This window comes from Canis lupus, chromosome 24 (assembly GCF_048164855.1).
Source record: "Canis lupus baileyi chromosome 24, mCanLup2.hap1, whole genome shotgun sequence".
Taxonomy (NCBI): domain Eukaryota; kingdom Metazoa; phylum Chordata; class Mammalia; order Carnivora; family Canidae; genus Canis; species Canis lupus.
The window spans coordinates 29,216,341-29,288,429 of record NC_132861.1 but is presented as its reverse complement, the minus strand read 5'-3'; the positions used below and the strand labels follow the sequence as shown (position 1 = coordinate 29,288,429).

The window sequence follows — 72,089 nt, the reverse complement described above, 5'->3', positions numbered from 1 at the left end:
CAGAAGTACAATTATGAGAATATTATGAAACCTAATATGCCAACTAATTGGGCAATCTGGAGGAAAGGGATAAATTCCTAGAAACATATAAACTACCAAGAGTGAATCAGGAAAAAACAAAAAATGTGAACAGACCCATTACCAGCAAATAAATTATATCAGTAATTAAAAAATCTCCCCAGAAAAATCAGAGAGGGTGACAAAGGCAGAGAGACTCCTAACTCTGGGAAACAAACAAGGGGTAGTAGAAGGGGAGACAGGCGGGGTGTGCGGTGACTGGGTGACGGGCACGGAGGAGGGCACTTGACAGGTTGAGCACTGGGTGTTATACTGTATGTTGACAAGTCGAACTCCAATAAAAAAAATATACAAAAAAAATACAAAAATAATCTCCCAACAAATAAAAGTCAGGGTCACATGATTTCTCGGGGAACTTTTACCAACATTTAAGGAAAAGCTAATACCTATTCTTTTCAAATTGTTCCAAAAAATAGAAATGGAAAAAACCCTCCAAATTCATTTTTTATGAAGCCAGCATTACCTTGACTCCAAAACCAGACAAAGACCCCAACGACGTCAAAATCCCTGATGAACGTGCATGCAAAAATTCCGAACAAGATACTAAGAAATCAAATCCACTACTAGACTAAAAGAATCATTCAGCACAATCAAGTGAGATTTATTCCTGGGCTACAAGGGGGGTTCGACATCCACAAGTCAATCAATATCATATACCACATTAATGAAAGAAAAGTAAGAACCACATGATCCTCTCCATAGATGCAGAGAAAACATCTGACAAAGCACAAGTCTGGATAGAGGGAACATAGCTCAACATCATAAAGGCCATGGATGAAAGAACCAACAGCTAATATCGTCCTCAATGGGGGCAAATAGAGCTTTTCCTCCAAGGTCAGCAACAAAACAGGGATGTCGGCTCTCACCATTCTTATTTAAAATAATACCAGAGGGTATTATGCTGAGTGAAATAAGTCAATTGGAGAAGGACAAACATTATATGGTCTCATTCATTTAGGGAATATAAATAATAGTGAAAGGGAATAGAGGGGAAGGGAGAAGAAATGGGTAGGAAATATCAGAAAGGGAGACAGAACATGGAAGACTCCTAACTCTGGGAAATGAACTAGGGGTGGTGGAAGGGGAGGAGGGTGGGGGGTGGGGGTGACTGGGTGGCAGGCACTGAGGGAGGCACTTGATGGGATGAGCACTGGGTGTTATTCTGTATGTTGGCAAATTGAACAAGAATAAAAAATAAATTTGTTGTTAAAAAAAATAAAATAAAATAAAATAAAATAACGCCAGAAGTCCATTCAAACCAGCAAATAAGTCAAACTTACATTATTTGCAGACAACATGATACTCTATTTAGAAAACCCAACAGAATCCAGCAAAAAATTGCTAGAACAGATATGCGAATTGAGGAAAGTTGCAGGATACAAAATCAAGGTAGAAATCTCTTTTATTTCTTTTTTTTAATTTTTTTTTTAAATTTATGATAGTCACAGAGAGAGAGAGAGAGAGAGAGAGGCAGAGACACAGGCAGAGGGAGAAGCAGGCTCCATGCACCGGGAGCTCGACGTGGGATTCGATCCCGGGTCTCCAGGATCGCGCCCTGGGCCAAAGGCAGGCGCTAAACCGCTGCGCCACCCAGGGATCCCAGAAATCTCTTATATTTCTATACACCAATTATGAAGCAGCAGAAAAAGAAATCAAGGAATTGATCTCATTTAAATGCACCAAAACAATTGGATACCAAGGAATAAACCTAGCCAAAGAGGTAAAGTATCTTCCTCTGAAAACTACAAAATATTTGCGAAAGAAATTGAGGAAGACACAAAGAAATGGAAAAACATTCTATGCTCATGGATTGGGACAATATTGCGAAAATGTCTATTCTACCCAGAGGGATCTAGGCATTCGTGGAATCCTTATCAAAATACCAAAAGTATTTTTCACAGAGCTGAAACACACAACACTAAAATTTATATGGAACCACAACAGACCCTAAAAAGTCAGAGGAATGTTGAAAAAGAAAACCAAAGCTGGGGCATCACAATGCTGACTTCAAGCTGCATTACAAAGCTGTGGTCATCAAGACAGTGTGGTACTGGCACAAAAACAGACACATAGATCAGTGGAACAAAATAGAGAACCCAGAAATGGACCCTCAACTCTATGGTCAACTAATCTTTAGCAAAGCAGGATAGAATAGTCACTGGAAAAAACACAGTGTGGGGGATCCCTGGGTAGCTCAGCGGTTTAGCGCCTTCCTTCAGCCTAGGTCGTGATCCTGGAGTCCTGGGATGGAGTCCTGCATCAGGCTTCCTGCATGGAGCCTGCTTCTCCCTCTGCCTGTGTCTCTGCCTCTCTCTCTGTGTGTCTCTCATGAATAAATAAATAAAATCGTTAAAAAGGAAAAAACACAGTATATTCAATAAGTGGTGTTGGGAAAATTGGACAGCCACATGCAGAAGAATGAAACTGGACCATTCTCTTACACCACACACTAAGACAAACTCAAAAGCCTTGAAAGAGGGGATCCCTGGGTGGCGCAGCGGTTTAGCGCCTGCCTTTGGCCCAGGGCGTGATCCCGGGTGGATCCTGTCCCACATCGGGCTCCCGGTGCATGGAGCCTGCTTCTCCCTCTGCCTGTGTCTCTGCCTCTCTCTCTCTCTCTCTCTCTCACTGTGTGCCTATCATAAATAAATTTTAAAAAAATTTAGAAAAAAAGGCTTGAAAGATCTAAATGTGAGACAAGAATCCACCAAATCCTAAAGGAGAGCACAGGCAACACCCTTTTTGAACTTGGCCGCAGTAACTTCTTGCAAGATACATGTACAAAGGCAAGGGAAACAAAAGCAAAAATGAACTACTGGGACTTAAGATGAAAACCTGCACAGCAAAGGAAACAATCAACAAAACTAAAAGGCAACCTACAGAATAGGAGAAGATATTTGCAAATGACATATCAGATAAAGGGCTCTTATCCAAAATCTACAAAGAACTACAAAGTTTGTCTTAGTGTGTTTTTTTCCTTTTTGAAGACTTTATTTATTTATTCATGAGAGACACAGAGAGAGAGAGGCAGAGACACAGGCAAAGGGAGAAACAGGCTCCATGCGGGAATCCCGACGCGGGACTTGATCCTGGGACTCCAGGATCACGACCTGGATCAACACTCCAAGATCAACACCCAAAAACCAAATAATCCACTTAAGAAAGGGGCAGTGACAGAATAGGCATTCTTCCCAAGAAGACCTACAAATGGCCAACAGGCACATGGGAAGATGCTCAACATGACTCATCATCACGGAAATACAAACCAAAATCATGATGAAATCCCTTCTCACGCCTGTCATAATGTCTAAAATTAACAACACAGAAAACAACAGATGTTGGCAAGGTTACAGAGAAAGGAGAACCCTCTTACACTCTTGGGAGAATGCAAACCGGTGCAGCCACTCTGGAAAACAGTATGGAGGTTCCTCAAGAAGTTAAAAATAAAACTACCCTATGTGTGATCTAGCAACAGCACTATTAAGTATTTACCCAGAGGATACAAGAATATTCTCTGAATGGGCACTTGCACCCTAATATTTACGGCAGCATTGTCAACATTAGACAAACTATGAAAACAGCCCAAATGTCCATGGACTGATGAACAGGCAAAGGAGATGTCGTAGATAGATGATAGATAGATAGATAGATAGATAGATAGATAGATAGATAGATAGACAGACAATGGAATATTAGTCATCAAAAGATGATATTCTCTTTTGCAATGATATGGAAGGAACTAGAGTGTATTATATATGTTAAGCAAAGTCAGTCAGTCAGAGAAAGTACCAGATGATTTCATTCATATGTGGAATTAAAAAAAAAAAGACGCATATAGGGGAAGGAAGGAAAAGAGTGGAAGATATACCATAAGAGATTCTTTAGTATAGAAAACAAACAGGCTTGCTGGAGGGAAGGTGGGCAGGGAATTGGCATGGTGATTGGCATTGAGGAGGGCACTTGTGATGAGCACAGGGTGTTATAGGTAAGTGATGAGTCACTAAATTCTAGTCTTGAACCAATATTACAGTATATGTTAACTAACTAGAATTTAAGTAAAAACTTGAAAAAAATAAAGAAAGAAGACTCATGGAATGGTAAAGCTTGCAGGGACCATGGTAGTCCAGTAGCAAGCACCTTGTGCATTAAAAGATGAGGAAGGGGCGCCTGGATGGCACAGTCAGTTATGTGACCAACTGTTGGTTTCAGCTTGGATCCTGATCGCAGGGTCATGAGGTCGAGTCCCACATCGGGCTCCGTGCTCAATCTGGAGTGTGTTATCCCTCTCTCTCTAACCCTCCCACTTGTGCTCTTTCTCTCTCTCTCTCTCTCAATAAAAAAATAAATCTTAAAAAAAAAGTGAGAAAATAAATCACATTTTCAGACACAGTGTAGACTCTGGAGCTACAAAGCCTCACCCATACCACATACACTACCCTGCCTGCCTCATCTTTCCTCAATCTTCCTTTTCTGCTTTCTCTTCCTCCTGTTTCTTTCCTAGACACCATATGCTTAGTGAGGTCAGCAGGACCAAGAGCTAAAAATGCCCTGGGCCTGGCCTTTCATAAAGGCTTTTATCAAAGGCACTTACCTTAAAGTTGAAGCCATGATGAACCAGAAACAGAGACTTGTCTATATGTGCAGAGTCAAAGAATCTGTAAGACAGCAGAAGTCGATTTTTAAAAATTGTATGTTAATTAGCAAGGCAATAGGACCTTCTCCACCATTTAAGTGAAAAAACATGTTTAGCTTAAAGTTCACCAGCAGTAAACAGAGGATGGGTTGAGAACACACAGCAGAGGGGGTCTAGTCAACTGGCCAATCAGAGGGAAAAACAACAAGCTCTCCACCTCATACCAAAACATATTATAGGGCAAAGGTTTTCATGGTCAAAACGACTGACATGTGGGCCGGATGAGTCTTTGTTGGGGGGCTGTCCTGTGAATTATGGGATTTTAACAGCTTTCCAGAACTCTACCCACTAGATGCCTTTAAAACACTGATCCCCTACCTGTGAAATCAAATGTTCCAGACATTGCCATACGTACCATGGGGGACAAAACTGCACCTGGTTGACAACTATCATTCTATATCAAGACTACCAATAGATCCTACTGTAAAAAGGAAATACTGTCTACTAGTGCTGCCTAATATGGTATGTAGTTATTACATATCTGATATATATGGCTAGTGTGATTGAGAGAGTGAATTTTTAATTTTATATAATTTTAATTAATTTTAATGTAAATTGTCACAAGTGCCTGGCCAGTGACCACCGTATTAGTGAAGTCCCAGATGTATAAAGAACTACTTATGAAACAACATTCTCTTAACAACCAATGGGTCAAAGAAGAAAAAAGAACTTTCATAGAATTACTTAAGGGGGAAATTAAAAAGTATCTTGAGGCCATCTGGGTGGCTCAGTTGGTTAAGCATTTGACTTCTGATTTGGCTGAGATCATGATCTCAGGATCTTGAGATAGAGCCCTGTGCCGGGATCTGCAGTGAGTGTGGAGTCTCCTTAAGATTCTCCCTCTCCTTTCCCCCTGCCCCAACCCACTCTCGGGTTCTCTTTCTTAATATAAATACATAGTGTCTTGAAACAAATGAAAAAAAGGGAACACAATATACCAAAACATTTAGGATGCAGCAAAAGATTTCTAGGAGGGCTTAATGCTATAAACACATACAGAAAAAGACATATATATATATATATATATATATATATATATATATATATATATCAAGGACTCTAGAAAGAATAGATGAATGGATAAAGAAGAAGTGGTACATATGCGATGGAGTATTATTCAGCCAACAAAAGAATGAAATCTCGTCATTTGGAATGATGTACATGGAGCTAAAGAGTAATGCTAAGTGAAATAAGTGAGTCAGAAAAACACAAATACCATATGATTTCATTCCTAAGTGTAATTTAAGAAACAAAAAAATGTGCAAAGGGGGGCACCTAAGTGGTTCAGTTGGTGAAGCATCTGCCTTTGGCTCAGGTCATGGTCCCAGGATCCTGGGATTGAGTCCCACATTGGACTCCCTGTTCAACGGGGAGTCTGCTTGTCCCTCTGACCATCCCTGCTGCTTGTGCTTACTCGCTCTCTGTCTCTCTCACAGAAATAAATAAAAATTTAAAAATGAGCTAAGGAAGAGAGGAAGAGAGATAAACCAGGAAATCAGGAAATGACTCTTAACTATAGAGAACAAATTGATGGTTACCAGAGGGGAGTAGGGGATGGGTAAAATAGGTCATGGTTTTAAGGAGTGCACTTGTGATAGGCACCGGGTGATATATGGAAGTGCTGAATCACTATATTGTACACCTGAAACTAACATAACATTCTATATTAACTAAATTGGAATTTAAAATTAAATTAAAATTTTAGAAAAATTTTAAAAAGAATAACTGCTTCTGTGGTTGAACATCTGCCTTTCGCTCAGGTCGAGATCCCGGGGTCATGAGACTGAGTATCACAATGGGCTCCCTACGGGGAGCCTGCTTCTCCCTCTGCCTATGTCTCTCTTTCTCTCTGTGTGTCTCTCTCATGAATCAATCAATCAATCAATCAATCAATCTTAAAAAAAGAATAACCTAAGCCCAAAGTTATCAGAAGAAAGGAAATAAAAGATTGGAGCCAAAATAATTAAAATAGAGAACAGAAAAATAATAGGAGAGATGAACAAACTAAGAATTAGTTTTTTGAAAAGATGAACAAAATTGATAAACTCCTAGCTACGGTATCCTAGAAGTAAAGAGAACCCAAATCAACAAAAATACATCTCAAAGAGGAGAGACTAAAACTGATACCACAGAAACAAAAGATCATAGAGGCTACTACAAATGATTATTGATTATATGCCAACAAACTGCACAACTTGGGAAAGGGTGAAATTCTCAGAAACACACAATCTATCAAGACTAAGCCAGGAGAAACAGATCATTGAAACAGTCCAATTAAGTAGGAGAAAGACTGAATCAGTAATGAAAAGTCTCCCAACTGGAAAACAAATGAACAAACCAAAAATAAATAAAAACCCAACACCAAATGTACACACTGGTGAATTTTACCCAACACATAAAGAACAATTAATGCCAGCTCTTCTCAAACTCATTCAAAACACACACACACACACACACACACACACACACACAAAACACCCCAAACTCATAAGAGGAGCAATACCAGCTCCTGATAAGGACATTATAAGAAAAGAATGGGGGGATCCCTGGGTGGCGCAGTGGTTTAGCGCCTGCCTTTGGCCCAGGGCGCGATCCTGGAGACCCGGGATCGAATCCCACATCGGGCTCCCGGTGCATGGAGCCTGCTTCTCCCTCTGCCTATGTCTCTGCCTCTCTCTCTCTCTCTCTCATTAAAAAAAAAAAGAATGGAATATGAGGACAGTTCAAAAGACAAATATAGAGGATGTGGTGTCAGCAGATGGTAGACTTCAAAGCTCCAGGTCCTCATTACCCATGGAAATACAAGTTAACAACAAAGATGAACCCGAATATCTTTGTGAGAACTCTAGAGCCCACTTGAAATGGTGTATGACCCAGGCCAACAGAAGAGTAAGATGGGATTCCCTTTAAAAGCATAGGAGATTTCATGGCATTTTGTGTACAGCTGGATCTCTCCCCACTCAGATCAGTAAGGCACAACCAGGGTAAATACAGTGACTCCTCCCTGGGATGCAAATCAGAGTAGACTATCAGTCCAACACCCTGGTTTGTCTGGGGCTTCCTGGGTGATATAGATTTTATGCCTCATCAGACATGGAGCATTGATGGGAATGGCAGCAGTTTGGAGGTTACTGAAAATATAAGTAAGTGTCACAGCACACCAGAGCTGCAGAAATTCTGTAGTTTTACATGCCGATGCCAGGGAGAGAAAAATTATACATTTCTAAGAAGAAATTAGGGACTTGCTGTTTGTGGAACTTGAGACAGTTAAAAGTACTCACTAGGTCCAGAGAATGCATCACCAGAAGATACTGGTGAGGTTCCAAACTTCTAGATACTAGGGCTGACTGGTGAAGTATTCCCCTGAACAAAGCCAGTCCATAAAGACTGAGAAGAGGCTGTTTTTTTCTGAATGGCCATATCTCAACAACAGATCGCTAGCATACAAAGAAACTGGGAAACATGGCTCAGTCACAGAAACAAAATAAGACTCCCGATATGAATCCTAAAGAAAGACAGACTGTTGAATTTCTTGGTGAAGAATTGAAAACAATTTGTTAAATATATTCAATGAGCTAAAAGACAACAAGAGAAACAATGAGACGAAATCAGGAAATGGATGACAAAATGAGAATACTGACATAAAGATAGAAACCATAGAAAAGATCCAAAAAGACACTCCAGAGCAGAAAAATACAATAACTAAGCCAGCATTACCCTGACATTGGAGCTAAACAGATACTACAAGAAGACTAAAGATCAGTACCCTTGATGAATATTGATCCTCAAGAAAATATTATAAACAAAGGAAATTCAATAGCACATTGAAAGGATTATATACCCCAACAAAGGGGGATTTCTTGAATGCAAGGAAAGTTCAACATGAAAAAACAATTAATCAGTGAACAGAATGAAAGACAAAAAGCACATGTTCACTGATGGATTATTTTAACCCTACATCTGAAACTAATGATGTACTTAGTATGTGTTGGCTAATTAAATTTAAATTGAAAAAAAAATTTAAAAACCAGATGTTTATATCAAATAATGAAAAAAAAACCCACTTCACAAGATTTAATACTCTTTCATGAAAAGAATTCTTACTAAACTAGGAGTAAAAGTAAACCAACTAAGCATAATAAAGACCAAATATGAAAAAAAATCCCAACTGATGTACAAAATAGCAAAAGACTCAAATTTTTCCTCTAAAAACATTATCAAGATAACGTTGTTTAGAACTAGGGGTGGTGGAAGGGGAGGAGGGCGGGGGGTGGGGGTGAATGGGTGACGGACACTGAGGGGGACACTTGACGGGATGAGCACTGGGTGTTATTCTGTATGTTGGTAAATTGAACACCAATAAAAATTAATTTATTAAAAAAAAAGATAGCGTTCTTTACTCTGGCCTTTCTATCAAATATAGTACTAGAAATCTTAGCCAGAGCAATTAGGCAAGAAAAAGAAACAAAAAACATCCAAATTGGAAAGGAAGAAGAAGAATTATATTTGCAGATAACATGATCTTATACATAGAAATCGTAAGGATTAAAAAAATTAGAAGCAGTAAACAAATTCAAAAAGGTTGCAGAAATGAAAACCAACACACCAAAAATCAGTTGCATCCCTATATGTTAACAATGAACAATTTGAAGTGGAAATTAAGAACACAACTCCATTTACCACAACACTAAAAAAGGAAGATATTCAGGAATAAGACTAACAAAAGAAGTGAAAGAATCATAAGCTGAAAATGAGAAAACATATGTCAGAGTAATGTTTTAAAAAACACAAAAAAATAGATAGCTTCATTCATAAGTTGATAGACTTAATATCTAAAATGTCAATGCTGCCCAAAGTACTTCACAGGTTCAAGGCAATCTCTATCAAAATCCTGATACCATTTTTCCCCCCAGAAATCGAAAAATACGTCCTAAAATTATTTGGAACCAAGGGAAGCCAAATAGCCCAGATAACTTTGGAAAAAAAGAACAAAGTTGGAGAATTCACATGTCCTCATTTCAATACATTGCCCGGCTAAAGAAGTCAAAATAGCATGGCCCTGGTATAAAGACAGATAAACAGACCAGTGAAGTGTAGCAGAACCAGAAATAAACCCTCATGTATATGGTCAGGTAATCCTCAAAAAGGACATAAAAACTACTCAATGGGGAAAGGATAGTCTCTTTAACAAATGCTGTTGAGGGCAGCCCGGGTGGCTCAGTGGTTTAGTGCTGACTTCCTGGAGACCCGGGATCGAGTCCCATGTCAGGCTCCCTGCATGGAGCCTGCTTCTCCCTCTGCCTCTCTCTCTCCTTCTCTCTCTCTCTCTTTCTGTCTCTCATGAATAAATAAATAAAATCTTAAAAAAAAAAACGCTGTTGAAAAAACTGAGTATATGCAAAACAATAAAGTGGGCTCTTGCCTGACATCATCTACAAAGACTTAACACAAAATGTATCAAAGAACTAAACATAAAAGTTAAAATTATAAAACTCTTGAAAGAAAACATAGGGAAAAGATTCACAATATTACATCTGCCAATGATTTCTTTCTTTTTTTAAAAATAGGCTCTGTACCCAGTGTAGAGCCTAATATGGGGCCTGAACTCACAACCCTGAGATCAAGACCTGAGCTGAGATTGAGTCATATGCTTACTGACTGAGCCACCCAGACATCCATGGACCTGGTAATGATTTCCTGACTATGATACGAAAGCTCCAGCAAAAAAAGTAAACATAGACAAATGGGGTCTATAAAACTTCAAAGTGCATCAAAGGATACAATCCAGAGAGTGAAGAGACAATGAATAGAATGGGAAAAATATTTGCAAATCATGTATTTGACAATAAGTTAATATACAAATAACTCCTACAACTTCATAGCAAGACCACAAGTAACCCAATGAAAAAAAGGACAGAGAACTTGTATAGACATTTCTCAAAAGAAGACGTATAAATGGCCAATAAATGTATGAAATGATGCTCAACATCACTGACCATTAAAAAATGCAAATCACAACCACGATGAGGCTCACCTCATACCCATTAGGATGACCAGTATTAAAAAAAAATGTTGGCAAGGATATGGATAAACTAGAACACTTGTGCATTGCTGATAGGAATGTAAAATGGTGCAGCCACTATGTAAACAGTATGAGGGTTCCTCAAAAAAATTAAAAATAGAACTACCATATAATCCAGCAATCCTACTTCTGGGCGTGTAGTCAAAAGAATTGAAAGCAGGGTCTCCAAGAGACATCCGTCTTCATAGAAGCATTCTTTATCATAGCCAAGAGGTGGGAGCAACTCAAATGTCCATCAAAGATAAATGGATAAAGAAAATGTGGTGTATACTTACAATGGAATACTATTCAGCCTTACAAAGGAAGGAAATCTTGTCACATGTTGCAGCATGGGTGAAACTTAAGGACATTCCGCTAAATGAAAGAAAACAGTCATGAAAAGACAAACACTGTATGGATCTATTTAGATGAGCTATCTACAGTACTTAAATTCATAAAAACAGAAAGTAGAATGGTGGTTACCAGTGGAGGGAGGAGGGGGAAATGGGAGGATGATGTTTAATGGGCAAAGGTTTCAATGTTGGAAGATAAAAATGTTCTGAAGATTGGCTGCACAGCAATATGAGCATGCTTAACACTACTGAAGAGTGGTTAACATAGTAAATTTTATTTTTTGCTAACTTTTAGAATTAAAAATAAACAGAAGCATTATCAGAGAAAAAGATTACTGTACAGGGAAAAAATGTTTCACTCACTAGGTTATAATCATTTTAAATTTCATGCACTTAGTAACCACTTCACAATAAAAATGAACTGTAGAAACTGAAAAATCCATCACAATAACGGCAGATTTCAACACATCTCTCTCAGTGGTTAATGATCTACAGACAAAATTACTGAGTCTTGAACAGAAGTGACCTGTGATCCATCCTGAACAACCAGGCGTGATGTCAGCGAGATGGCACAACAGAAACCACCTCACTTCTCTCTCCCTATACAATGATGAGCCAGCCAACTACAGAAAAAGTGCTCTGGCAAGAGCTTTGGGATCCAGGTAGGAGGCTTCAAAACCTGGGTGATCCCCAAGACTAAGGAGCGCTTCTCTGCAAAGACAGATGAGCACGCTGGTGGCAAGCTCACCGAAGGTTTGGCTAAGCAGGAACCCAAGGGGGAGGGTAGAGGAAGAGGCTGGACCAGCCATTTCAAGGCCGTTAAGAAGACAAACCTTTATCCTACAGTACAGGGAAATTTTATTTATTTTTGCATCTTCTTTAAATATTCAGTTTTTATTTTAATCCTAATTAGTTAACATACAGTGTTATATTAGTTGTAGGCATACAATCTAGTGATTCAATACTTCCATGTATCTCCTGGTGCTCATCACAAGTGCTCTCCTGAATTCCTGCCACCTATTTCACCAACTTTCTCTCTCTCTCTCTCTCTTTTTAAGATTTTTATTTATTTATTTATTCATGAGAGACACAGAGAGAGAGAGGCAGAGACAAAGGCAGAGGGAGAAGCAGGCTCCATGCAGGGAGCACGACAAGGGACTCCATCCCGGGTCCCCAGGATCAGGCCCTGGGCTGAAGGTGGCGCTAAACCGCTGAGCCACCAGGGCTGCCCTCTCTCTCTTTCTTAGTAAAGAGAAATTTTACCACATTACAAACAGAGTATGACACAATCACTTGTACATTTTAATTAGCTTAGTCTAGGACCCCCAGGTGACTCAGTGGTTGAGCATCCTCTGCTAACTTCCTAGTTCTGCATATGCGTATACATTTATATCTGTTTCTCTGTTTCTCTGTCAGTGTGCGTGGATACACAACACTATTTCAATTCAGTTGGTGGTCAAGCTGGAGATTCAGTGACTACTGTCTACTTACAGTTCTGTGGCTGACAGCAGGTTTCCTGCTTCTAAACAGTCTGAAGACTCACTAGATTGATTCATCATGCTGCCTTTTTATGATCACCCTCATATGTTTCAATTCTACATGCCTGCAAACACACTAATTCTTATTTTTAACAATGTTCATTCCCCTTTTTTACGTCCATGTATATTCATAAATGGTCATGTTCATTTTTATATCCATATTCAAATAGGCAGCATTATTTCCATATGTATGTATACACACACACACACACACACACAAATCTTGCTCTCATTTTGCTCAGACAGTCTGTACTTCAAGTAGAAAATGTTCCTTCAGCTTGAGGAGATGCCTTTTGTTTATTTTGTGGAGCAGATCTGGCGATGTGTTTTCTCTGTTTTATGGGATATGATTCGGAATTCCTGGGATTGTGCCTCCCTGCTCAGTGGGACGCCTGCTTCTCCCTCTCCCTCTGCCTGTCTCCACTGATCAAGCTCTCTCTCCCTCTCTCTTAAATAAATAAAATCCTAAAAATTAATACTACTTCTAATAAATAACACACAGAGTGAGCATAAAGGTGGACATGCAGGCCTGCTAGACCTGGCTGGAGACCCCCTCCCTTGTGCCTGTGTTTGTCTTCTTCCCCTTGTGCTGTAGGCTGCAGAGGTACATGACCTCCCAGGGAGGAAGGAGGCCCATGGAGGAGTCACCTTGGCTCCTGAATGACCCCATGAATGAGTTCAGTCTCCAATCTGAACAGCCACTCAGCACTGTTGGGTGGGGAAATCTGTGCTGACGCGGTACTGACATTGGAGGAGTCACTTGGTAATTCAGTATAATGGGATAGACCTACAAAATGTGGATCATCAAATTAACTGAAATAGTTATCAGTCTACTAGTTCTAAAATGACCAATGGACGCCTGCCTGGCTCAGTCTGAAGGGCATGTGGTTATTGATCTCGGGTTCGTGAGTTTGAGTCCCACAGAATTTCCTTAAAAAAAAGAAAAGCACAATTATTTAAAAATGCCCCAAATCAATAAGACTCCCACCGCTGAGCTTGCCCATGGCGGGATGGGTCTTCCCACCTGCTCCTTTAGCCGCTGAGCCCTGAGCACAGATAGTGCCAAAGCTGGTAAGGCACTAAGAGGGAGCACAGATCCTCCCTCTCGGAGCTCATGCTCCGGGGGGGAGCATGGACAAAATACGGAACAACATTAGGAATGAAAAGAGCAATTGCTCCCTAGAAAAAGAGCCTGGTGCTACCTCTGGGTCCTGACCTCTGCAGGTGAGGCTGTGACAAACTGTGGGGCTTTGACAAATGCAGCAGTTGGGGCTCCAGGGAGCCACTGAGGGGAGGAGGTGAAGACCCCAGCAGGGCCACTGCCTCACCAGGATCACAGTCTGGGAAGGAGGCAGAAGGAGGCATGAAGCCAGCTCTGTGTCCTCTGTTGGGGGCAAAGGCTGCCCATCTCATTCCTGAGGAGGGCTGGGAAAAGGTTGTGTGGATGGAACTGGCTACAGACATGGAGATGTTACGGGGGTGGGGGTGAGCATTGACAGCAGACGGGAGGCATTCCAACACGTTCCAGTCTGAGGAAGAGCCCAGGTCAGGGTGACCCACTGGGTGCACCGCTGTCCACAGCTCACCCAGTGGAAATGAGGAAATGGCCCATAACACATGACAGGCAGAGTTTCAGGATAAGGATGGCCTCACACCTTCTAGGCCAAGACTCCGATACCTTCTGTAGGGTTTGCCTTGGATTCAGGAGCCTAGGATCATGGGAAGCTATTGCCCATCCCTCCTCCAGTGGGACTGTCATCCTCTGGGCCTCCAGAATGAGAGTACTGGTGCCCACATGTGTGCACACAGGACCTTGTGGGCCTGGACACATGTACACACAAAGGAAGAACACGTGGTTGGAGGTATTTCCTGCATGTGACACCCGCCTCCAATTTCATAAATATGGTGCCACAGTGGCCTGGGGACGTCTGGAGGAAGCACCCGCTAGGATAATCCCTATCCCACAGGCAAGACACAGACCATCCCCGATGGGCACAATGGCTTCTCTGGGGTCAAAACCAGGGAAGAATGGAAAGTTGTGTCCGAACCCAGGTGTGTTTCCAGGCTGGGGCCCTGGCTGCACACAGTCCTTCCCTGGGGCCTGTGGAGAGGGGTGCGGTTGTGTCACTGTGTGCACACAGACCATTGCCTATAGGGAGCAGGGAGCCATCGGCAGCCACGAGCACTGCTCCTGAAGCTTCCTCCAGGAGTGGACTCAGTAGGGGGTCCCAGGAAGTGAGGTCACTTCCTTGACACAGAGCCCAACAGAACTTGGAACCCCTGTAACCAGGCACCCGCATTCTAGTGCAGCCCCACCTCAGGCTCACTTGGCTGGAGACATCCGCTACTGAAAGATGTTCTCTTGCTGCTTTCCCACTTCTGGGGACTCTGGCTTCCAGGAACCCCAGGGACGCTGCTTGTTCAAATGCTGTAGACTTTGGCTCCACCATCAAAACCAAATGCCTCAGGGCATTTATCAAGAGGCAACGTAAGGTAATACAGAGCAGCCCAGGCCAGGCCACCTGTGCCGCCATCCTGGGCAGCCCCATTCCCTCCTCTTCAGTTTCAGGGAAACAGAGATGTGTGGGCAGGTCGCATCCAGGCTGGAGGACGTTGCAGGGCAGCAGGTTCCCCGGTGATCCCTTCAGGGTCACCCTGATGTCATGGTAGGCAGGGTGGAAAGAGGATTCCTGAGGTACCTCTTGCCCAGCCCAGAGTTAACCCAAGGCCCTGCAGCTGTATCCCTTTGCTCTCCTTGGGGGAGGTGTGTGCCGACTGTGGCTGTGGTGTGTCTGGAATGGAGGCAGCTGGGTGTGCAGCCCAGCCAAGGCAGCCAGACTGGGCGCTGAGGCCTCCTGCCTGGCTGCTGGGCACTGTCTTTACAGAGATCCACACAGTACATGGGGCGGGAGCGGGAGGAAGAGATGGTCTGCTCCACTGCTTCAAGGAACAGGAAGGTAGGTGCACAGCTAACAGAGGCCAGCACAGGCTCAAGGTGAGTGCAGGGGCTGGGGCCACCCGACACCGAGGACCCCAATGTGGCAGGAAGGGCCCCAGGTCCCAGAAGCCAGCCTGCTACTCCCTTGGACTCCTCCCTAGACTCCTGCTCCCACAGGAGTCTGGATTCCCCTCTCCCCAAACTTGCCCCCATGGCCCTGCCCCTTCCTGGGCCAGATGCAGAGTCTCTGTGCACAGATTTGTAGGAATATCAGAATAGAGCCTTCAGGGGATCCCTGGCCGCCCTGTGGTTTAGTGCCTGCTTTCTGCCCAGGCCCTGATCCTGGAGACCCGGGATCGAGTCCCACTTCAGGCTCTCTGCATGGGGGCTGCTTCTCCCTCTGTCTGTGTGTCTGCCTCTCTTGGTCTCTCTCTGTGTCTCTCATGAATAAATAATAAAAACTTTTAAAAAGAGACACACCATGTCTCATCACATGCAGTCTCCAGTAGTTTGCACTGTGCTATGCTTTCTCCTAACTGGAGCTCCCAGGAGGCCCCATTGGCCTGAGGTCCTTCCCCAAGGCTTGAGCATGGTCCTGATGAGTTGGGAGACTTTTTCCCAAAGGGATACGGGGCTCACTGTACTATGTCTATTGCTCTGCAGTTAGGTTTTGAAAGAGCACATCCCTGACCCCCTCCCAGGGTCAGGCACAGGGGCCTCATGTGCTGCACAATATTTCAGAAGGCCAGTTGGTTCCCACAGCCACTGCGCCCTTCACTGATGCAGGACTTCGATGCGATTCCCTTCTGTTGCCAAATCACAGGGCAGCACTGAACATCCTGCAGCCCTCACACCCAAGGAAAGGTCTCCATGTTGGCACCTCAACAGTGGGACATGTGGTCAGATTCAAGGAGCAAAGCTGGTAATGCAGGGAGGTGCTGACAATCGGACCTGGGATACCAACCTCTCCCACTTGAGATCCTTGTATTGATCCAAATATTTTTGAAAATTTATCCTCTAAGATTATTTCTTTATTGGATAGTTTGTTTGTTTAAGAGACAGGCAGAGAGCAGGGAGTAGGAGAGGGAGACACAGGCTCCTCAAGCAGACTCTGCCCCAAGTGCAGAGCCTTCCAGGGGCGGGATCTCAGGATGCTGAGACCATGACCTGAGCCACAACCAAGAGTCAGATGCTAAGTGACTGAGCTGCAGGTGTCAAGCCCTGTGTTCCTGCTGTGGGGACTCCTGCCCCCCTCACCCACTGAGAGCTCAGGCTTTGGTCTGCGCTCCAACTCCCAGGCCTCCTGGCAGCTACAGTGCAAGCTGCATGTCCCCTCTGTTCCACTTCAGGGTGAAAAGGCCTCAACCCTGAGGAGGAATCAGATCTGCCCGATGAGCCCCAGCCAGACAGAGCTGCTGGAGCACGAAGTAGAACAACTGCTGCTCACCTTGCTGTGCAGGGGCATCCTCTACATTTTCAATTTTCTAAAGACCTAGATTGAATTTGCCAGCACCCAAGAGGTACTGGACCTGCTGTTTACAAAGTGAGCACCCTGACCCTCCACAGCCCAGTGGGATGGGCCACCTACTTGTTGGGAGTCTTGGGAATGTTTCTGAAATTCCTGGAACCTCGGGCTGCTCCTCTGACTGAAATAGAGTCACACAGGGCCTAGTGGGGTCCTGTAGGGAAGCCCCCGGGGCCTGGCCTGTGGCAGGTCGGCTAGAGGGGCTGTGCTTGTGCTCATCAGTCGTCATTCTCTCCCCATGATGAAGCCTGTGCCTCCTCCCCCACCATCACCAGGGTCTTGAGCTGGGCTGTTTTCCATTGAAAGGGAGGTTTAAGAGTCCATCGGGGGTCTGTGTCCTGGGGCAACCAGAGTAGGTGTTCCCGGGGACACCGGGGTGCCCCAGGCCCATTCGGATATTGGCCATGGGCCTGGCCAGAGCCCTTTCATTCCTCAAGCATTCAGGAAGCCCCAGCAGGTGCAGGCGCTTCTCCAGGAGCTGCTCATGGCCCCATGCACAGAGCTGACACCCCTCCCCCCACCTCAGGTCTCCGGACTAGTCAGGGGTCAGAGGGTGACAGCAGCTATGATGAGACGTCGGGTCCACAGGTCAATTCATGTGATGCCTCCCACCCTCCTCTAGATATGGATGCATCCTAGCTGCCTGTGATGACAACGACAGAGTCCTGGAGCAGTGGGAAATGTGACTGAGCTCTGGCTCATGCAGGAGGGCCTTCCCTCTCCAGGAGGGCAGCGAGGGGGCTGTGGGTTGGAGGGGCTGCTGGACCCTCACCCCACACATCTGCAGTTCCTGTGACAGGGTAAAGGTCTAAGGGCCCTTCAGGAAAAGATCAAAGGAGAGCCGTGGATGGGGTGCGGGATTTATGGGAGAGCACTGGGACCCCAAAGGGAGACCTCCTCCATGCCCATTCCCTCCCAACCCTCTGTCTGCCCCACACCTGGGACCCAGAGCAAAGAGTGTGGGGAGCATCGCTCTCACCAATCTGGTGGCACCTGGACCTGGGTGCACAGCAGGTGCTCAGGAGAGCCAGTGAGGGCTCACAGACCAGATGGCCCCTGCCCCGTGGGAGATTACAGTCAGTGGAAGGACACCCCCTGGGGGTCCTCATGAGCGAGGCAGCACAGAGCCACAGGAGAGAAGGTGGTGGTACTGGGCAGCTCCCGGCAAGGCCTGGCAAGACACAGAGCCTGTTTGCTCCCTCCTCGCTTGGACATTCCCAGAGTGACAGTGTGTACAGTGAGGGTAATGACAGGCTAGACGCCTGCCCCCCCAGCCACCTGCAGGTGGATTCAAGGGGCAAGTGGGAAGGGAGCCAGGCTGAGGAGGGAGTCCCACTTCCCCAGGAAAGACAGTGATGGTCACACAGCTGGTCATGGGCTCCGATGCACAGAGGGTTTGTGCCAGTCCCTCCTTGTGAGTAGGCCTGTGGCAGGCAGGACCGCCAGGTGGCAGGTGGACAAGGAGCAGGACTGGCCTCCGACAGGCCAGGAGCTCCGGTTCCTGCAGGGCTTCCTGGGGACACCTCTGTGTGAGGGAGCCCTGTCTTCTGATGCCTTTGCCCACCTGTCCCTCCCCAGGCCTATCTCCTACATGCTGGGAATCTGGCTGGACTACTATAAGGAGGATTTTTGTCAGCCCCCAGAATGTCCCTCACAATGAAGCCACTGGCAGTCACAGGGCAGGACTTGCCAGGCTCAGACCTGGAAAACGGTGCCAAGCGTTACCTCGAACGATTCAGAAACCATATCCAGCAGAGCCAGAGGCTGGGGGTGAGGAGGACTGGGGGTGGCCAAGTTAGGAACAGGGTGGGCCACACAAATCAAGCCTCCAAGCAGCTGGGCCAGGAGCAGAGGGTAGGCTCACACCCCCATCCCCACAGGCTGCGGTCTGGGGAAAATTTGCAGGGGTCTTGGACTAACACAGGTTGAGCGGTGGGAATAGCATCCTTGATTTGGGAAGGCTGTGGAAAGTCCATCCTGGTGATGATAATTGGTCTTCTTTGTGCTACAGCTTAGGCCCCCGAACAACACACTGAACCACCTCAAGAGCAACTCAACCTCTGACTGTGGGGACTGCTGCACCGTCAGGGCCTGAGGAGATCAGGGCGGTCCCAGCTTCTGGAGCTGAGGGATTGGCCCTAGCTGAGATGCCAGCTGTTGAGTCGAAGCCACTGCTGATGGGGGTCACAGCTCTGATTCATGTTTACGACCTGGAGGGACACCTGAGCCATTGGGAACCCTGGAGGCCGAACAGGGCTCACCACGGGCTATGGAGGTAGTGGAAGTGCCAGAGCAGCTGCCTAATTCAAGGAGGAAATGGCTGTGGACCCTGAGCAACACCTTGAACCACATCAAGAGCCTACCCCAGGTCCAACTGTGGGGCCTACTGCACTTTCAGGGCCTGATGTGATCGAGGCAGTCCCAGCTATTGGAGCTGAGGGCTTAGCCCGAGCCGAGATGCCAGCTGCTGAGTCAAAGCCACTGCACATGGTGGTCACCGCGCTGATTCCCTGTTTCGACCTGGAGCAACACCTGCGTGCTTGGGAGCCCTGGAGGCCGAACAGGCCCCACCACTGGCTATCGACCTCAATGATGTGCCAGAGCAGCTAACTAATTCAGTGGAGCAAATGGCTTTGTACCCCGAGCAATAGGCTGAGCCACCTCAAGGCCCTGACCCAGCTCTGACTGTGTGGCCTGCTGCACTTTAAGCGCCTGAGGTGATCGAGGCAGTCCAGGCTTCTGGAGCTGAGGGCATGGCCCGAGCTGAGATGCCAGCTGCTGAGTCGAAGCCACTACAGATGGGGTTCACAGCTCTGATTCAATGTTCCGACTGAGTGGAACACCTGTGCTCTTGGGAGACCTGGAGGTCGAACAGTCCCCACGTTCGGCTATCGAGGTCCTCAAAGTGCTGGAGCAGCTACATAACTCAGTGGAGCAACTGGCTGCAGACCCGGACAAAATCCAATACCACCTCAAGACCCCACCCCAGCTCCGACCTTGGGGCCTGATGCATCTTCAGGGACTGATATGATCGAAGCAGTCGCAGCTATTGGAACTGAGGGCTTGGCCACAGCCAAGGTGCCAGCTGTTGAGTCGAAGGCACAGCAGATGGTACTCACAGCTCTGATTCACTTTTCAAATCTACATGGACACCAGTGCCCTTGGGAGCTCTGGTGGCAAAAAGACCCCACCATGGGCGGTGGAGGTACAGGAAGTGCCAGAGCAGCTGCCTAATTCAAGGAGGAAACCACTACGAAGCCGGAGCAACACCTCAAACCACCTCAAGAGCCTATCCCAGGTCCAACTGTGGGGTCTGCTGCACTTTCAGGGCCTGATGTCATTGCCACGATCCCAGCTATTGTAGAGGAGGGGTAGCCCAAGCCGAGATGCCACCTGATGAGTCAAGCCACTGTAGATGGCATTCACAGCTCTGATACCCTATTATGACTAGGAGCAACACCTGGGTGCTTCAAGCCCGGTAGACCAAACAGGACCCAGACCGGCTATTGACATCAACAATGTGTCAGAGCAATTAACTAATTCAGTGGAGCAAAAAGCTTTGTAAAACCTGGCAACACCCTAAACCACCTCAAGACCCCAACCAAGGCCCGAATGTGGGGCCTGCTGCACATTAAGAGCCTGAGGTGATCAAGGCGATCCCAGCTATGGTAGCAGAGGGCTTGGCCCAAGGCGAGATGCCAGCTGCTGAGTCGAAGCCACTGCAGGTGGTGGTCACAGCTCTGATTCACTGTTCCGACCTGTGGATACCTGCGCCCTTGGGACCCCTGGAGGCCAAAAGGGCCCCACCACTGGCTATCGAGGTCATGCATGTGCCAGAGCAACTACCTAAGTCAGTGTAGAAACCGGCTTCCTACCCCGAGCAACATGCTGAACCAGTTCAAGAGCACGCCCAGGCCCCGACTGTGGGGCCTGCTGCATCTTAAGGGCCTGAATTGATCTCGGCGGTCCCCGCTTCTGGAGCTGAGGGCTTGGCCCGAGCCGAGATGCCAGCTGCTGAGTCGAAGCCACTGCAGATGGGGGTCACAGGTCTAATTCCATATTCTGACCTGGAGGGACACCTACACCCTTGGGAGCCCTCAAGGCCGTACAGGCCCCACCATCGCATCGCCTATCGAGGTCATCGATTTGCTGGAGGAGCTACCTAACTCTGTGGAGCAACATGCTTTGGACCCCGAGCAACAACCTGAACCACCTCAAGACCTGCCCCAGGCCCGACTGGGGGCCTGCTGCACCTTCAAGGCCTGAGGTGATAGAGTCGTGCCAGCTATTGGCGCTGAGGGATTGGCCCGAGCCGAGATGCCAGCTGCTGAGTCAAAGCCACTGCTGATGGCAGTCACGGGTCTGATTCACACTTCCGATCTGGAGGGACAACTGCGCCCTTGGGAGCCTTGTAGGCCGAACATGCCCCACCAGCGGCTATCGAGGTCGACGATGTGCCGGACCAGCTACCTCACGCAGTGGACCGACTGACCTCGACCCCGAGCAACACCCTGAACCACCTCAAAGGCTTGCCCCAGCTCTGACTGTGGGGCCTGCTGCATAGTCAGGGCCTGATGTGATTGAAGCAGTGCCAGCCTCTGGAGCAGAGGGCTTGGCCCGAGCCGAGATGCCAGCTGCTGAGTGGAAGCCACTGCATTTGGTGGTCACAGCTCTGATTCGATGTTCCGCCCTGCAGGGACACCTGCGCCCTTGGAGCCCTGGAGGCCGAACAGGCTCCACCACCGGCTATCTAGGTCATGGATGTGCCAGAGCCGCTATCTAACTGTGCAGACCAACCGGCTTCGACACCGAGCCACACCCTGAAACAACTCAACACCCTGCCCCAGCCCCGACCATAGGGCCTGCTGCGTCTTCAGGGCCTGAGATGATCTGGGCGGTCCCAGCTTCTGGAGCTGAGGGCTTGGCCCGAGCCGAGATGCCAACTGCTGAGTCCAAGCCACTGCACATGGTAGTCACAGCTCTGATACCCTGTTCGCACCTGGAGGGACACCTGAGCCGTTGGGAGCCCTGGAGGCCGAACAGAGCCCACCACCCGCTATCGAAATCAACGATGTGCCAGGATTCCTGCCTCACTCAGTGCAGCAGCCGGCTGTGGACCCCGAGCAACAGCCTAGACCACCTCAAGACCTGCCCCAGGCCTGACTGGGGGCCTGCTGCACCTTCACGGCCTGATGTGATCGAGGCGGTCCCAGCTATTGGGGCTGAGGGCTTGGCCCCAGCCGAGATGCCAGCTGCTGAGCTGAACCACTGCAGACGGTGGTCACAGCTCTGACTCAATATTCGGAGCTGGAGGGACACTTCGATTTGGTAGCCTTGGAGGCCAAACAGGCCCAGCCACCAGCTGTCGAGGTCATTGATGGGCGGGAGCAGCTACCTAACTCAGTGGAGCACCCGGCTTCGACCCCGAGCAACACCCTGAACCACCTCAAGACTGCCCCGGGCCCGACTGTGGGGCCTGCCGCACCTTGAGAGCCTGAGGGGATCGAGGCGGTCCCAGCAACTGGAGCAGAGGGCTTGACCCAAGCGCAGACGCCAGCTGCTGACTTGAAGCCACTGCAGATGGTGGTCACAGCTCTGACTCAGTATCCTGAACTGGAGGGACACTTCGGTTTCGTAGCCTTGGAGGCCAAACAGGCCCAGCCACCAGCTGTCGAGGTCATTGATGTGCGGGAGCAGCTTCCTAACTCAGTGGAGCAACCGGCTTCGACCCCGAGCAACACCCTGAACCACCTCAAGACCCCGCCCCAGGCCCGACTGTGGGGCCTGCTGCACCTTAAGAGCCTGAGGTGATCGAGGCGGTCCCAGCTATTGGAGCCGAGGGCTTGGCCCGAGCCGAGATGCCAGCTGCTGAGCCGAAGCCAGTGCACATGGTGGTCTGGTCGCAGCGCTGATTCCCTGTTCCGACCTGGAGGGTCACCTGCGCCCTTGGGAGCCCTGGAGGCCGAACAGACCCCACCACCGGCTCTCAAGGTCATCGGTTTGTCAGAGTAGCTCCCTTACTCAGTGGAGCAACCAGTTGTGGACCCCGAGCACACTCTGAACCACCTCAAGAGCCCATCCCGGCCCCAACTGTGGGGCCTGCTGCATCTTCAGGGCCTGAGGTGATCCAGGCGGTCCCAGCTACCTGAGCTGAGTTCTTGGCCCAAGCCGAGATGCCAGCTGCTGAGTCGAAGCCACTGCAGATGATGGTCACAGCTCTGATTCAGTGTTCTGACCTGGAGAGACACCTGCGCCCTTGGGAGCCCTGGACGCCGAACAGGCCTCACCATCCACTACACAGGTCTTCTAAGTGCCGGAGCAGCTACCTAACTCAGTGGAGCAACCAGCGTCCTAACCTAACCTGAGCAACACTCTGAACCACCTCAAGAGCCTACCCCAGGTCCAAGTGTGGGGCCTGCTACAACTTCAGGGCCTGAGGTGATTGAGGCCGTCCCAGGTACCAGAGCTGAGGGCTTGGCCCGAGCTGAGATGCCAGCTGCTGAGTCGAAGCCACTGCAGGTGGTGGTCACAGCTCTGATTCACTGTTCCGACCTGTGGACACCTGTGCCCTTGGGACCCCTGGAGGCCAAAAGGGCCCCACCACTGGCTATCGAGGTCATGCATGTGCCAGAGCAACTACCTAAGTCAGTGTAGCAACCGGCTTCCTACCCCGAGCAACATCCTGAACCACTTCAAGAGCCCGCCCAGGCTCCGATTGTGGGGCCTGCAGCATCTTCAGTGCCTGAGGTGATTGAGGGGGTCCTAGGTTCTGGAGCTGAGGTCTTGGCCTGAGCCTAGATGCCAACTGCTGAGTGAAAGTCACTGCAGATTGTGGTCACATCTCTGCTTCACTATCCCAACCATGAGGCCCCACCTGTACCCTTGGCCACTGCGCAGGAAGAACACACCCAGGCGTCTGCTATCAAGGTCGCTTAAGTGCCAGAACAGCCACCTGTCTCAGTGGAGGAACTAGCTTTTTTCCCTGAGCAACACCCTGAACCACCTCAAGACTCCTCCCCAGCTCCTTGCGCGGGGCCCTCTGAAGCACCTGCCCTGTTCTGTTCATGCCAGGCTCAGGTGTTGGTGCTGAGGATTGGCCCGATTCGAGATGCCTGCTGCTGAGTCAAATCCAATCCACGTGGTAGTCACACCTCTGATTCACTCTCCTGATCTGGAGGAGCCACCTGCAACCTTGGCCACCCCAGAAGGAAGAGCAGGCTCCGGCGCCCGCTCTCAAGTGCATGGAAGGCCTGGAGCAGCCACTTGCCTCAGTGGAGCCACCAGCCTTGTCCCCCGAGCAGCATCTCATGGTGGCTGCAGTGCAACAGAAGGCTTCCTCTCCCCTGTCATTGCACTGTTTCTATATTTTGTGTTTTTCATAAACCTCTATAAAGGCTTCATGAATTTTATTTGTAATAAAGGATAAGTTAACTTCATATAAAATTTACTCTGATGCTTTTAAATTATACATCATGGTACTTTAGGTCCATTCACAGTGTCACACAGGCGAGACCAGATGGTACCTGGGCCACGTTTCCACCACAGAGACAGCCGACTACTGACCATTGTGCCCATGCCCTCTCTGCTGTCCCTGCAGCCACTGCCTTTCTCTCTGTCTCTGCGGCCTTTCCTCCTCTGGGACGTGTGTGTGCCTGGCATCCTTGCTGTTGCCTCCTGTCTCTGCCGCAGACACGAGAGCGACTCCTCATTTTCCCAGTAGTTAAGAAACATATTTTTATTTCAAAGCCATATTGCTGAGTGAACAAAGATCATGTGAAGCCCTCAAATATTTTCATTATCCAGGATAGGTTCCCTCGGTGTAATGTGTCAGGTAATAAAATAAATGGTTCCTTAAGGTTTGGGACAGATTATATTTACTTCCTAAAATAAGAATTCCAACAGGAAGAAAAGAGGACGTTTACCTTCTACCAAGAAGTAATCGCCCGTCACGCACGGTTGGCTCCTCCAGGCCTTTCCCTCTGTGTACAGCGGGGGGTGTGGGCATGGGAGTGTGTGCGCGGGTGCGATGGGAGGGCCCCTTGGCTGGGCCCTGGTCCTCCCGGAGGGTCACCATCGCTCCTGTCCCCGGAGGCATTCTCAGTGGACACACATCATTTCTGCGGCAGCCCCGGCTGGGGAACCACTGAGTGCCTTCCAGTTATGTGACTCTGAGCTGAGAGTGAAGAATCCATCTGTGCCAGAAATCTCTGTTTCTGGAGCACCGGGTCCTCAGAGCACAATTCCTGGAACACCCAGTCCTCCCCTTTTTGGAGCACCGGCTGTGGGCCCCTGTGCCTGGGCTCTCCTCATGAAAGGTGGAGAAGGGACTATTTGGGAGGAGGGACCCGGAGAGTACAGAGGAGCCGTAAAATACCGGGGAGGACATGCTGGCAGCAAGGCTTGTCCAGGGCCTGGGAGCGACACCCAGAGCCGGGAAGAGCTTGCCCCTTGCACCCTTGTGTGTTGTCCCCACAGCACGCCTGCGCTGAGTCCTGGAGCACACTTCACCCAGGCCCTGGCCCATCCCAGCCCCTGCCCCCGCAGGCCCTCCGGCCCTGCAAGTGACAATTGTTTCTCAGAGTTAAGTATAAAGTATCTAATAATAAGGAAGTTAGAAGCTATCTCAAACGTATGTGTGAAAGCATTCTGGAAGCACCATGTACTTAACCTAGGAAACAAGCATTTCTAGAATGGGGCTTTCAACTAGCATCTTCTTTGGCGAAGTTAGAAGCTATCTCCAAATTATGTGTGAACATACAAGGGAAGTGCCACATTCTTAACTCTGAGAAACCAGTGTTACTAGAATATAGCTTTCAACTAACATCTAAGGATGTTAGACGCAATTTCAAAAGTATGTGAAAGCATAAGGGATGTGCCATATATTTAACTCTAAGATATAAGTGTCACTAGAATGTAGCTTGCTACTAGCATCTAATAAAAGGAAGTTAGTAGCTATCCTTGAGCTTGTTGTGAGGTCAGGTAGCATAAGCATGGTGATAGGTAGCAAGGCTATATTTCCCTTAGCTGCTCCCTTAGCTGATTTCCATGCCTCTGTTCTGAAGACCAGACAATTCAGCACACAGAGAGACCTTTCAAGGAATCTTACTCCAAAGGCCAAACTTCAAACACTTGAATATCAGCCAGAAGAACCAAACTGTTACCCTCAATCCCTTCTATGTATCTCTACTTATGGGAAGGGCAACAAACAAGCCAACACCAGGAGATTTCCTTCTCTTTCATTAGGAAGAATGCAGGCCTCTTGTTGACAGGGCTCCCAAGTATAGGAAACAAGGTTTACCTTTGCCCAAGCCCACAGGTTTATTTTTCCTGAGAGAGGCTGCTTGCTAGGAGTTTGTGCTAGTTACTTCTTTCTTGACATTAGAATGTCTAGTCATCTCTAATGAAGAACTTTGCCCCCCTCCATGTATCCATTTCCAGCCTTCTGTTTTTTTTTCAAACTAGACTCTCCCTGGGAGCCATTCAGATCCAGTGTCTCAGAGTAATATCCTCTACTTTATACTAAGTAATTCCAGCTGAGTCCTTGTGTCTGTGGGACAGATTGGGGCACAGTGCCCCTTGGAAGATGCTTTCAAAAGTCTGTCAACTTTAGGAGGCCTAAGGCATTTGAAGGAGCCCAGAAGATCATGTTTGTGTATAGGCTTGGCCAGAGGTTTTTAGAAGGAGCTGGCCTCATTTCTTGGGTAAAACAAAATGAAGTCATACATTTCTTTCACAGATGTATCCCTATCCCAACCCGATTTAATTGTAGATCTTGGCCTTCCTTGTAGCCATTTCCATCCCTTTGCTGATTTCTTATTTAGGGTTGGTTATGTATGGGGGGCAGGGGATTTTATCCACATAGCCAGCATATGAGGATTGGTTGCAACTTCCTGTAGCAGTCTTGTGCTAAGTGAGAGCATCCATGTCTGATATCCCAAAGGACAGATGGCAGTCCTCTCTTTGAGCTTGCGAAACCGTCCTTCTGAGGAACAGAAATATCACCAATATACTCCATGCTGATAGACCTGGTGAGCTCAGGAAGTGCCCTTTCAAGTTATTCTTGTTTTAATAAATAGATTTGGTCCATAATTTATCCGTTTCCATCTTCTTCCTCTTTATTCTATCTGGGTTCACCCTGTGAGCCATTCAGATCCAATGTCACAGAGCAATATCCTCTGCTTCAACCTGGGAAGTCTGGAAGATTCCTGTGTCTCTGGGAAGTGGAGACAACAGGGCCTCCTTGAAATTTAGTTTCACTGGTCCATTTTCTTGTACCATACAAGTTTGTACCAATAAACTCAAAATAGGTGAAAGGCCTAAATGTAAGACAGGAATCCATCCAAATCCTAGAGAACACAGGCAGCAACCTCCTTGACCTCAGCCACAGCAGCTTCTAGCTAAACACGTCTCCAGAGGCAAGGGAAACAAAAGTAAAAATGAACTTGGGACTTCACCAAGACCAAAAGCTTCTGCATAGCAAAGGGAACAGTCAACAATGAATGGGCAACGTATGGAATGGGAGAAGATATTTGCACATGACATATCAAACAAAGGGCTAGTATCTGGGATATAAAGAACTTACCAAACTTACCACCCAAAAACAAAGAATCCAGTCAAGAAATGGGCAGAAGACGTGAACAGGCAATTCTCCAAAGAAGACATACAAATAGTTAACAGACACATGAAAAAAATGCTACACATCACTTGCCATCAGGGAAATACAAATCAAAACTACAATGAGATACCACCTCACAGCAGTCAGAAGGGTAAAATGAACAATACAGGAAACAATCAATGTTGGTGAGGATGTAGAGAAAGGGGAACCCCCTAACACTGTTGGTGGGAATGCATACTGGTCTAGCCACTCTGGAAAATGATATGGAGTTTCCTTAAGAAGTTAAAAGTAGAGCCAGCAATTGCACTACTAGGTATTTACCCCAAAGATACAAATGTTGTGATCTGGAAGGGGCACTTCTACCTCAGTGTTCATAGCAGCAATGTCCACAATAGCCAAACTGGAAAGAATTGAGATGTCCATCGAGAGATGAATGGATAAAGAAGATGTGGGGCATATATATATATATATATATATATATATATTACTCAGCCATCAGAAACAATGAATACTTAACATTTACATCTATGTGGATAGAACTGTACTGTGTTTTGCAGACTGAAGTAAGTCAATCAGAGAAAGACAATTATCATATGGCTTCACTCATAGGTGGAATATAGGAAACAGTGCAGAGGATCATAGGGGAAGGGAGGGAAAACTGAATGGGAAGCCATCAGAGAGGGAGACAAACCATGACAAGGGGAGGAAAGTGGGGGGGGGTGTATGTAGTAATAGGTGATGGGCATTAATGAGGGCACATGACATGATGAGCATTGGGTGTTATACACAACTGATAAATTATTGAACACTATATCTGAAACTAATGATGCATTATATGTTGGCTAATCGAATTTAAATTTTTAAAAAATTTTAGTTTCAGAACTAAGTTGACATTAGGAAACTAAATGCATTTGAAGTTTCTAAGCAGTGAATGTTTGTGTGTAGGCTTGGCCAGAGAACTTTAGAAAGTGCTGGCCTCATTTCCTGTGTAAGGGAAAAAAGTTAGACATCTCTTTACAGAGTTATCTCATTCTTATTTTAAATGTAGAGTATTGGCCCTGCTTGTAAACATTTCTATACTGTTGCTGATCTCCTATCTAGGTCTTGGTTCACAATGAGGCTGGAAGGTACTTTTACTCAGGGCCAGCACCTAGAGATTAGTGGTGAGTTCCCCCTCTTGTCCTGTGGGAAGTGAGAGAATTAGAGTCTGTTCTCCCGAAAACCAGCTGACCCTCTTGTCTCTGAGCTTGTTGCATGGTTGCCTTGGGTCAATGCATTGATGGGTAGTTGGGGTGCCTCCTTCCCCCTGAGTGATTGAGATGTCTTTCTTCTGGAGAACCTAGTTTGAAAAAAGAGCAAAGGAATGGAAGTGGACAGAGAGGTGATGAAAGACTTTCTTAGAGATGAGAATGAAATAATATTGAGATTTAAGTATCTAGCAAAATCTCTTAGCAAGCTGGCAGTCTCAGGAATAGGAAACATCTGTTGGCTTGGGCAATTGGAAACCTCCATTGGCTACACCTGGGGCAAAGGAAGCCACAGGCCTTCATTCTTCCTTCACAAAGTGAGGGCAAACTTCTGGTTTTGGATGTATCTCCTGCCTTTCCCCAGTGGAAAAGAAAAAAACAGAAGTGATTTAAGGTTAACAGATTGGTTCTCCCAGCTGATGATGTGTTTGGCAATGATCCTTGGAGCAGTATTCCTTGAAAAAGCTTTTTTGTACACTGAATAGGTCCTGGAACATATGGCACATGTGTGAACTGTCTGCTCTTCAGAATGAAGGCATCTCTGTCAGGCAGGGGAGAGAGACAACCTGGCTACTAACCCCAGCATGCAAAACAGCAGGACAAGAACCAAGCACTCACAGGCAGAAGGGGGAGGAAGCTTTACTTTTGGCTATCAGACTCTTTTTGCTCTCACATAGCACAGGACCAGAGTGGGAACTTGCCACCAACACTGGGTTCTGGTTGTGTGATGACAACTGTATTATCCCTGAATGGGAATAAATCTAGCTAGAAAAACAGCAAGATGATAGGAATGGCTTCAAGGGAAACCAAAATTCTCCATTTCAAATGGAAATGAAAGTTATCTGGGAGTAAGATATCTAACTTCATCTCCTCTTGCCCCAGAAATGAGGAAAGCTCCCTCCCAAAACCTCTAGCCAAGCCTACACACAAACCACCTTTGAGCTCCTTCAAATGACCTAGCCCTCCTGATATCAACATTGTTCTGAAGCCAAATTACAAAGGGCCCTGTGGCACAACCTATCCACAGTCACAGGGGCTCTGTCAGTTTCTCTGGTTTAAATCAGAAAATATTGTGCTCAGAACACTGACACTCAATGGCCTCCAGGAAGAACCTCATTGGAAAAAGGAGAACAGGGATGAATATGTATGCATGGAGGCAAGGTTCTTTATTGGCTACAAGGAGGAAAAAGTTCTACCTTTCAAATGGAATGGAATAAATATGGGATGGATATGTCTAACCTACTTTCTCTTTGCCCCAGAAATGACACCACCTGCCTTCCACATCCTCTGGCCCAGCCTACACACATTCTCTGATGGGCACCCTCAAATGCCCTGGGTTCCATGATGTCCGCAGAGTTCTGAAACTCAAAGTGAAGCAGCCCTGTGGTCTAAGGTATCTCACAGTCCCAAGGACTCTGCAAAACTCCCCAGAGTAAAGCAGAAAATATGGTTCTGAGACACTTTTTCCAAATGACCCCTAGTTTGAATTTCGTTTGAAAAAATAAATAAAATGGAAATGGACACATGGAGAGCCAAAGGGCTTTGTGGAGATGAGAATGGAATAATACTGAGAATGAAATGACTAGGACAATGTCCTAAAAATCTGGCTGTTTAAGGAATAAGAAATTCCAGTGGCTTTGGGCAAAGGGAAACTTCCATTGGCTACACCTGGAAAATGAGTAAACAAGAGGCCTGCATTCCTCTTTTTTTTTTTTTTTAAATCTTTGGAGACAGCACTAGAGCAAGCATACACACGATGAGGGAGGGGCAGAGGGATAGACTCCTAAGCAGGCTCCAGGCCCAGCACAGAGCCCTATATGTGGCCAGATCTCAGAACACTGAGAACATGACCTGAGCCAAAATCAAGTCAGATGCTTCATCAACTGAGCGACACAGGTGCTCCAAGTTACCTTCATTCCTTCTTCACAAAGAGAAGGAATATTCTTACATCGGAGTTTTTCCTGCACTTCCATTAGTGGATAGAGACAGCAATGATTCAAAGGTATGAGGCTGGACCCCCAGTGATGATCAAATACTTGGAACTGGTACTTGGATCATTCTATTTCTGCACTGAACAGGTCCTAGAGCATAGTAGGCATGCACAGTACATCTGCTCTTCAGAATGAAGGCATCCAAATCAAAAAGGGTAGTGAGACAAGCTAGATACTCATCTGTGTGCTTCCTCAGCTGGCCAAGAATCAAGTGCTCAGTGCCAGAAGGGCAAACTTTTCCTTCAAATATTAGACATAGATTTTTCTCTCTTAACACAGGTCCAGAATGGGAACTTACCACCAGACCCTGGGTGCTGTGTGAGTTAAAACACAACAGCCTGGGTGGCTCAGCAGTTGAGCATCTGCCTTTAGCTCAGGACATGATTCTGGGGTCCTGGGATTGGGTCCCATATCAGGCTCCCTTCGAGGAACCTGCTTCTCCCTCTGCCTGTGTCTCTGCTCTCTCTGTGTGTCTCTCATAAATAAATAAATCTTTTTTTTTTTAAAAAAAGAGAGTCAAATGATAGAAATTGATATACAAAATGCCAAAGATAAAAAAAAATGCCAAAGATCTTCAGGAAAAGTGAACTACAATAAAAAAATATAGAAGAAGAAGAAGAAGAAGAAGAAGAAGAAGAGGAGGAGGAGGAGGAGGAGGAGGAGGAGGAGGAGGAGGAGGAGAGTGGGATAATGTTGAGAATGGAGTGACTAGCACAATCTCATGACAATTTGCTTCTGGGTGGATCAGTGGTGAAGCATCTGCCTTGGGCTCTGGTCATGATTCCAGAGTCTCAGGTTGAGCCCTGCCTCAGGCTCCCTACTCAGTGGGGAGCCTGCTTCTCCCTCTCCCTCTGCCTCTGCCCTGCTCATGCTCTCTCTCATTCAGTCACTCTCTCAAATAAAATCTTTTTTAAAAAAGGAAAAGTTCTCATAATCTTATGGATTTTCTTTATTTTTAAAGCTTTTTTTTTTGTTTTGTTTTGAATACATCAATAGCCCTATCCACCCTCCCCGCCAAGAAATTAACTAGGTGTACTTCAAACTTGTAGGCTGCGCGAGTATGATTTATCACTGCCCCCCCTCGGAGGACTACTTTTACACTCAGACTTAGGTTTTCTGTTTCAGTGGGTCCAGGGCACAGGAAAGAAAACAGGTGCAACACGCAGATGTGGCCGCTTCCCTCCAGGTGGGATGTGAATGTGCCACAGCCTGCTGGCTCTCAGGATGTGCTACAGTTACACCATGGAGAGAATCTGGGAATGCCTCCCAATTCCCTGGGATGGAGTGTCAGTGCCCACGGAGAGTGGTACTAGCCAGTCCTGGCCATCAGGTGGCCTCCCCTTTGCTCCAGCTCTCCCTCGTCCATGCACACACACATATCCATCCATGCATGATGGATGGCTCATACTAAACTTGTGAATAAAAAAATAAATAAAATAAACTTGTGAATATCTACCCCATATTCTATGACAGTCAGGCAATGGGGGCCCAAGAGCATCCACTGGTAAGCCTAATAACTTACCCTCAACTGAGCAAAGAATTCAATCAGGAGAACAAGAAACTGTAGACAGCCACCCACCATCTACTTCCTTGTCTTGTTTCTTAACAGAAACCTAACTTAACTTAAGTGGCAAAATGCCCAGCTAAATTCTACACTTCTCAGGCTTCCTAGCAGCCAGGGTGTCTAACAAAACATAAATGTAAAAAAAAAAAAAAAAAAACCATAAATGTAAGTGGCTGGGTGGGACTTATAGACAGGTACTGTGTGAAGGGATAGTGGCTGGTGTTCCCCTTGCCTTTCCCTGCTCACTCTTGTTTGTTGCCTAGAACAAGGATGTTGGCTGCCTAGAACAGCAGCCATTCTGGGACCAAGAGATTATAAAGACTTAGCCACCGGACCAGGGTCAACAATCAGATACTTCTGGACTTTTATTACATATAAAAAGTGAATACACTTCAGTCAATGGACACGCTTACATCTGTGTGTTTCATGTTCTGTAACAAAGAGATGGACATAGCTCATAACTGATACAGAAGATCAAAGATATGAGAGAAGAAAGGAAATCCCCTGGAGGAAGGCTTGGAAGGGTAGGAGATTGTGGAATTATCAAACAAGAAGGAGAAGAAGAAGGACAAGAAGAAGAAGAAGGACAGAATTATCAAACAAGAAGGAGAAGGAGAAGGACAAGAAGAAGAAGAAGAAGGACAGTTGACAAAGAGGCAAATTTCCTCCTTAGAAATAGAAACAAAGATCGAGAAGGATGAATGGCAGCTTGTGAGCCCATCCTGAGGAGCAAATGGACAGGCAGCTTCTCTCATCCGGGGATATTAGAGACCATATGTTGAATGAGGCATCAGGTCCTCAGTGAGAATGGAGGTGTTGGAAACACCATCCAGAGGAAGGGCAACAGGAGAGCATTGCCATCACGGACACAGGGACACAGGTGACAATGTGGCGGGCATCTGCAGGCTCACACATGTGTGTGGCCCATCGAGCCCCTGGCTCAGGAGTCTCACTGGCCACATGGGGACCCCAGCTCCAGCAAGCCCCCTCTCTCCAGTTACTGTGTGGGGGCCGTCCTGAGAACATACGCCACAGAACAAAGCAGAACCAGAAGGCCGAAGTTCAAATCCCAGCTCCTCCGTGCACCCATTGGGAAAACACTCCACCTTTTTATATTTGCAAAAGGGGAAGTAATACTCACAGGCAGCTCACAGTGTTGTCAGGAGGAACACCTAGGTAACATGCATGAAGCACTTAGTACTGGCACAGAGTAAGCACCACACTGGTGATACTGTTTGAGAAGCTATCTCAAAAGTAAGTGTGGAAGCATAAGGCAAGTGGCATATACTTAACTCAGAGAAACAAGCATTACTTGAATGCAGCATTCAACTAGCATATTGTTTGGTGAAATTAGTAGCTATCTCAAAAGTATGTGTGAAAGCATAAGGCAAGTGTCCTATACTTAACACTTAGAAACAAGTGTTACTAGAATACTGCTTTCAATGAGGATCTTATTTGGCGAAGTGAGAAGGTATCTCAAAAGTATGTGTGAAAGCTTAAGGCAAGTGCCATAAACTTAACTCTGAGAAACAAGAGTTATTTGAATGCTGCTGTCAACTAGCCTCTAATATAAGTAGTGATCCTGGAGTCCCAGGATTGAGTCCCCCATCAAGCTCCCCACAGTGAGCCTGCTTCTCCCTCTGCCTCTCTCTCTCTCTCTCTGTCTCTCATGAATAAATAAATAAAATAATAAAAAATAATAATTTGTCAGTTTTTTCTCTCAAATTATTGTTTACATTTTTATTGAGTTGTTATATGTTCTGGATACAAGTTTCTTTTTATCAGATATATAATTCACAAAATTTTGTCTCAGTCTGTGGCTTAAATTTTTATTTTCTTAGTGGTGACTTTGAAACACTAAAATGTTTTTAATTTTGATTAAATTCAATTTATCAATTTTTTAATGGATTATACTTTTGGCAGTGTATCTACTAACTTTTTGCTTAACCCAAGGTTATGAAGACTTTTTTCCTGTTCCTTCTAGAAGTTATATGTAGGTTTAGTTTTCACATTTAGGCCTATGAGTCATTTTAAGTTAATTTTTATGTATGGTTTGTGTTAAGGGTCTAAGTTAAATTTTTTTTTGTTTTTATTTTTATTTTTTGCATATGGCTATTCTATTGTCTCAGAACCATTTACTGAAAAAAAAACTGTATTTCGTTTTATTGAATTATCTTAAGCATCTTTGCCCAAAATCAATTGACCATAGATTTCAGAATTCTTAATTTTGTTCCATTCATCCATATTTCTCTCCTTGTACCAATATTATACTATCTTGGTTACTGTAGACTTATAATAAGTTTTGAAATTGGGTACTATAAATCCTCCAACCTTGTTTTTCTATTTCAAAATTGTTTTGGCTATTCTAGGTCCTTTGCATTTCCATATACATTTTAGGATCACCTTATTGATATTTTGGTAGACCAAAAGAACCTATTGAGATTTGGATAGGGATTACATTGAAGCAGTAATCCCTGCTATCTAAATTGCAATTATACACCAGCACTGTTCTGTTCATCATCACTCTGGAATATTGTGTTGCTTCTATTACACCAATGACTACATTGTCTCTAGTCTCAAGACCAATCATCCTTCTCCATTTCTGTGTCAGAATTGAACAAGGGTTATGATTCACACAGGGTTAGCAGTCCCTGAACTGGCACCAACTTGGTTTTAGCTATGCCCACAGCCTGGTTAAACACACAGACTGGACAGCAAGTACAGAGGCCAGGGTTCTACTTTCTTCATCTCTGTCATTAACCAGGCTCATGACCTTAGATTGTACAGGAGGTTCTATTTTTAAGTTCTCTTGGTGATCTTCCAGTCAGGCAACCATAGCAATTGACATTTTAAAAATATAGCCAAAGGAATCTTAGCCTGCATACTGGAATTTCCCTTAGCAGATGGTTTTGCTCCCATTGGAAAAGGCAGAAGTCAAGACCAGCATTCAGGTGGAAATGGTATACCAGTTGAAATATGTCATGCTTTCTAAGTTAGCTTTGAGGTGGTTCAGAGGACCCCTCAGAAGAATATTCTGATGTTTTTAACTTCATTGGAGGCAGATGTATAAGCATCTTAAAGAAAGGCAGAGATAGAAGAGCCTTCTTTTCTGTGGCAGGCAAGGCAGCTTTATGCTTGAGATTAAAAAAAAAAAAAAGCAAGGATAAGAAGCAGCATAGGTGAGTACTCCATGGAGCTCAAGACAAAGAGATTGATGCAAACTAGAGGAGAAACTAATTTTCTTAGGAATGAAAGCTGAAAGAGTTTCATGTAGAAGTGAGGGCCCAGACTCTGTCCTCATCAAGTCACACATGAGGTTTCTCCCTTTAGGCATGCAAGCTTGCCCCAAGGTTATCACAAAACTCATGTAAAACAAGTATGTGTTGGACACAAAGAGGGACACCAGAGGTGCTTGTGAACAGAGGAAAGACAAGGAAGGACACAGCTAGAATATGGTCATAAACAAGCCAAGGAGGGAGGACTTAAGAGAAACTAAACCTGCTGACACCTTGGTCATGGGCTTCCAGCCTCCAGAACTGGGAGAAAATACATTTCTGTTGTTTAAGCCACACAGTGTTTTGTTATGGCAGCCCTAGATAACTAATATAATCCATAATAATTTTCAGATCTAGGAAGATATAACCCTTCTCCTTTGTATTCATGCCTTTTCATTCCTGTTCTCTCTGCCTTAGATACATCCCATATCCATCTGGGAAACCATGTAGCTTTTGCAACTGTGAATCTCTCCTGGACCATACTAGAAAATTAGTATGTCCTCTGTGCTCTCAAACACAATATACTTTTAGAACACTCATTGAGGTGAGTAGAAAATATTTATTTACATGAGTATTTCCCTGATTAAACTATACACTTCTTGAAAAGACTGTCTTTAATTGAAATTCAAATCCACAGAATTTTAATAAACATAATCATTTGTTCATAAACACATTTTGCTGGTTCACGTATGGCTTTTTTAAAAATGGGCATTTTGAAGCAAATATTTGTGGGTCCTAAAGCATATTAGATTGGGGGACCCTAATTAAGAAAAAGGATATAAAATTATAATTATAATAAACTAGGTACAAAAGTTAACATTTCCTATGGACTTTGGGTGATAATGATGTGTCAATGTAGATTCATCAGTTATAACAAGGGTACCACTCTATGGGGGGAATGCTGATAATGGGAGAGGCTATACATGAGTAGGGGCATAAATTATATGAGAAATATCTGTACCTTCCATTCCATTATGCTGTGAACCTAAATCTGTTCTAAAAAATAATAAAAAAATAATAAAGCACACTCAAAAAATAAATATGAAGGAAAAAATTTTAAAGTGCTTCTTTATTCTAAATAATTCAATAAGCAATCATGAACCTTGCTATATACTGAATGTTTGCATCCTTCAAAAATTCATATGTTGAATCCTAATCCCCAATATGATAGTTTTGGAAGGGAGGTCTTTGGGAAGTGACTAGGTCATGAAGACGGAGCCCTCATGAATGGGATTAGTGCCTTCATAAGAGACTACAGAGAACTTTTCCACCCATTCCACCTTGTGATGGCACAGCAAGAAGATGACTATCTATGAAACAGGAAGCAGAGTCTCATTAGACACCAAATCTGACTGTCCCTTTATCTTGGAATTCCCAATCTCCAGAAGTGTGAACAACAAATGTTTGTTGTTAAAGCCACTCAGTCCATGATATTTCTATTATAGCAGCCTAAACTGATTATGACAAATCTATTATCTAAACAAAAACTAGAATGTAATATCTAACTATATCATCACTACCATCACCATCTTCAACCCCCATCACACAATAAACATCATCCTGGTTCCTATATTCATGATTCCTTTATCCTTGGTATCCTTTTTATATGATTTGGTTACTATACACATACAATGTTTGTATGTAATTTTATTTATATGTATATACATATAATTACAGTAATTATCTATATATATCTATATATATCCATCTATCTATATGCTGGTGGAAAAAAGATGTATTTAATGTGTGTATCGTGTGTGTGTGTAGTAATTATATCTGTTTATATACCTACATACCTGCAGGTATAGATATAACTACAATAAATATACTATATATATATGTGGAAAGAGAGAAAGAGAGAGAAAAGGGATATATGCCTATTTTTAGATGTGTTTATTATAAAATAAGTATTATGTTCTATGTATTCTTTTGTTATATATTTATTACAATCAACTTTTTACATCACTAAAATTCATCCATATTATTGCATATAGTTTATTATCATACAATTGTGTGAATATACATTAATTTATTTGCTAGAACTCAATTTTTGGGCCAGTACTAGTACTAATACTTAATTTATTCACTAGTATTAAATTATTATTAAGCTTTTGTTTTTGTTAAAATCTGTACTATTCTGATTTGTCCTGCTATAAAGTTTTCTATATATGTTGTGAATATGTAAATGTTTACATGTGCATAAGTTTCTGTAATGATTCTCACCCCAAGATGGCTACATTCTAATTCCCAGAACCTGTATATATGTTAGGTTACATAGCAAAGGGGAATTAAATTTATGGATGGAATTAAGGTTGCTACTCAGCTGATCCTGAGATGAGATTATCTAGATTATCTAAGTAGGACCAATGTCATTCCAACAGTCTTTATAAGTAGAAGTTGGATGCAGAAGACAGAACCAGAGAGATGACACCTTGAGAACTCAGTCCAATGTTTCTGGCTTTGAAAATGGAGAAAGGGGGACCATAAGACAAGGGTGCAGAAGTCTCCTAGATGCTGAAAAGGAAAACAAATGAAGTCTCCCCCACAGCCTCCAGAAAGAATGCGGCTCTTCCAACACCTTGATTTTAGCTCAGTGAGACCTATTTAGGGCTTTGACCTCTAGAACTGTAGGACAATAAATGTTTCTTGTTTTATGTCACTAGTTTGTGACAATTTGTTATGGTAATCATAAGAAACTGATATAGGAAAGAAAAAAAAAAGAAACTGATATAGGTATATACTTACAAGTGGAGTGCCTGTCATAGGGTAATGTATTTTGAGTAGATATAGCCAAAGTGATTTCCAAAGAGTATGTATCAGTTTGTCCTCTCAATTGCAGAGTATGAGAATTCTTGTTTCTTTACATTCTGCTGACACTTAGTGTTTTCAAAATTTTTAATTTCCCTTCTGGGAAGTTATAAAGTTATCTCATTGTGATTTTAATTTGCATTTCCTTGATAAATAATGAGGGTTAAACATGTTATGTTTATAATATTATGAATATTATGATTTATATTACCTTTTATTGACTATTTCAAGATTATTTTTTCAAAGTGTTCAAGAATTGTGTTCCTTTATTTCCTGCTTACCTTTTTTCTTAACCATTTGCAGAAGTTTTAAATCAATTCTCAGACTCACTTTTAATTATAGGTGTTGCAAATATTTCTTCCCCTATTGGAACTGTGCCTTCAGATTAATAGATGTTATTTTTAATGTTATAGTTAGTATTATAAATCCATACACAGCTCCCCAGTTCTGGAATGTTCACAGTGTGGTGTGGTAGAACAAAGTGAGGAAATCCTATAGCACTCCACCAGTATTCACAGCTCAGGAAGTTAGGGGCTGGTGGCCAGGGAAACTTGGAAAGACAGAGAACCCTATTTGCAGCCTCTTTACCCCCAGGAAGCAGACTGGAGGAGAAGAGTATTGTGAATGTGCCTTTCGTTCACCTCTGACAGAGCTTTTTAATTGGTAGGAACACATGTGGGAACACATATATTTTGTGGATGATGTGGGAACTATATATGTAGAAAAATATGTTGTGTCTCAGAAGTGAAAAGAGGATTTTTGAGCTCTGGAGATACTGTCACAAAAAGGGGGAGCCACCATGGATACCTATTCCAACCTGATGGAGTTCAATCCCAGAGTCATGCTCTTTTCAGAAAGGAAGTGACGGGAATCTCGGGGTGGCTCAGCGGTTTAGCACCTGCCATGGGCCCAGGGCATGATCCTGGAGACCCGAGATCGAGTCCCACATCAAGCTCCCAGCATGGAGCTGGCTTCTCCCTCTGCCTGTGTCTCTGCCTCTCTCTCTCTCTCTCTCTCTGTGTGTGTCTTTCATGAATGAATAAATACAAAATTTTAAAAATCTATAAAAAAAAACGAAGCAACAACATTCTGTTCAAGATTGCAGCTCCTTTTCTCCACCTTTCATAAACAGAGGAATGACTAAATAGAGAATATAAATTATTAATACCCACCCCTGTAGGTCAAAAGGAAAGATCAAGAAAATAAGTAGAAAAAGGTATCTCATCTTTTTTTAAATTTTAAGACTAAAAGAATAAAAGACTATTTAAATTTTAAGACTAAAGCCAGGTATGACCTGGCTAGAACTAATCTGAGTTCAAAGATAGGCAACAAAAGCAAAAATAAACAACAACAAAACAGCATGAGTTAAATATAGCATTATAAATAGGTAGAAGATTGATTAATTGATTGATTGATTGATTGATGAGTATAGATATAAATATATGTAAAACATAAAACAATAAAACAAGGAAATAGACATTTACTAGGAAATAGAAATTTTAGCTTTATTTTATCATCTTTCCTCAAAGAAATTAAAGCTGACTCTATAATACATGAGAAAAAGAAAAAGAAACCATTACAGATACACAAAATAAGAGAATAGGATAAAATTAATGAAATTAAAATCCAACAAAATCAGCAAAACAAAAAAAACTAAGATCTTATAAATAAAAGTGAGGCAATATAAGGTAAGCATGTAGATGCAGATGAAACCATTGAGAAAGAGGAAAGATGTGGGGAATGGAGAGTTTAGATCCTGCATATAAATAATTGGCATACCTGAAATTATGCAAAAGAAAAAATGGAACTGAAAAAATTTTCAAATCTATGAAGAAATGAAAATGAAAACATAAATCTACAAAATGAAAAACACTTAATGTAAGAATTTCCTCTTCTAGGTAGAATGGAAATTTTGCAGGAAGCCAAAGCACTTGGAAAAAAAACAAACAGCTAGAAAAATCAGATAGAATGCAACAATCCATATGTTTTCAGGCAGAAAGAACTAAAGCAATGAAGACTAACAAGACTAAGATTCTGGAGAGGGGAGAAACATGCAGAAGTGAGTGAAGGATCTGCAGCCACCTTTTCCTGAAGGCATTTGACAATTATGCATGCAAGCTATGGGTTAAGAATCTGTGGGTTGCTTAGGTCTGAAGTGATGCTGTTGGTAAGAAAAGAAACTAGTGAATTTTCAGTGATCTCATGGTTCTGGAGTGACAAAATTAGATTTTTGAGAAGCTTCAAACACATTTACCTACTCTAGATGTATGCTGAATTCTAAAGTTGTATGGAATCAGAATAAAAAAGTGAAGTCAAGAACAAGGTGTTTTTCATAGTTTTGTGATGCTGAAGAAACTGACATATGAGAGTTCAGAATCTTCAGCAAGAAGAGACCTAATGACCACTGAAGTTTCTCAGTTGTAAATATTGTAGGGTTACACCATATGAAGAGGGTAAACTAAAGTGGGACAGAGCCATAAGTAATTACAATACAGCTTTGAGTATAGCTAGGACCATGATTTGATTAGATTGTGATACTTAAGGCCCCATTCTCTCTTCCCCACATGGGAAAAGATCAACCCTCTCTGGAAGAAGATAACATCATGTGCAGCATATACAATTTAAAAATACATGATGTCTGGCATTTAGTCCAAGTTTACTGGGCATGCCAAGAATTGGGACTCTGTCCATAATCCAAGAGACAAAATAGAATACAGAAATAAATGTTGAGGTGAAATAAGTGTTGGAGTTAGCATATAATAACTAAAATAGCTGATTAACATGTTCAAGAGTATGGTGGAAAAGTGGAGAAAATAGATGAAAAGACAGAGAGTATCACCAAAGATATGGAACATATTAAAAGAAACAGATGGAAATTCTAGAACAAAACTCAACAAATTTGAAACTAATAATTTAACAACTGTTTAACAGCAGAATAGACATAGCAGAGAACAGGATCAGTGAATGAGCAGAGTGATAAGAATAAACTTATGAAGGAGTAAATAGAATTGAAAATAAAATTGTGGAAAATATATAGTGAGGAGATCTAACATAGACTTATAGTTTCATAAGCAGAAGAAAGAAGAAATTGAGGCAGAAGCAATATTTGGAGAAACATGAATTTTCAAGAATTGATGAGATAACAGCTTACCAACTGAAGAAATTCTGTGTACCACAAGGAAGGTGAATACAGAAAAACCACACCAAGGAATTTCATGGTCAAACTTCTGAAAACTACCTAAAGGGGGAAAGAAATCTCAAAAACAGAGAAACAATGCATATTACCCTTAAGAGAAATAGCAATGATACTGATAGTTGACTTCTCAACAGAAATCATGAAAGTCAGAAAGAGTGACTTTAAAGTCTTGAAAGAAAATAATTGTTAACTTAGAATTGCATTAAAAATATTCTTCAAAAACAAAGGCAAAGGAGTTTTTCTGTGGCCAAGATGAAGTAACAGGAACATTATTTGCCTTCCTGAAACAAAACGAAAGCAAACAAAATACATGAAAAAAGTAATATTCCAGAATCTGGACTTTAGGTGATAAAGAGCACCAATGATCCTTTAGTGATGGAAAACAAATGAGATGAATTGTCTGATTTCCAAGGCTGCATTGCCTTGAGAGATTTTCAGTCCAGAGGGAGAAGTAACTGAGGTGGGGGTTGGCAGACTCCATAGTTGAGGAGACAGATCTGAGAGTCTGGAGAGACCAAGGAAGCCATAGTTCATAAGATAATGTACCTGAGAGACATGGGTACAGAGGAAATCTGCAGATTTCCTAGTACCTGTGCATGAGGAAACTACCTGAGACTTTAGAAGAACCATTTAATTTCTTAGTACCTGTGCATGAGGAAACTACCTGAGACTTTAGAAGAACCATCTAAAATAATTAAAGGGAGCATTATCCTGTGCTCACACACAGCTAACAACAGTAACTGTTTCTACAAGCCTCACAGGAAAAGTTCATAATTTGAAGAGTACTGAATAGAGTACCCAAGAAGGTCTTTCTTCAGTAGGAAGAAATAATAAGCTGTAGACTTAGCACTATTCTGGATCTACCTAACAAATTTAAAAGCAAAACATAAAAAGATCAAGTTTCCCCAAGTAATATAACTATATTCCAGAACAAAGCTCTAGATAATTTATAGAAATACAAAAATATTCAACACAAGACCAGACTAGTGAAATTAACTGTTTGGCATCCAAAGATTACTAAGTGTGCAGAGATAGAAAACCATGACCCATAATGGAGAGATGATTATCAAACAGAAATTATTGAGAACTGATAGTTAGGATTAACAGAAAGAGACTTAAATAGGAATAGGTCATTTTAACTCTACTCAATAAATTCAAAAAGCTAAAGGAAAGATTAAACATTATATATATATAATTCCAAAGTGTGTGTATATATATATGTATATATATATATATATATATATATTTCCAAATATAATTTCCAAATTAAACTTTAGGAGATGAAAACCACAGAATTTGAGATGAAAAATACTCTTGGTATGAATAATGGCAGATGAGACATTGTAGAAGAAAAAACTTTGTGAACTCAAAGACATAGCAATAGAAGCAAAAATAAAAGTCAAATTGAGAATAAAATGAGCAGATCATTATTAAGATATGTAACAACTGCAAGTGCCCTAATAAATTATTAATTAGAATAATCAGAAAGAGGAAGAGGGGGAAGGCAGAAATAACATTTGAAGAAATAATGATAGAAAACCTTCCAAGTTTGAAGAAAACTACTTACTCTACATCCAAGAAACAAAGAACAAGAAATATGAAGAAAACTAAATCAAAGCACATCATTATCTAATTACTTAAAACTAATGATAAACAAAATCTTAACAGTAGCTAAAGGATAAGACACATCATGTATAAAGGAAGATAAGGATGACAGCAGATTTCTCATTGGAAACAGTATAAGATAAAAGAAAGTGGAATAACATCATAAAGATACTGAAAGCATAATTGTCATCTTGAAATTCTATATTGGAAAAATATCACTTAAATCTGATAGTTTTGCCTCTGTTCTAAATTTTTATGACAATTAAATGAAATAATGTTTGAGGAATTAAAAATTCTGAGTGAAAGCACATTGTTAAAGAACCACAGCCTTAGGAGCTAAATGAATCTGGATTTGAATTTTGCCAGTGGTTTCAAATTTGGCTGAGCCATTTAACTTATATAAATCTGTTTATTTTCTGTAAAATAGGAAATGGGCTAAGTTGCCCTAGATCATATGTTTGAAGTAAGGATTAATGGTTTATGCAAAAAAAAAAAAAAAAAAAAACCTAGCATAAAGCAAACATATCAGCATCAGGCTATTCTCAATTCCTTTTTGCCTTATTTGAAATATGAGAGGATCAAGTCAGAAAAATGATCTCTGTGATCCTGACAATTGAAACATTCCTATGACTAGTACAGATGTGTCTTACCAAGACATCCAGGATATTTGCAACTTCATATCCACCAGGTCTAATCAGCATGATGTCACCAATGTAGTGAAGCAGAGTGATATTTTGTGGGTTGGTGAATGGTGGATATCCCTGGTGACTAAACTAATGACATATAGCTGAAGGATTAAGAGACAAGATGGAGAAGGTGTCATGTTTCTATTAAGTGGGGAAAAAAAACCCTTGCATCTAGTTGTCTTTTGTATTCAATACAGAGAACATTATTTCCCAAATTTAAAAATTTTTTAAATTTATGTTTTCTCCAATAGAAATGTCTTATGTGGAATATCAGCTGCAACTGACAGTCAAGTGAGCACTTGACTAAATTCATGATAACCAATTTCCTTTACCTAAAGTCTATATCTATCTGAAATTAATTAAATGGAGAAATGAAAGGAATCACCATTTCTACACTTTTCATTTTATGTTTCACTGATTTCTGCAATTGTTTTAGGAATATTCTATTTCTTTGAGAGTATTACTTTGGTAAGGAGGAGATTTTTCAGGAATCCCCACTTTGGCCTTTCCTCCCTTTAGTAGCTCCAAATCCGTGGGTCAAGAAGTCAGTGTGAGGATTTTGGTCGGTACCATATCGGTATGTTTCAGCAAACATACAAGATGCCCTGAATCACATCCTCTCAGCTTTGCCATTTATTTTAGTGACATCTGGAGTTCACATTTCCATCCAGGCTTCTACTCACTTTCTGCTGACAATATCTTACCTCAAGCATGTGTCTTGCATCTTTATCTTGTGCACAGGCTCCTCTAATGCCATGTTGGCAGTGTGCACTGAGCTCACTGATATACAGAGTTTGGAATTACAGAAGAATTTACTCCCTGGAGCAATTTTTGACCAATAAGGGCGAGAGCTACCTCTAACTTCTAGTAATTAAAGGGAGAGTTCTAAGAATTATTCTAAATAGTTCTTCAAAGGGTCTCCGGGGGATTGAGCCCAGGTTACCATAACTATAACCACCATGTTTGATACTCTTACTCCCCATTTATACTCTTTTTAGTTTTCCACAGTTCAATATACTGAACTAAAGAAATAGTTTGTAGAGCCATGAGGATCACTGTCAGATGGACTTAGGCCATCATTTTTTTTTATCACCTGACTCCCATGAGCCCCACATTTTCTAGTGGACCATAGTGGCATTTTGAGCACCAAGATTTCAAATTAATCATCTCAGAGTCATTTGTTCAATATTTCCTCTACAGTCTGAGTCGTTTCCTCCGCTGTTGCACAATAATCTTGGTAAATAGCTGAAAGTGCTTTGGAAATGACTAGAAGATTACATATTATGGCAGAGGTATAAAGTCCTTCCTCAAAGGGCCCTAGCCTTTGGCTCCCTCAAAGGGCTGTATATCTCTGAACTGGCTCAGCCCAAAAAAGTGAGGGAGGGAGGTAACTCTTTGCTATAGTGATTCAAGGTGGTTTCTATTCATCACATGTAGCACGTTTTTTGCTTACACAGATCAATTAAGACCTTAGTAGACTTTATTTCAGTCCTAGAGATTTCATCATTAGTGATCAGTGCCAAAGATCCCTGCTGGTCAAATAACTGCAATGATTTCACCAGTCCTTTTGCTTACTATAGTTGCCATGTCCATCATACTTCTGACTATATGGTAGCCTACTTTCCAAGATGATTTAATTCCTGTATTTATTAGAGAAGCCCATTCTGTAATTAACCTCAGCATCCCCAGTTTTCAGAAGACAGCAACTTGACAGTGTATCAGATATGCTGGATTTGATAAATAAGATAATACTAGCTGCTATAATACAAATTCAACATTTCAGTGACCTAATAGGATTCATTTTACTTTTTGTTCAATTTTACGTTCTGATGTGGACATCCTTATTTAATGATTGCTTTCTTCTATATGCTGATCTAGGGACCCAGCCTGCATTTGTCTTGTGGTTCTCCTGTCCCCAGGGTCCCAGAGTCCTCTATTAAACTAGTACGTGGAGAAAAATAGAATGGATAAGGAATATCCAGCTTTGGTGTGCCTTGGCCCTGAAAGAGACACAGATCAGTTCTGCTCAAATTCCAGTGTTGAAAATTAGTCATAGGTGCCTACATGAAAATGGGGATATGAAATGCAAGCTCTAGATGGGAAGAGCCACTTTCTGTCACTCCTCAATATGGAAGGGAAAACATAATTTTGGTAGGCAGAGAACGACTTCTGCAATGTTGATCCTTCCCCTTCATTGATGCATTTCTAATGCTTTGGTGAAAGAATTATTTTTGAGCCTTCTTATGAGAAATAGGAAGAGTGAGTGAAGAGATTTATGATAAATCTATTCTAATTTCCTATCTCCCTAAGAATTCATATCACTTTCTCTTCAATATAATAAAGAATTTCTGATGTGACCCCTTTATTTTTTAATTTTTAATTAAAATTGAAATAATTAACATATAATGTATTATTAGTTTCGGAGGTAAAGTTCAGTGATTCATCAGTTGTATATAATACCCAGTGCTCATTACATCACATGCCCTCCTTAATGCCCATCACCCATTTACCCCATCCCATTACCCACCTCTCCTCCAGCAACCCTCAGTTTGTTTCCTAAGATTAAGGTTTGTCTCCCTCTCTGATTTTGTCTTATTTTATTTTTCCCTCCCTTCCCCTATGTTCCTCTGTTTTGTTTCTTAAATTCCACATATGAGTGAAGTCATATGATAATTGTCTTTCTCTGATTGGCTTATTTTGCTTAGCATAATACCTTCTAGTTATATCCACATCGCTGCAAATGGCAAGATTTCCTTTTTTCTGATGGCTGAGTAGTATTCCATTGTATATATACATAAACCACATTTTCTTTATCCATTCATATATCCATGGACATCTAATGTGGGCCCCTTTTAAATGCAGGTTTTAATTAACCAAATAAGCAGACTATTTAGAGCCACTCCCAAATGTTAAAACCAGTTCACTGAATCCAAAATTTGTGATGAATTAACACTATTGAAAAATTTGGCCCAATCTGGTGTTACATTCCTTCCTACCTGGTCTATGTTGTTTAATGACCTCCTAGACCCAATTTTGTACTTTTTCCTGTGGGATACCATGAAAATAAGCTGTATTTAGAAACCTGGAGGTTGTAAGAGTTGGTGGGTCGAGTCTTGAGGAGAAATAGCATTCCTTACAAGGTAACTGCCTCCTGTGATATCCTTAGAGTAGTTTCAATCAGGAGACGGCTGAAGTTATCAGAGAGGAAAGAGTTTTCTTCTGGTAAGTGAGACTCAGTGGGATATGTGAGGTCAAAGTACTCAGATACTGTATTAATCATGCCTCTTTGTTGAATCCTTACACACTGAATGACAATCTTTCTGTCCTAATTACCTTAGAGCCAAACATCAGTTAATTAAAAGCAGTCCCTACATGACAGAGCTTGTTGAAATTGTTTAAATTAGCCAATCCCAAACCTGCTTAGCTTGCTTAGCCTACTTCTCTCATGCCTTCCTACAAAAAACACAAAAGCGGCTCTCGCCCACCTTCTCCCTTCGCTCCTCTGCATCTTCACCAGTCTTGTTGCTTCCCCATGTGGTCTTACATAGCATCTTGTGCTTCCTCTTCTTCCAAACTGTAACAAACTATCCTTTCAAGACATTTGTCTCCTATTGACTTCACCATATGTGAATAATGATGATAGAACCTCCATTTAGAAACAGATGCATATAAAGCCACCTTAATATCCCCATTTCAATTTTCAGGTCTCCACTTTTCCCCCATCCTATCTTTTATATGAGAGACCTATAGAAGCTGTGAATTCAATTTATACTGTATTTTTTAAAGATTTTTAAAATTTATTCATGAGACACACACACACACACACACAGAGAGAGAGAGAGAGAGGCAGAAACACAGGCTGAGGGAGAAGGCTCCCTGCCCCACAAAGAGCCTTATGTGAGACTCAATCCCAGATCCCAGGATCATGCCCTGGGCCAAAGGCAGATGCTCAACTGCTGAGCTATCCAGGTGTCCCAATTTATACTGTATTTATGCAACTAGTACCCCAATACTTAGATTGGGGCTTAAATTTTGGCTACATTGGCTCAGCAGCCAAAGAGAGAAGATACATTTTGTATAGCAGATATAGACACTCTCTGGTTCTTTGACTATGCCAGACTCTGGTTCATTACTAGTTTTTTTAAGCTTTATTCTCAGCAGTTAGCCTACCCTTATAGCCCTTGTATTTCTCATTCAATTATAATGGTGGAGTGCAACAACGACTTGGTCTGCCAAAAGCTCGTTTTCAATAGCTACTTCATTCTAAGGTACTATAGGTGACAGCTAAATTAGTACATGCCACAGACTACCTGTATCCCATTTTCAAGTGGTAACAAAGCCATCAAGATCAGATATCAATAAAAACAGAATCAGACATCTAATTCTAGACCATCCAGGACAGCACAAAACAAAACAACCCCATAAATGGACCCACCCTTACATTTTATGGTCAGCTCTTCAATGGGTGAAAGGAAGGTCTTTTCAACATAATTGGCATATATGTATTTATAGAAGAAATGAATCTTGATCCATATCACATCATACATGGAAATTATTTCAAGATAATATTAAAGCTAAATAAATAAACATAAGCCAAATAAATAATAAATAAGATTACATATATCTGATAAATGACACACACTCAATATATATAAGCAACTCCAAAACTCAAAAATAAAAAGACAAACAATCCAAGTTAAAAATAGGCAAAAGACTTTAACAAGTACCTCACAAAGACAGTTATACAAATGGTCAGTAAGCATATGAAAACATGTTCAGAAAGGGAGACAGAACATAAAGACTCCTAACTCTGGGAAACGAACTAGGGGTGGTGGAAGGGGAGGAGGGCGGGGGGTGGGGGTGAATGGGTGACGGGCACTGAGGGGGGCACTTGATGGGATGAGCACTGGGTGTTATTCTGTATGTTGGCAAATTGAACACCAATAAAAAATAAATTTATTATTAAAAAAAAAGAAAACATGTTCAACCTTGTTAGGAGGGAAGTGCAAATTAAAACCATGAGATACCATTTCACACCCACGGAATGGAGAAATCAGAAAGACTGATAATGCTAAATGTTGGCAAAGGTATGGAACAATTAGAATTTTCATCTATTACTGGGGTTGCAGGGTAGATGGTATAAAATAACTATGAGATTTACCTGGCAATTTCTTATAAAGTTAACCATATATCTATTCTATGACCCAGAAATTTTACATCTATTTACCCAACAGAAATGAAAACATAACACAAGAAGGTTTGTTACAAGACCCTTTATAAAGTAGTTTTATTTTTTATTATTTTTTTAAAGATTTTTATTTATTTATTCATGAGACACACACAGAGAGAGGCAGAGACACAGGCAGAGGGAGAAGCAGGCTCCATGCAGGGAGCCCGATGTGGGACTCGATCCTGGGTCTACAGGATCATGCCCTGGGCTGAAGGCAGGTGCTAAACCACTGAGCTACTCGGGCTGCCCGGTTTTATTTTTTTAATAGTAGCCCCAAACTGGAAGCAATTCAAATGTCCATCAAAATGGCAATGGATAAACCAACTGTAGTATAGAATATTACTCTGCAGTAATAAGGGAAGAGCTATAGATACACACAAATACTTAGATGAACATCAAAACTATTATGTTAAAGTAAGGAAAACAGACACAAAAAAAGGATATGTTTTTCCGTTAATAGAAAGTTCTATAACAGGTAAAACTAATACACACACACACACAAAAAAAAAAAACCCAGAATGGTGTTTGATCCTGGTGGAAGGGAAGGGGGTGGGAGCAAGTTGGGATTGGTAGGATAAGGGCTTGAAGGGATCTTTCTATGGTGGTGGAAATGCTCTATATTTTCATAGGAATATGGATTACATGGCTGTAAGCATTGTTAAAAACTCATCAAATTATATAGTTAAGAGCAGGACTTTATGTAAATTATACCTGTTTGAAGAAAAGAATTTCTAGTTAGAACTCTTATTTCTTCCTTGCAGGATTGGCAAACATCGGAAAGTCTGACAACGTGCTTTGTAATGGAGTCAGAGCAGGCCCCTTCCTGCACATACTTCCTTTCATAGCATGCTGGCTGAGTGGCCAACTGTTTCACCTTCTCTGTCAACCTCTGCCCTGAGCTGAGGGCACAGGATTGTGGCCTCTCAGTCTCTCCCAGCCTCTGACCTCTGAACTTGAAGATCAAGTTGCTGTCAATGCTGCTTCTTTCATGAAAAAGATGAAATTCTTTATACCTACCTTTCTCAGGAATAGTTACCCTTCGGCTTGTAGCTGTATTTCCCTGCATACCAACAGCCAAAAGTCTGGGGTAGCTCCGCAGTTTTGGCAAAAGAGCTATATACTGATTTTCCCTACTCTCATCCATTGAAATGCTTCTTCACTCACTCTCTAGATTCAGATGGTGGCCAAGCTGTCCTGTTCTGATGCAGCCATTGAAAGCCAGCACAGAGAACCTCTTTTCATTCTCTGTTCTTCCCTTTCACTATGTATGCAGAAAAGATTTCTCCTTTCTGTTTTATTTTGTTGTTTTTCACAGCTCAAGGAATTCTGCTTTAGGCAAACTTGTATAAAAACACCGATCTTTTTGAATACAGCTTTTCCCTCTCTCTTCAAAAATGTGCTGAGTCGCCTCTGAAAAAAAAAAGTCATTTATTACCTCTTGTCTGGTTGCAAAAATTACACTCTTGGATGATTGCATGAAGGATGGAAGGTCTATACACTCTTTCAGATGGTCCAAAATATAATTGGAATAAGTCAAACTTTTAGGTGGCTATTTATTAAACAGTAATTCCTTTGATTCTGCACTACCCTAATATATTTACCATTTCCTTTTTTTGCTTCAAGTTGAGTTTGTGATGTTTGCATGCAAAGGTGCCTTTACTAACTATAGCCCATTTAGCAATGTGTTTCTTTCCCACATTATCTCTAGGACATTTCTACTTCAATGATTTCCTGATCTTGAATTAAAGGATTGTTGCACATGATCTCTGAGATCCCAAAGTATTTAATAGGGCTCTGGACCAGGTGATAGCTATGGAAGTGAAGGAAGGTAAAGAACAGGATCTTTCCGAAGACCAAATCTGTATAGATCTCAAAGATCAGCTACAAATTAAGGGAGAGAGAAGAATTGGAATGTTCCTTATTTCAAAACCAAAAACAAGGAGGGGGGAAGGGGGGAACTGTCTAGTCTTGGAAAAGGAGAGAATCTGTGGAAGGATATCTGTTTATAGGAGAGAAAAGAACAAGATTTCTGTTTCAGAGATTCCTGGCATGCCCCTTACATGCAAAGCTGCTCCATCCAAACCTCTGGAGAGGATTCAAGCTGAAATTGTCAATATGTCTCCAAGTTCCAAGGCAACAATAGGCTGTGCAATAGTTCCCAGGCATATAGTAAGCACCCCCAAAGGTATATGACTATTTCAGACACAACTAATACTATGAGAATCCCTTGCACCCCACCCTTGACCTTACTCCAAAAACTGAGGACACTTGGCTTTGAGGCACTACAGTGTTTAATCATAGGGGTAATAGAAGTATCACAAAATGCAGTAATAAGATGGTCCAGGGTGATAGAAGAAAACTGTACCCACAGTCTGGATCATGCATATAAGGCTTTCCTGACAGCGTGGTCTCTACGTTAATCCATAGCAGATAATTAGACACCTTCGTATACACTCCAGGCAGTCTCTTTTCGCCACAGCCCACTCCCCAGCTGACAATGCCCAGCTGGTACCATATGCTTTGGTTGTCTTTTTTCTGGCAAACCAGAGGCCCTCCACTGTCACCCTAGGAAATAAAAGTTCTTTGGGAGTGGAAGGGACGTAGAAAATTAGTGTTATAACCTACTGAGGTGTGGGCAATTGGCACAAGGCAAAAGTACTTATAGTGTCTTTTGATGAGAGGACAGTCTGATTAGGCTCTCCAACTATATGATTATGCTCTCAGCCCCATGACTGTCAGACAAAATGGTAAACAATTTGGTCAAAAGCAATGGTAATGAATGACATCTTGATAAAAAAAAAAAGTGAATATCCATCATCATCATTATCTAGTCACATGTGTTCATTTTGATGTACCAAGGAGTGGGTTTTTTAATCCACTTTGCCTCTAAGCACTATTGTTGTTTTGAGAATTCTTACAATTTTCTCATCACCTTTTTATTTTAAGTCTATTTTCAGCCAACCCATTTTGGTCTTTCTATATTGTTCATAATAGCAAAAAGTAAAAAACAGAAACAAAAATCCATTATATCTCATAATAGGTCACCAAGCACACAAACTGATATATACAAAACACAAAAGATACAAAAAATGAGTCAAAATGTTATATTAAATTTGAAAACATTGCACTTGAAACATTAAATTTGAAACAATTTACAAATTTTAAAACTTCATGAAAAAGATTGCCAAATAAGTATAAGTAAAGGGAATGGACATCATTGACATGAAAATTGAGGAATACACAGCCTTTCAATGTCCCAAATCTTTGGGGCCATTTTCTTAATTTTAAACTTTCATCATTTAAATATAGTTGACATACAATGTCATATCAGTTTCAGGTACACAACATAATTATTTGATGATTTTATGTATTATTCAATGCCATAAGCATAGTTCCCCTCTGTCACCATACAATACTAGTATAACACTTTTTGCTATTTTCCCTATGCTGTACTTTTCATCTCTGTGATTTATTAAATTCTATTAAAATTATGTATCTTCATACAGAAATTAGAAATCTCAGATATGGAAAAAGAACATGAAGAATACCTATAATTATATATATGTAAATTTATAAACATATATGCTTGTATATGAAAAGAATATTTCAGGAAAGATAAGGTTACACTATAAAAGTGGTTTCTCTGGGGAATAAACAGGAGAACAAGTCTAAGAGGTAAACTTCTTCACTGTACATCCATCTATAACATTTGAATTTTCTCTACCATGTAGTCAAAAAAAATAAATGAAATAAACATTTCTAATTCTAGCCATTCAGAGGCAACCCCTTAGTCAATAATTTTCCACATTCTTGAGTATGCAAATAACAATACATCATTGTTATTTTATAGAAGTATGATCAGGTGGTACATAATGTTTCACAGTTTACAAAGATTTATTCTTGTCAGTCGGAGAAGGACAAACATTATATGTTCTCATTCATTTGGGGAATATAAATAATAGTGAAAGGGAAAATAAGGGAAGGGAGAAGAAATGTGTGGGAAATATCAGAAAGGGAGACAGAACGTAAAGACTGCTAACTCTGGGAAACGAACTAGGGGTGGTAGAAGGGGAGGAGGGCGGGGGGTGGGAGTGAATGGGTGACGGGCACTGGGTGTTATTCTGTATGTTAGTAAATTGAACACCAATAAAAAAAAAAAAAAAAACAAAAAACAAAAAACAAAAAAAAAAAGAAAATATTAAGTAACGCACAAAAAAGTTGAAAAGAAGCACCATTCAATAATATGCCAAAAATCTAAATCCAAAACAAAACAAACCAACAGGATATGGGTTTATCTGATTTTTAAAAATCAGATTGTTATCATGAACAAGTTTCTGTGCCCATCAATTTACTTCGAACCAAACTGTTCTTCACCTAATTCCTTGAGGTCATTGGAAAGTCCCATGACCTTTCTTTAAAATGAAGAATTATAAGCTCTTCTGTGGCAATGAGGGGATCTACATGAAGGATGTCAGGTAAAAAAAGCAGTACAGTTAAGGTCTTAAATTTCTGAAGCTGAACAGATCTTGGTTCATTCACACTCCAGGGGGAAAGATTTAGCTGAGACAATGTGAAAATTTTCTTCAGCATTTTAAGGCTTGGCTTTGATGCTGGTGATAATAACTACCTCTCCTGTAATATGGCTGTGTGAATGGAGGAAACAAGAGCTGTGAAGCCATGTACTGCCCTGCTATCTGGCACATCTGTACTCAATAGTAGCTCCCAGCATTTCTGTGGCTATTGAACTAGTCAAGTCTGGGCATGACCAGGCTGAGCTACTGGATTTGGAGCCCCGTTTCTACTGGATCCCAAAAGATGGCTCCAATCTCAGAAGACAGAGTGCCTTCATTAGAATTCTGGGTCTGTAATTTAACTTGTGTCCTCTGCAGGCTGTCAGCTTCCCTGATCCTCATTTTTCCCATCTGGAATAGTCCTAGTTTACAAACCTTTCATGTACTTATGGACATGGTTTGTAGAGTGTTAAGCACTGAACAGGTATAAGAGATGGTGATGGAGAAAATTATATTTCTAACATTTACTATGACTATCTTCTACTCTGCCCTGTTTTAAGTGCTTTTGTGCCTTGACTCACTTACTTTCACAATAGTCCTAGAAGGTAGGAACTCTTAATATTCCCATTTTACAGATGAGGAAATCTGAAAAAGCACAGGCACAGAAGGAAGTCACAGGCAGGAGGTAGAAGAGCTGAGAGGGAAGCTAGGGGAAACTGCATCCCTAACCACTATCCCACACAGTCTCCTTTTGGTTACAGAGCATCTGTAGTGGCTGAATAGCATCCCTCTCAAATTCACGTCTACCTGGGACCTCAGAATATGAGCTTATTTGGAAATAGGGCCTTTGCAAATATAATTAGTTAAATTAAGATAAAGTCCTACAGGATTAGGGTGGGTCCTAATCCAACAACTGAAATCCTTATAAGAAGAGAAAATAGGAGACATACATACAGGGGAGAAGTCCATGCAAAGATAGAGGGAGAAAGCGAAGTGATGCACCTACAAGCTAAGGAATGCCATTGATTGCTGGAAATTACTAGAAGCAGGAAAATGTAAGGAATTATCCTCCCTAGAGCCTCCAAAGAGAGCACAGCTCTGTCAATACCTTGGTTTTGGACTTCTGGCCTCCAGAACTATGAAAGAATACACTTCTGTTGTTTGACTCCACCCTGTTTGTGGTAATTTGTTACAATACCTTTAGGAAAATTATCTAGAAGGGGAAGAGGGAGCCAATTATTTGGGAAATATTGATCAACCCTCTTGGCAGCCCCTTTCCAAGCAAGGGACAAGTTCTGTTACCTGGCAGGCATCTTTCCCTTCTTGAATGTTCCCAGCACACATCATGTTCCTGGTGAGCATAGGCATAAGTTGGGAACATATTTCCCATTTGACCAGGTCGATGTTGACTTTGTGCAGCTCTTCAGTCATACTTTGCGTAGGAACTGACCCAAAAATGAAGCAGATAGGGAGAGGCCCTGAGCTCAAAGTGGTCCCTTTGGGTTGAGGTTAAACCCCCACCCAGCATCACGTCTTTCCACCTCAATAACCGAGGAACCACTGCATGGCCCAGGCAACTACTCAAATTTGGACTTAGTGGAATGATCAGGAGACTCTCAAGACCATCCTCTTTGATTCCAGAGCTCCCCACAACTGGGTCTCTATTGGATCTCAGCCTGAGTATACTCTTCTCACTCTTCAGAAGGTGCCAACTCCAGGTATGGTCCTTAAAAGGTATTTCATTTAAATCCATAAGAAAGTAAAGAAAACCGATGATAACAAGTTCTGTCTTGGGGCCTATGGCCTACAAAGATGAATTTGAATCATGTCAGGACCTTTGAGTAGTTCATTGTCTATGTAAGAGGTGAATGTAACACCTAGAATGTTTATTCCCCAAAGATGAGGATATTTTCCTTTTTGCATAGTGCTGAATTCCCAGAGCCTAGAACACTCCCTGGAAGAGGTTCAAAGAATACGTGCTGAATGAAGCAACAGGAACTCTAAATTAAGAAGGTGACCTTTTTTGAAGTTCATGAAAAGCTTCCAAGGGTAATTTCCAATGAGGAATTCTAAAATAGCTCTGAGCTTTGAGATCATGTAAGAATCAATGTACTGTCAATTGTATGCCTGCTTAGAAGAATGGCACTGACTGGAATTTTTTTTCTGGTTTTTTGATATTGAAGTAACACACATTTACCAAGAATAATGGAAAAAGGGCACCATTTTATGAATTGGTTGGGCAAAGTGGTGGGAGTGTGTTACAGGTTGACTCTGTAACGACAAATTTATATTCAGTTTATCCCCTTCTTCTTGGTCTGGTTCTGTGGTTTTCAAATATTTGGGAAACCAAGCCCTTTGCTACAGGGGAGCAGATCTGACACCATCAATTGAAACAGAGATGCTCTGCTGACATTAGTGTGGGTTTCTTAGAGCCCAGTCCATTTTGCCACCCTTATGCCCATCAATGTGTCCCTCAAAATTCCTCCAAGTTACTCTTGGACTCTGAGCACTTCTTTCTGAGTTATCACTGAGGCCCTGTTTAGGGTTTTTGTTTTATAATATGACATAAAACTTGCCACAAGAGCCCAGGAAGGCCAAGGAAGGATGATTTGCATGTGGATTAAGGCTAAGGTTCATCATGGCTCCTTAAATGATAACCTAAAGTTTCCAAATCCACCAGGTAGACTTCCCAGAGCTAGCAGAGCCTCCAGAGTTTGCTTTCTCATTGAAAACATCAAACAGGGTGCCACCCTCTACCAGGTTGGACTATAGTTACTCACTGTTAATGCCCCATCCAGTCACCCAGCAGTTTCTCCATTTCTGTATGTCAGTGACCTCTGAAAGGCAGATAGGTATTATGTTGGCACCCAACTTAAATGGAGATTTGAGCAAAAGCAAAGCAATGTCATGATTCAAGAACCAGCTGTCAAAATAAGGGTGAATAATTAGCTTGTCCACTTTCATCCTCTTCAAGTTCTTGATGCCAATGATTCTTTCACCATGCATAATCTCCAAGGCAGATCTTATTTAAAAACAAAAGGAGATAAAAAGGTAAGTAGTGGAAGGGCAAAAAAAGTGGGCCTTAAGAGTCAATAATCCCACCAGTGTGAGGCTGTGATCCTGAGAGCTGGAGGGATGGAGGCACCTGGGGCCATGCACTTGGTCCCTGACTGGGCAGAAGGAGACAGATCTGAGTTCTAGTCTTACCCTGTTGCCAACCAGCTTTTGTCTTTTGGTCTCTTGGTCTTCTTGTCTTATGGTCTCACTTGTAAATTTTGTTACCAAATGTCTGTAAGTTATGCTCTACACAAGTAATTTAGGGACATAATCTCGATTTGCAAAAAAGGGTGGAGTAGCTATTAACAAACATCTGGGAAGTTTCTAAAAAATACTGGTGTATGGACTTGAGCAAAGACAGCCACGTCAGGAGCTTCTCTCATGCAGCCAGGCCTGGTGCCCTGCCCTTGGGTTCCAATACTTTCTAGGATTCTCTGACTCTGTAGTCACTGTCAGCTTACTTTCTCCCCCAAGTAATAGGAAATGCTTAGGAAAGTACTTTCCAAAAGTTTGGACCAGGACCACATGCACTTGGAAAGATACTGAGAAGTCCAAGGAACACTTGTTCTGCCATTTGGGTCCCACACAATAAGATATAAAACATCCTAGGAGGAGAACCACGTCTATGCCTCCTGTAGAGTGTGATATTCAACCACTCAGGCATATATTTAGCCTCTTGGTATTTTGTTTTGTGACTGACAAACCTGGGTGGAGCTTCCAGGAGAATAATAAGCATGTAGGAACAAATATTCTACCACAAAGGTTAAAACAAATCTGTTTGCAATACTTACTCACTTTTGTTTATGAAGCAATGGGCTGCGGTTAAAATCCACCACTGGCTGAGGATCGATCCTCCACAGAGATGTCTCCTGTTGTAAAGAATACTCACCTGCCATGGAAAATCATTCAAGTCTGCAGGTTCCCCACCTGTTATTTCCAAAGTTTCTGACTTCTCAGGCTTTCTACTTTTTATTTGGCCGCATGTCGCTAAAAGTAAAAAGAAGGACGAGAGACAAGAGATCCAGGACCCAACAGTCAAGGTTGGTTGTCTTAGAAGAAACTTAAGTACAATGTCCCTTTCTTCTTGCCTCCCCAGCACACAGGTATCAGTAGCTCAGCCAGGTTAATATGGGGTCAGAGATCCATCAAGCAAAAATGATGCTTCCTATTGCCTATGAAAGGCATCACAATTGTAATAATGTGCTTATGGGGAGCAATGGCCACCTCCTTCATCATAGCTTTGCTTTTTGGAAGGGTCTCCCTCTGAGAGCTTGTGGGGAGGGAGACACAACACAAATCCTGAAGCTGGATCTTGCTATTGCCTCTCAGTAAGAAAGCCCAAATAGAAATATTCTTTTATTTTAAATTAGGCCTCAGTATCCCCTGAAATAGGGCCTTGGTATGATGTCTTGGCATAGATAATAAAATCCTTCTCCTTAGCTCTGGGCTTATATTTTCACAACTTCTATGCCTGGATGGCACAGACATCAGAAATTCTACAGGTAAAGGGAAACTGATCAGCCCCTCCCTTCCTAAATGATTGCTCTCCTGTATTTCCTATTCTGATTAGTGGCACCGTTTTTCGCTTAACTTTAATTCTAGGGATTCCAGTTGTACCTTAAAAGGAATACAAATTTTGGCATTTCCTATGTGATAGGATTGTTTTGACATCTGTTGGTGTCTTTCAAATGTCATAATATCATAAAACCTAAAATGTTGAGTGCTTACCATTTGCCAGGCACCATTCTGTTTTGCATAAAACAATTTAATTCTCATGTAAACTCCATGAGATAACTGAAATTATTATTGCCTCCATTTTAGAGGTGAGCCAATAAAGGCAAGTTTAAGGGTTGGGATATCTGACCAAGACCCAACAGCTAATATATAACTGAACTAAGATTTGAACTTAGGCAGTGTGGTTCCAGAGTCTGCTTTTATTACCATGAGGCAAACTGCCTTCAAAGGAAAACAAGGGCCAAACAAGGACATCTTAGAATTAATATTCTAATAAAGCAAAGTTGGATCTCTGGGAAATTTTCTAAATACTTAAATAAAATAATAATTTGTGAAAATTTATACGAAACTATTGATGATTAGGAGTCAGATTGGATTCATGATTAAAAATCCCCAATATAGGAATATTTTTGTGACATAATAACTATTACCTATTAAGCACCTACTATGAATCAACTTCTCTATTGTGTATGTCATTTAATAATCCCAGCAAACCTCTAAGATATGTTTCATTAATCCCATTTTATAGATAAAAAAATAAGAAATATCATGTGATTGCCCAAGATCATTTAGCTTGTAAGAGGCAGATAGGGATTTTTCAGTCAGGTACATCTGGTTCTGAAGCCTAATTATCTATTCTTTATCCTTATAGATTTCATAGTTTGTCTATATTTCAACAAAACCCCTGCTCAGTTCTTTGAGAATCTCATTTGGCTAAAATGATGGTATGTGGTCTGATGATTGGTCTCTAAAGTGAACATCAAACAGGTTGAGATATTATATCCAAAGCACTGATATTCAACTCTCTGTGTACCTGCAACTCTGAATTGAGGTGGAGAAAAGATTTCACCTGGTGAACTAAATCTGATTGGGGGGCAGTGGCTATCTGCAGTTCTATATGTAAACAAATCCAAAAGTTCATCTAAGCTCAACAGGAAAAAGTACTGTGATCTATCAGTAGTTTTTGCAGAAGGTCTGGGGATGTTGGATCAGCAGTAGGATACCAAACCAGGCAAGTAATAATAGATAACTTTAAAATTTAAAGGGGCACAAAATCATCTTAAACTTGGAAAAAAGGGGTACACAATAATGCATGAAGGGAAACTGAGCTAGAACTAAATTACAGATCACAGAATTGAGATGGAAAATTATCTGGCCAGATCTGAATCTGGACATGAACCACTAATATGAAACTCAATAAAGAATAGACACAGGGTCTTCAACTTCAGATAGAAAAATAATAGATCCAAAGCTCTAGATGGTGAAGGGAGCTTGGAAGTTTTCATGTGAAAATATCAACCATAAGATGCTGACAACATGATGTCACTGCTAAGCTCTCTACCTCATAGATGGCAACATTTGAATGGTTGTCAGTCTGAGGCCACACAGGTAAGAATGATATTAACAAATGGAATGTGTTCAGAGGTAAGTGGCCAACATAAGAGGTCTTATAAGAAACATGAAAGAAAAGACTCAGATGGGCTTTCAGACTCTGGCAGGACTTTCTTAAAGGTGAGGCATCAGGCTTGTTTAGATCCACCATCAGTGGGTGAAAACTACAAAGTAGTATGAAAAATCTTAAAGAAGTATAAAAATTCTGCCATATTGTTATATTCTATGTCGTTGGCCTTTGCACAGAATTGAGGCGGACCTGGACAACCTAACACCTACAGATGTGAAATTCAAAAGAGTCCCTGGGAGCCCAGTTGTATATTCTTTGTATTAAATATTTGTATATTCTTTATGGAATTTCTCTATAGTGGAACAGGCTACCTATAGAGTCTTTAGTTTGCTCAAGGAGTATACTTGTGATGAGCCGTGGTGTTGTGTTGGAAACACTGGATCACTATATCGTACACTTGAAGCTAATATTACACTGTATGTTAACTAACTGGAATTTAAATTAAAACTTTAAAAAATGAGGGGATTCAATAAAATTATCTATAAGGTTCTTTCCTATCCTAAAACACTGTGCTTTTATAGTTCAAAATGTAAGAGGGAAATATTTTTACTTGTATTATATTAATATAAAATGTCATCTTTATTTAAATTCTTATATATAAAATATATACTTTAGCTTCCTTATTCTTAATTTTTCCTTAATAGGTAGGTGATTTCAATTATAAAATTTTAAATGTTTTATTGATATTGATGTCAGGTTGCCAATGGTCATGCATACTGAAATGTCAATGTACTTACATGAAAAATCTCATGCATGTACAATAATTTTTCCATATTATCATATGCTAATGGCTCAACTTTGTTGAAAATTATATAGAATTGGGACTGACTTAGAAAATAGGAGACCTGAGGTTGTAAATTTTAGGAGAGTCTCTGAGACTTGTGTCCCTGGGTGCTCAAGGGATTTCTATTTTCTGTAGATAGAGAACCAAATGAATTTTGGAGTCTGTCAGCACCACAAAGCAAAATTCCTGGTGGGAGTGTTCAGAGATGTCCCCTTGTAAGTCCCACCTGAATGAAATCACTTCAGACTCGAGATTTTTCTCAAGTGACTGATTCAGACCCAGAAATGTGACCAGGCAGTTTAATTTAGGAAGGTCTCGTTTCAGCTTTTTAGTCCAGTGGTTTCTCTTGGTCTGTACTATCAGGGTGTCTCAGAAATAGTCTTAGATTCCAAAGATTCCTAAAGATTCTATTGGTATATTGGTGACTATGAGAGAAAGAGTAGCATGACTGGAGAGACAGAATCAAATCTGCAGAAGGCACTGTGGTCTTAGCATGAAAAGTTCCTGGCTCTGTCCTAGCTGGCAGGACATCTGGTGAAGAGGGAAGGAGGTGGAGTTTGGAGTTTAGAAGTTCTGAGTTGGCTGCATTGTTTGATGGCTGTGTGACTTGGAGCCAGAGACTTGGCATTTCTAAGCCTCAATGTCCTCATCTTTAATACAAATATAAGCGTTAACACAGCCTGTTGCTGTGTTAGTGTAACATTTCATGTAACATTGATTTAGAGTGATGGTATTTGGCTTCACTCTAGTCTGGATCAAGGGAAAGAGGTCTGAGTTTTTCCCAAGATCCTTGGTGAAATCTGGGGTCATCTCTGGGCAAAATTTTGTGGGAGAATGCACTTGTTGGTTGTCTTTCTTTCTTTCTTTCTTTCTTTCTTTCTTTCTTTCTTTCTTTCTTTCTTTTTAAAGATTTTATTTATTTATTCATGAGAGACACAGAGAGAGAGAGGCAGAGACACAAGCAGAGGGAGAAGCAGGCTCCATGCAGAGAGCCCGATGTGGGACTGGATCCCGGGTCCCCAGGATCACACCCTGGGCTGAAGGCAGCACTAAACCGCTGAGCCACCCAGGCTGCCAGATTGTCTTTCTATATCAATGGCCATACTTAGTCTTTTCTGCTTCTCTCTTTGCACTTTAGCTGCAGTATCTCCTCCCAATCATAACTTTAAATATCATCTTTATACAGAAGGTCTCACATTTGACCTGTCATACTTCTCCACTGAGCCCTTAACTCTTTTAACCAACTGCTCTACTCAATATCTTATAAGAATGTCTAAAAGGCACCTCAAACTTAATGTGGCCCAAACTGAACTATCAACTTACCTGACCCCAGTCCAAATCTGCTTTCCTATTAAGCATGTACAGTTCAGTAAATGGTATCTATATGCATCTGTTTGCTTAGGTGAGAATATCATCTGTGAGTTATCCTTGACTCCTCCTCTTTTCTGTTTCATGGCATCCAATGCAGCAGCCAGTCCGGTCAGTATTACCAAAAGATAGCCAGAAACCAAACACTTCCCTCCATGCCTGCTGCTATAAACCCATCCAGGCCATGCTCACTCAATCTTTCCCCTGCACACTCTATCCTCTGCAGCAGCCAATGTCTTTTCCTCAAGTACCTCTCATTTCTACTCTTCTGTTTAGACTCTCTGATGGCTTCCTATTGTGACCAGAATAAAATCCAAAGTCTTACCTTGCCTTTATGAGGCTCAGCATGATCTGGGCCCCACTGACTACTCCAATTGCATCTCTCTCGAATTCCCCCTTCCCATTCACTCTGCCCCAGCAACACTGGTCTGTGTGCCTCCAAAACATACTGAGCTCATTTATGCTAAGGGCCTTTGCACTTGCTGTTGCATCTGCTTGGATATATGTCTCCTTCTTACCAGATTAATCTCAAAGCCTTCCTGAGGCTTCCTGAAAGCCTTCGCGAGACCACCTAGTAGAATAGTCTCAACAACCACCTACAGACTTTCCATTATAAAAGCCTATTTTCGTGATTCATACCATTTAATAGGAACTGAAATTGACTTACTTATTTACTCATTTTATATGTTTAATACATCCTTCCTCTCATTAGATAGTAAAACTACATGAGTGTAGGAAATGAATATGTCATTCTCTATTATAAATTGACTCCTAAAACAACTCCCGGCACATGGTAGAGGCTTAATATTTGTCAACCAACAATTGACTAAATATAACACAAGTCTCCAGAAATTCTCAGGGAGAATTATTCCCAGGGAGAATCCACAGTAGCAATTAATACACCGCTTTTATTATAGTTATATCATGTTACCGTTTTATATTAGGCCAGTTAGGTTCCACATGATCCTTCAGAATGTTTTTAAAGAAAAAGCAGCCTTACTCATGGCCTTGAAGCTACAGGATATGGCTAGTTGCATCTCCAGCTTGATGGCTGGTTTTCTTTTTCAAACGGTTTTCTTACATCAGTCATTCACTATGAAAAACTCTGGGACCTAACATAGACATAAAATACACACACAGACACCACGATTCTCCACACGTAACTTTAAAGTTGAAGGTGTTGTGGGAGCAATAATCTGGAAGTCTGGTCCAGGTGCCCTCCGCATTAGATTCACCTAAGGGGCTTCTTACGAGTGCAGTTTCCTGGATCCTACCAAGAACTGCACGATCAACATCCTAGAACTTGACATTTTGAACAAGTTCCCCAGGTGATTCCCCTGTACTCCAAAGAGCAAGGGCTCTGGTGAAGCACAAACACAAGAATACCACGAGACACCTACTTGCTGGGGAGCTGTGTGCCCAGAACAGCAGCAGGGTGACTGGCAGCAGAAGTAACGCTCTTCCATCCCTCCATCCTTTCATTGGCTTTGGTCTTTACTCAAGCCAATGGACAGCCTTCAGAGGAAACTGTGCAGATTCAATTCAGAGGGGCTAAGTCTGGGTTTTGCTCTCTCTGTTTGCTATCTCACATCCCAGCCTGACCATCAAGGTCACAATAGGGCACTGGGTGGAGTAGTCATGATCCAGGCAAGGCAACCAAGTGGCATCCTGCACTCAGGACCTGATTATTTCCATGAGACAATCCTCTGGGATGTGGAGGTCAGTGTGGAACTGGGAGCCAGAGCCAGGAGGGTAGGAGGCCTCCAAACCAGTTGGGATCCTGTAAGTCGAGGCATCTCAGATTCACTAATGCATCAGGACAAAAGAGCTGAAACCACTCCCCAGAAGAAAGGATCTGAGGCTTCTAGTCCAAACAGCTTAGGTGATACAGCAGAGCGAGGATAGCCTCAGACTCCTAAAAAAGAGAACTCACATCGCCAGAGGGACCTTAGGGGAGCTACTGAAATTTAATCCTCAGATTACTCATCTGCAAAATGGAGATAACAATAATACATCATTATATCATTAGGAGGATTAATGAGATAATGTGTATATCCTAGCACAGGACCTGGCAAATACCAAGCCCATGATTTTAATTCTCTACTAATATCTGTATTAATGTTTCTCTCTACTAATTGCATCTCTATGGGCTCCAGCAAAGAAAGGTACATTGTCCATACTGACTATAAACAAGACATGCATAAAGGGCAGATCCATGCAGGGTGGCTTTCATTGATGCAGGTCATTCATTTGTTCAGTAGGTTAGATAGCACTTTATGTAGCACTCTCTACATGGCAGGCTTGGAAGATAATGCAAAGATGAACAATATTTGTTCTCTGTCTCCTAGATGCTCATGCCCATCTGAAAGAGACACATGACCAAAGGCATCAACAATACAGTGGAGTAAGGACATGGCTGTGAACTGTAGAGAGGCACCCAACCCAGTCTGGGAGGAGCACGTATATGCAGTGGGTGGCAGAAAGAGGCTATTAGGGAAGATTCTTTAAAGAAAATAAGCTCTGTCTGAGCTGAGTCAATCTACAAAGAGAAATGGTATTAGGGAAGGACAGACAGGCATTTGTTATAGATTGATGATGTCCTTCCAAGATTTACCTTTTAAAGTACAAAACCCTAGCACCTCAGACTGCGACCTGATCTGGAAATAAGGTTATTTCAGATACAATTAATATGAAGTCTTCCTGGAGCAGGGTTGGCCCTTAATTCAATATGACTGGTGTCCTTATAAAAGGAAAATTTAGATACACACACACACACACACACACACACACATACACACACAGGAAAAATGCCATGTGAAGACTAGAGTTAGGCTGTGACAAGCCAAAGAACTATCCAAAGCCAGGAGAGAAGCCTGGAACAGATGCCACCCTAGTGCTTTCAAGGGAGCATGACTTCCTGACACCTTGATTTTGGACTTCTGGTCTCCAGAACTCCAAACAATAAATTTCTGTTATTCTAAACCACCCAATTTGTGGTACTTTGTTATGGCAGTCCTAGGAAACTAATAATGGCATTCTATATGGGCAGGAAAAATGTGCAAAAATACCGAGGTATATGGGAACTACAGGAGCTTTATTTTTTTAAGATTTATCTATTTATTTTTAAAAAACATTTTATTTATTTATTTGAGAGAGAGAGTTGGAGGGGAGCAAAGGGAGAAGAAGAAGGGCTCCCCACCGAGCAGGGAGCCCAATGTGGGGCTCAATCCCAGTACCCCGGGATCATGACCTGAGCCAAAGGCAGATGCTTAACCAACTGAGCCATCCAGGTCCCCCAAAATTTATCTATTTACTTTAGAGAGAGAGAAGGCAGAAGTAGGAGAGGCTGAGGAAGAGGGAGAGAGAATCCCAAGCAGACTGCACTGAGTGCAGAACTCAAAGCAGGGCTTGATCTCAGGACCCTGAGAACACCACTATGAGATCAGGGCCTGAGCCAGACAAGAGTCAGAAGCTTAACAGATTGGACTGCCTAGATTGCACCTCCTCAGCACCTCCCTACAGGAACTTTTTAAGTTAAATCATATATAACTTCTGGTTTAGTAACTCAAAAATAGTCTAATATTGGCAACTTCAAATGGTGCAAACTAAAATATTGAGTTGGAATAATGTATGAGCTTGATCAGGAGATTGAGGTCAATTTAATGAATAAAGCTCAAATCTGAATAAACAGTCTTCCCTACTATGCAGCCACTGAATAATTCTCATGAGAAATCACCATGGATGTGACAGAGCTTGTGAGGAGCAAGTACTATTACTAAAGATCTGCAAGAAGCTATAGAAGTAAACATTTTCCAAAATTCTATATTCAATGGATTTCCATTTCAGGGGAAATTACTCTGGATATTTTTCTTTCCCTAGCTGTTTTGAGGCTTTAAAATTTATCTTTAAAACTCTTGGAAATATCCCATCAGAATAAGCAAAAGACAGACGAAATATTAGGAAGTGAATTCATTTTATTGGGTATAGAGTTTTCACATAACAAGCATTTATCATACTTCTCATAGCTATAAGCAAAGTATCAGAATTCATCCACTTAGCTCATGTTTTTCAATGCCAGGAGGGGGCCTGAAATGGGAGAGAAAGTTTCCTCACCACTGTTCTTTGGGAAACAGCATGAAGTTGAGTTTCATTGAGGCTATAAATGTTTACATGCTTTGGGGCACTGGAGAGCATGTGCATATGAGGTAGAACAAAGCATAGATAAAGAATTCCCAGTGGTCACCCACAATCCTGCCTAGCTTAACCACATCACTTCCATGGCTGGCCCCAGAGTCCAGAAAAGAAAACACAGCATATGCATTATCTTCACTCAGACACCAAAGAATCCCCCAAATCTCCCAGCACATCAGTAGATGAATTCGCACTTTTATCAAAACATGTATGAAGACATGTATCCACACTGAAATCTCACAATGTTTATAGTGGCTTTATTCATCATTGCTAAAAACTGGTTATACCCTACATGTCCATCATCAGGTAAATGGATAAACAAACTGTGGTCTAGAAAACAGTGCTACTATTTAATAATAAAAAAGAACAAAATACAGACACATGCAGCAACATGAATCTCAGATGCATTATGCTAAGTTGAAGAAGTCAGACACAAGCAACTGCATTCTGTATGATGCTATTTAGCTGGCATTCTGGAAAGACAAACACCAGGCAGAGAGAACACATCAGTTATTGCCAGGGACTGGGGTTTGAAGAAGGGGTGGGTTATCAGGGCCAAGGGGAGCTTTTTTGAAAGGGTGGTAAATTTCTATGTTTGGATTGTGGTGATGGTTACACAGCCATTTGTATTTGTTAGGATTCATAATACCATACACCTTAAAAAGGTGAATTTACTAAATAAATATAAATTATACCTTATAAATCAGATGTTTAAAAGATGCCTTAACACATTGTGCTCTCCAAAGAGCCACTGATGTCAACCACAGAAGAATTGCCCAGTTTGTTGACAGCCTTTTTGTTGTGACTTCAAGGGCCAACTATATGGGGGAAAATGATTTTTAATACTGTCTTAGTCTGCTCAGACTGCCTTAACAAAATGCCACAGGCTGGGTGGCTTACACAACAGAAACTTATTTTCTCACAGTTCCGAGGCTAGAAGTCTGAGATCAAGGTGCCAAATTATTCCGTTCCTGGTGAGGGTCCTCTTCCTGGCTTGCACATGGCCAACTTCTCACTGTGTCCTCACATGGCCTTCCACAGTGAATGTTCATGGAGGGAGGGAGAGATTCAGAGAAAGAAAGAGAGAGCGCACAAAGGAGCACACACTCTGGCCTCTCTTCTTAGAAAAACACTAATCCTACAGCATCAAAGCCACACGCTTATGACCTCATTTAAACTTAATTACTTCTTTATTATTGTAATTACTAGCTTACTTACTTATTGGGCCTCATTGCCAAATACAGCCACAATGGAGACCAGGGCTCCCACATAAAAACTTTGGGTCTGTAACACACAACAGACAAGACACTTCCATTCCCCTGAGAAACTATCTGGGTTCTTGCTCAGGTACTGCTGAGTATCCAGGTACTCCTAATAGTAGAAAACTTGTCCCTCCCGGATGTCGGTCGTGATCAGGCCATAGCCATGCTCTGAAAGAACCTGTGGAGAGAAAGGCACCATGAGGATTGGATGCTGGGCAGAGAGGACCTGAAGGACAGATGGGGGTCAGGCTGTGAGGGAGGCAGACACCGGTGGCTTAGGTGCCCAGTGGGTCCTTATGGGCCTAGGCTTTACCGCTAACCAGCTGGGTTATTCTGGGCATGCTCCTACCTCCCTGGGCCTCAGGTGACTGGGGTCTGAAATCCTGTTTTCTGCCTCTGTAATTTGCACCACCACTGGTGCACCCCTGCCCAGTGTGGTCTGGGAGCCCTAGTTTGGGTGCTGTGGGTCTGTGGAAAGACCCCAGTGCTTCCCAGGAGAAAACAGCAGGGCCATGTGGCTCCCTGGCTGCCCTGGGCAGAACGGGCCTCCCTGAGGGCACTCAGGCAGGGCTGTGGTAGGAGGGGATGGAGGGGCAGGGACAGATTGACAGGGAGGGCTGCGGCCCAGCCCAGTGCTGTCCCCTCAGCGGCCAGCTCAGAACAGAACCCCCGCCCTGCTCACAAGCTGGACGGAGGAACCTCCACTTGTTATGGTTTTGGGAGCACGGGCCCTGCAGGGGTGCCTTGGTGAGCACGGAGCCTCCCAGGAGCCCCGGAGCCCGGGGAGGGAGGTCAGGGGAGGACATGGCCTGAGGGCCTGCTCAGGCTCCTCAGTGCCCTCTGTGACCTACTTTAAGGCCTGGTGGCATCTGCTGCCAGGGAAAGAAACAGACACATAAACACAAGTGGGGGAGGAAGCAGAGCTATTTGGGGCAGGAGACAGATTAAGAAATAGACATTGTTCCCCATGGATCTTAGCCCGTTTCCTTTCCCTTTTGGATTTCAGCTGTGCCCTAATTCTTTCTCCTTCCAGGCTGCCCGGAGCATTTGGGCACAAGGCTACAGAGACTCGACCCTGGGTTTGTGAATTCCATTTGGAACAAGGATGCAAGTAGGTCCTCAGACTTGTTTTGCAATGAGGGAGCTGCCTGTTTGTCAGTAGCTCACTGGTCTCCTGGAGATGAAGTCTTCACCTCTGTCGAGAAGCGGGGTGAAGTCTTTGAGTTCCCCATCATTCCACTGCTGGGCATTCTGCTGAGCACTGTCCTAACTCTGAATTTCCATCCAGCCTCTGATGGCTCTATAACCACTGGCCCAGCTGTGAAGGGAGATAACCTTGAGTGTTATCAATCAGGGAGAGTCCAAGAAGGAAACAGAATTCCACTCAGAAAGTTCAAATGAAGGTACTTTAGTGAAGGGATGAAGAAAGGGTTCTGGACATCATAAAAGGACCCACATGTAGAAGGCAGTCGAGAGACAGGTAAGGGCAGCGAGTCACAGGGACAAGAGAAAGTACACTTATGGGAATCCAGTGAGAATAGCGGGTGTGGAGGAGGGGCACCGAGCAGGCACTGCATCAAGGAGGGTCTCTGCTATTGGCAGCACAATGTCTCAATGGGAAGGAACAGGGAGGAAATACCCCAAGCCCCTGGCTTCCTGCCTATACCTCCTGTCAGTGTCAGAAGTATTGCTGCATTGCTGAGGGCAAACCAAGTGACATTTAGTATCCCAGGTGACTTGGCCCCTTAGGAGCCAGCCTACCAGAACCCAGGGAAGGATAGCCTAAGTAGATCTGCAGTGGGGAAATGGGGAACAAATGGAAAATAGCTCTACAGAATCACCTAGTGCTTTATCCCACAAAACAGAATTAAAATCTACAAGACATTCTTATTTTAGGGCTGATAAAGATAGCAAGTTACTCATTAAGCTTTCTCAGATATAATATACGGGGCTCAGGGCTTGCCAGTGTTATCTGATGTAACCCTCATAGCAATTGTCTGAGAGAATGACTCTTCTTGTTTTCCACATTCAGTAGACCAATAAGCCAGATATTGTGTGTTGGTATTTGGCACCATCTCAGCCTTTTTAAACTCTCCTAAAAATTATAGAGGCTGAAAGCTTGGGGCTACATTTCTGAGAATCCCAGCAGCCTTCAAATCTGTGTCCTTAGCCAAGTTCTAGAAGGCAGAGAACAGGGAGAAACTATTATTTTCCCATAGTAGCTATGTGCAGGCACACACATTTTAACAGAGGACAGTTGTAAGTTTCTTGCCATTACTTTTGAATATCCTCCTGCAAATGGCCTTTCTAATGCTGAAGAGAAGAGTAAGATCATTAGCAGTGGGTTCTCATTATTTTTAAAGTTATCTAAGCTCTGAACAGAAAGCAACTGTTTTTCCTGACTTTCGCACTCAAGCCCTTTTAATAGTTCTGTAAGCATCTCTCTCTTTTTTTTTAAAGATTTTATATATTTATTCATAAGAGACACACAGAGAGAAAGAGACAGAGACACAGGCAGAGGGAGAAGCAGGCTCCATGTAGGGAGCCTGACATGGGACTCGATCCCGAGTCCCCAGGATCAGGCCCTGGGCTGAAGGCAGTGCTAAACCACTGAGCCACCCGGGCTGCCCTAACCATCTATTTCTATGTCCTAAATCCCTTTCTGTTTGAGATACATAGTGTTATTACTGTTTTCCAGATGGAATATTGATGGATTCAGTATTTGGTACTTAAAGTGGTTCCAGGAAGTTCAACCACAAAGATGGGCATCTGTTTGTTGTCAAGCCCAATTTGATTTGAAGACAGTAATGACCTTGTCACTAGCAGAAAATGGGATTCTGGGAGTCTATGGTTATGCAATGTGGAAACAGTTTCTCAAGTTATTACTTGTCATTCCTGGGATGAGTTACCTATTAAGAGAGACCAGGTGGCTTTTGCAATAGAATACTCTGGTGGAAGAGAAAAGTACTAGGGCTACTGCAATGGACAGCTTACAAAAAACATATTCAGCCATCTTTGGGGCTTTTCAACTTGAAGGTATTATCCGAGGGACAGAGAAGCTTCTACAGTTGTGCTAAAAGAATCTCTTATCTATGGGGATCCCTGGGTGGCGCAGCGGTTTGGCGCCTGCCTTTGGCCCAGGGCATGATCCTGGAGACCCGGGATCGAATCCCACGTCGGGCTCCCGGTGCATGGAGCCTGCTTCTCCCTCTGCCTGTGTCTCTGCCTCTCTCTCTCTCTCTCTGTGACTGTCATAAATAAATAAAAAAAATAAAAATTAAAAAAAAAAAAAAAGAATCTCTTATCTATGGTATCAAAAATTCAAACCAGAGTAAGTTCCTGTAGGCGGCAGAATTACAACGTAACTTGAATTCACAACTTCAGATGCTCACAAAAAGATTAATTGGGAAAGAAGGTCACCAAGAAATTTGCAATGGTATATTTGGATGGATTAAGATAAATTAGTGTGCTTTAAGACCCCAAATGCCACTGAGCTTGCCTTCCTAACCCTGCCTCTACCTCTTCCCGGGAAGGCCCATTTTCCTTGCTTGAAGACTGGGATGACTTAGCCGAAATAATTACTTTTCCGGGTAATGCCGATTCTCTACAAAACAAACTCCTGCCACCTCTCATAGGAGTCAAAACCAAAAGTAGAGTCATTCCAATAGACTTCACAGGGATCAGTTCAAATCTGACCTAGAAGATTATATGCATTGAAACAACTGCTACATTCTGCTTATATTATTTGCAGAAACCCAAGGATTATGTGTGAGAATGAGTTCTAAAGGAGTTAGGTGAGGGATAAAGTAAAATGTGATTGGACCAAATTTATCAATCCAGGTACACTTAAGAGAAGTTCTGTATTCAAATGAATTAGCTGCAGCAGTGAGAAATGGCTCTGACAAATAATGGCCTACATGAAGTGGAATTCCTTTGTAGAATATAAAAGAAGGAATCCAAAGTTTTGGATAGGAATGTCAGAATGGATTTATTAAGTGTGACCTGCTCACCCATCCTCTAACTCTATCCCTCATATGAATCCCAAGGACACTGTATTAAATTAGACGTTAAAAAAGAATTTCCAAGAGGAGCATCAGCATCCTTGTAATACCCTGTCGTGACCAGCATCTGCAGGCTGAGGGTGATGTGACACACAAACCATCTGGTGGAAGACTGACCACATTTGGCCCCTTCCTTTGTAGTATAGGCAGCAATTTTTTTTTATTTTTATTTACTTATTTTTATTTATTTATTTTTTAATAAATTTATTTTTTATTGGTGTTCAATTTACCAACATACAGAATAACACCCAGTGCT

At 42.4% G+C, this 72,089-nt stretch overlaps 1 protein-coding gene and 1 long non-coding RNA gene across 9 annotated transcripts; one reads left to right on the top strand and one right to left on the bottom strand.

The window, feature by feature from the left end:
* Positions 1-15,015: 15,015 nt before the first annotated feature.
* Positions 15,016-23,423, top strand: LOC140615942 (uncharacterized). Of its 3 annotated transcripts, XR_012016462.1 has the most exons (5): positions 15,016-16,583; positions 17,011-17,204; positions 17,809-17,986; positions 18,765-18,956; positions 19,198-23,423. It is a non-coding gene; the product is annotated as an uncharacterized lncRNA (long non-coding RNA). The 3 variants fall into 3 exon arrangements; XR_012016460.1 differs by having other exon boundaries at positions 15,016-17,204; XR_012016461.1 differs by lacking the exon at positions 18,765-18,956 and having other exon boundaries at positions 15,018-17,204.
* A 26,654-nt stretch (positions 23,424-50,077) lies between these two features.
* LOC140615941 (serine protease 52-like) lies at positions 50,078-68,237 on the bottom strand. Of its 6 annotated transcripts, none has more exons than XM_072796087.1 (5): positions 63,720-63,892; positions 57,763-57,958; positions 56,695-56,936; positions 55,217-55,359; positions 50,078-50,813 (listed from the first exon to the last, which is right to left on the bottom strand). In XM_072796087.1, the coding sequence occupies exons 1-5, from the start codon at positions 63,799-63,801 to the stop codon at positions 50,577-50,579; spliced, it is 900 nt and encodes a 299-aa protein (XP_072652188.1). In that variant the 5' UTR covers positions 63,802-63,892; the 3' UTR covers positions 50,078-50,576. The 6 variants fall into 6 exon arrangements, with proteins under 6 accessions (XP_072652188.1, XP_072652190.1, XP_072652192.1 ...); XM_072796089.1 differs by lacking the exons at positions 50,078-50,813; positions 63,720-63,892 and adding exons at positions 50,820-51,968; positions 67,729-68,237 and having other exon boundaries at positions 57,767-57,958; XM_072796091.1 differs by lacking the exon at positions 50,078-50,813 and adding an exon at positions 50,820-51,984.
* Positions 68,238-72,089: the final 3,852 nt, after the last annotated feature.

Excerpts from the sequence above, each read along its gene's own strand:
- LOC140615941 (XM_072796086.1), bottom strand. The coding sequence starts at position 63,801 with ATGAAAGGATGGAGGGATGGAAGAGCGTTACTTCTGCTGCCAGTCACC. Across the intron at positions 57,959-63,719 it reads GGCACACAGCTCCCCAGCAA|CGACATGCGGCCAAATAAAA; the intron begins GTAGGTGTCTCG and ends TTTTACTTTTAG. Across the intron at positions 51,969-55,216 it reads AAGGGAAAGATGCCTGCCAG|GGTGACAGTGGAGGGCCTCT; the intron begins GTAACAGAACTT and ends TTTATTTCCTAG.